This window comes from Crassostrea angulata, chromosome 10 (assembly GCF_025612915.1).
Source record: "Crassostrea angulata isolate pt1a10 chromosome 10, ASM2561291v2, whole genome shotgun sequence".
Classification (NCBI taxonomy): Eukaryota; Metazoa; Mollusca; class Bivalvia; order Ostreida; family Ostreidae; genus Magallana; species Magallana angulata.
The window spans coordinates 15,884,606-15,956,694 of NC_069120.1; the positions used below are offsets into that span (position 1 = coordinate 15,884,606).

At 34.5% G+C, this 72,089-nt stretch overlaps 1 protein-coding gene and 1 pseudogene across 1 annotated transcript; both read left to right on the plus strand.

The window, feature by feature from the left end:
* The first annotated feature begins 17,270 nt into the window (after positions 1 to 17,270).
* LOC128164946 (putative nuclease HARBI1) lies at positions 17,271 to 18,275 on the plus strand (annotated as a pseudogene).
* Positions 18,276 to 30,921: 12,646 nt separating this feature from the next.
* Positions 30,922 to 32,844, plus strand: LOC128165571 (zinc finger MYM-type protein 3-like). Its single transcript, XM_052830235.1, has 2 exons — positions 30,922 to 32,216; positions 32,301 to 32,844. The coding sequence occupies exons 1-2, from the start codon at positions 31,088 to 31,090 to the stop codon at positions 32,561 to 32,563; spliced, it is 1,392 nt and encodes a 463-aa protein (XP_052686195.1). The 5' UTR covers positions 30,922 to 31,087; the 3' UTR covers positions 32,564 to 32,844.
* The last annotated feature ends 39,245 nt before the right edge of the window (positions 32,845 to 72,089 follow it).

The window sequence follows — 72,089 nt, forward strand, 5'->3', positions numbered from 1 at the left end:
AGTAGTAGCTCGATAAGGAAAATGCCAAATACGGAACAAAGTCGATGGTCATATCATTTAGGATCTGCTAGAGACTTAACAACGATAAAGACAGCATTCGGAGAACATTGAAAGGGGTGCATAAACCTGCTGCTATACCTATTTTATAAAGTAATGCATTTCTATCCCTATATAATGCGGTCTCAAATTACAACTCTCCCCACCGTATCAGAGCATAAGTAAACTCCATCCAAAGGAATATCTATTTTCTATTTCATCCTAAGGAATAGCTATACTAAAGTTTAGGTCTTAATACTAATAAGCAATACAATCTATATCAAACTGATAAATTTATAACACGCTTCAACGTATTTCAATAACGCACAGCTTTTGCTAATTATTGGATGGAAAAATAAAACTTAATGGATATTCAAAAGAAATATTTTCTGCCATAAATTGTATGAAAAACAACATATGATATCCTTATGAATGCTTAATAGGGGTCTCTTAACCTGTTTATGGTTATTTGGAAAGATATATTGGTAGTTCAGATGAGTTTTTCACGATAGCTTTCATTCCCACTAATGAACTTTGACGTATTTTGTCAAATCATGCAAAACATATTGTATCGTGATACTCAATTTCATCCATTATTAGTTTTTAAAAAAAAAATGAATGTATATAAAGAGGGACAATTACTTTGTCTTACTACATAGACCAAATTTGGACCATTACCAGGTAAACATACTTTATATACTAACATCATTGATTCTAAGAAATGTTTATTTTACTGTATCTGTAGATATATTTGTTAAGAAGCAATCAGCAAAAGGGTTCCATTAGATTATCAAAGTATCATACTTTATATACTAACATCATTGATTCTAAGAAATGTTTATCAAATAAAATGAAATAAGATTGTAAGATATTTATTTTGGCAATAATTTGGATGTAAGGTAAAATGCTACGCCAATGTTTATTTTATGGATCACCAAAGTATCATTTCTGATATCGTTGTTGATAGAATATACGCATTTTGTGTGTGTATTTTTTCATGAGAAAACGGAATTTGAAATTTGCAGTTAAATTTGATGATGTCATTATAGATAACAAAACACTTCCTGTAATCTCAATTAGATGGTTTTCTGTAAATAAAAAATTACATCTTTTGTTTATATTTTCAAACTTATTAATAAAACTATAAAAAGATAAGTGTGTTATAGGGAAGAATGTCAGGCAAATAAAAAAAATGAAATAAAATGATGAAATTAAAAAAATTATTACATGTACCAACAACAAAATTATGAGTTAGAAATGAAACTGTTCATTAGATAAAACGTTGGTTTGGCATTCCACCTTTTCTTTTAAAATGCAATTTTTTCTTGTGGTTTTTATAATGGTTATAGAATATTAAGACAGCACAGGAACTTACACATGTAATTATATCCCGTGTTCGATCGGGAAAATATGTTTTAACCTAAAACTTATCAAACATGAGTTTAATTGCAACTTTTCAACACTAATTTGATTTCAATCTGTATTCTCAATTTATAAATGTTTTAATAGACTTTGTCCTATACATTAGTTGTGTCAATACCACACAGTAATTCCTAAATGTAAAAAGATTTTACACAAAAAATTTACAATTCTTTAATTGAAACATTTGATGAACGGAAACATAGTTACATTGTGGAATAGCGATTCATTTGTGTCAAAGCAGTATCTCAACAAATATTTAATTGTATCCTATTCATAAAAAACAATACATTGAAAAGTAAATCTACTGTAATCATTAAGTTGTAATGCTTATTGAAAGTACTTATCGTTTGAAATAATAAACAAGAGGCCCATGGGCCATATCGCACACCTGAGCAACAATAGGCATGATACAATCATCTGAATGGAGTCATAATAAAAATATGTGGATAATGTGGTATATTACATGTAGATCCTGTATAAATAAATGCCCCCCCCCCCCAACTCTACTCATCAAAATGTTGATTTCAACGAATTTGAATCCACACTATCTGAAGTTGTTTTCACTTAATCAAATTACAGGTTTTTTAGTCAAATAGTTTTTGGAAAATTTTAAGATTTTTCTTTATATATTCCTATGAAAAAATTTGTCCGCCCCCCACCGCCCCGTTGTGATCCTATCCTACCCCCGGGGATCATGATTTGAACAAACTTGAATCTACACAACCTGACGATGCTTCCAGACAGGTTTCAGCTTTCTGGTTGATTGGTTTTTAAGAAGAAAATTTTAACAGACAGTACACTATATACTCGTATGTAAAAAAAATGACCCCCATTGTGGACCTACCATACCCCCAGGGGTCATGATTTTCACAACTTTGAATCTACACTACCTGAGGATGCCTCCACATAAGTTTCAGCTTTCCTGGCTGATTGGTTTCTGAGAAGATTTTCAAAGATTTACTCTTTATATTCTTATATAAAAATTTCCACCTCTCCCCCCCCCCCTCTATTGTGGGCCCGACCTACCCCCGGGGGTCATGATTTTCACAACTTGGAATCTACACTACTTAAGGATGTCTCCAACTAAGTTTCAGCTTCCCTGGCTGATTGGTTTCTAAGAAAATTTTTTTAAGGATTAACTATTTAATTCCGTTGTAAAATTCGACCCCCCCCCCATTGTTGGCCCGCCCTACCCCCAGGAGTCATGATTTTCACAACTTTGAATTTACACTACCTGAGGATGTCTCCACACAAGTTTCAGTTTTCCTGGCTAGTTGGTTTCTGAGAAGAAAATTTTGAAAGAGACAGTACCGCGCATCTTATCAAAGAACCGACTTGAAAAATTTTTCCGATAGGGTTCAATGTTTTTGTACTTTTCATGAATGTATAAACTTTCAGAAAAGTATAAAGTTCTCCATGAAATAAATCGACATATTTACATCGCAAAGTGTTATGGGGTTCATCCTTCTATATTGTTATACTTTCATGTTAAATACTGAAATCTGATTGGTTGAGACGCAGTTAATAATATTTTCTATTACCCTCAGCGTTAGCAACGCACTTAGCAACGGGTAACATTAAAAAATATTACATGCGCGAAAATTATGCGCGTACGGTTCGCTGTAGAATTCACGTTATTCCTATATAAAAGCAATAAAATTTTCTTAAAAATTAAGACATTCAGTATAACAAAATAAATAGTGCCTATTTAGGAGGATAACAGTTGAAATTAACACCCCTCGAAAACCATTGTCAACCTCCGCTTCGCGTCGGTTGACAATGGTTTTCTCGGGGTGTCAATTTCAACTGTTACCCTCCCAAACAGGCATTATTTATATACTAATACGCATGCATATTTACTGTAAACAAAACATATGTAGGGCTCGCGAAGATTCTCCTGGAAATGCTTGTCGATAAAAATATGTCTTTTTTACATCCTCCACGTAGTAATTGTTCAAAGTTTTTAAGATAACAACAATTATTATTTTGTAAGCATGTATTTTTCGTGTTTATCAATAAGTTGCTACAACCTAAATTCATTTTTGTAAATGAGACCCTTTGAGGGGTTAATTGACCTATTTATGTTTGTTCATTTTAAAATGAACCAAAATTAGTAAGCCATTTATAGTGAGGATGTGTTCCGTTTAGAGTGTCCCTTTAACCTCGAATAACCGTATGACCGTAGTCGGACGAAGATCTTGTAGTTTTCAGCACGTGTCAATTACTGTCAATCAAAGTCCACGTGGTATAAATAAACGAGATAAGATTATTCCGGTTTGTATGACCCTTACATTTCCGGAAGCTCATAATTACGATAATTAAGTACATGTATGTGAAATGGATTTTTTTTATTTCAACTATTAAAATCAACGTTATTTCTTTTTTCCTAACGATTCAATAGGTAAATCAGAAGTTATGCACACATATGTTTTCAGCTGTACTGTCTCTTTAAGGATCACTCTATATATTCCTTTGTAAAAATTCGACCCTCATTGTAGCCCCACCCTACACCCGTGGGTCATGATTTTCACAACTTTGAATCTACGCTACCTAACGATGCTTCCACAAAATTTTCAGCTTTCCTGGCCAAATGGTTTTTTAGAAAAACAATTTAAAAGATTTTCTCTATATATTCCTATGTAAAATTCGACCCCCGATGGTGGCCCAACCTAACTCCGGGGGTCATAATTTTCACAACTTTGAATGTACACTACCCGAGGATGCTTGTACAAGTTTCAGCTTTCCTGGCAAAATGGTTCTTGAGAAGAAGATTTAAAAAAAAGTTCTTTACATTTTTCAATAAATCGTAATTATCTCCCCTTTGTAAAAGGGTGTGGTTCTTAATTTTAACAAGTTTGAATCCCCTTTGCCTAAGGATGCATTGTGCCAAGTTTGGTTGAAATTGTTTACGGACAGACAGACGGACGGACGGACGACAGACAAAATGTGATCAGAATAGCTCACTTGATCTTTCAGCTAAGGTGAGCTATAAATTGAATTGTTGAAAAAATTGGATATATGAATTTACTATGATTGTTTTATTTATTCTTCCAAATACAGATGTACAATATATGTGTTCACCTTTTATTTGTTAGATCATTTTAATCCTTGAAAGATGGATTATCTACATTCGCCTTTCGAATTATCGCAACCACCAGACAACATACATTGGAGGGAAGAAAGGGCACCGCTAGGGGCACTATGTTATCTCCTAAACATCATAGGAATTGTTGGCAACATCTTAGTTTTGTACATATTTCTAACGCGCATGCCGGCCTCAAACTACAGAGTGTTCGTTATGTCTCTATCAGGTCTAGATATTTCTATGTGTATCGATCACATTATTAAAGAATTAAATAGAATGTTCATTATCTATCGACAATTTGAGGACGTGTTACAAACACATATTTGTGCAATGGGTAACTACATTGGTTACTTATCAGGAGTCCCTGCTCTCTCTATTGTTACTTTCATTGCATTTGAGAGATACAGAAAAATCTGTACCCCGTTCAAGCCCCAAATCACTATCAAGCGTTCAAAAATTATGTGCATTGTTTCCATTTTGCTGTCTATTCCAATAGTGTCCCCCGTCTATGAAATATATGGGGTGAGGTTTGTCAAGGTAGATAACATAACTGCAACAAGATGCGATATTAAAAACAAGTATGACTATTTGGTACTACCTTTTGTATTTCCTCTCATCACGTTTACAGCTGTTTTGTTCGATATTGTTGCTATATTAATATTTCAAATCAAAATACGGAATGCTCTCGTGCAAAAAGCAAAGTCAAAAATGAGGATGAAAAATTTGAAAAACACGACAACATTAAAATTTGTCGCGGGAACAGAAAATCAGGAAGAAGCGAAAACGCCGCAACCATCGGTCGAAGACCAGGAAGCGGCCAAAAACAGACGGATTGCGATAACTTTTTCCATTGTTACCTCCATGCTTGTGATAAGTTTTGTAACTTTGAATATCTTTCATCTGGCTCAAGGAATTGAAAGATACGTGTCTCCAAATAGGGAAATCTCTAAAGTCGAAGACGTTGTGAATGAATATGTTCCGGACGCCATTATTCTTAATGGAATTCTGAATCCATTCGTCTACTTCTTCACTGACAACCAATTTCGTCAAGAAGTTTTTAAACTGTGTGGTCGAAACATATAATTGTGAAACATTTCATGTATTCAAATGCTTGGTCGCTAATAATCTTAATTATTTAGTGTATGAAGTAAATTCAATATTTATATTTGCTGTATCAGGAGAGCGAGATTCACTGGAACTTGTATTGTATTGTATAGGCTTATCATAAAATAGTATATTGTAAAATGTAATTTCAACGGTCAATAATCTAACACTTTTTACTCCCCAAAATTTTTTCAGTGTTATTAGAAATAAAACATCTAGAATGTTATCAATTGAATTCTTAATCAATAAAAGTCCTTGATCCTTGATAGAATCATTCATTATTTCGAGTGTGGGATAGTAAAATTCCACCAAGGGACAAGATTCATGGTCTACGACGAGGCTATGACAACTTTCTGTTACAACGTTCAAATGATTACTTTCGGTTTATCCCTCCGCGTGCTTCAAATAGTGGAGGTTAAAATGAGAGCATACAACATTTTTAAAAATAAAAATATGATAATTTGTAATTAATTAGCAAAACAATGGATTAATAATTACTTGGAAAATCTCAATCCATCATTTTGCATTTTTCTACAGCAGACGTTTGTTAACGTTTTAAAGCGGCGTAGTAATACACAGTGTAAGACACTGCTGTTTCACACTGGACAGACTGATCTCACATTGTTGATAATGCGAGAAATTAATTAATTTTCTAATTATTTTAGGTTTAATCTAATTAAACTTAATTTGATTAGAATCGAAACTTAACTAGCATTCACATTGAGTTTCGATTCATGTAGAACATTTAAAAAACAATACAGTAAAAACCAAAGTTTTTCAATTATTTGTGGTGTTTTTTGATCAAGGACAAGATGTTATCCATGATACTTGGATAGTTATTTGCGTTTTTATCAGTGTGAGTCCTTTATGTGCACATCTGGTATTGGTATTGGTAGCAAACACTGCTTTCCACTGCATATTTTTTAAAACCAACTTTCTTAAAAGTTAAATCTAGAAATAGTTATTTTTCCATGCTCTCTTTGTTAATTGGTTGATTGTAAATCATGTTATACAAAAATTATGATTAATCGTGGTTTTTAACCAAGATTTTTTTTATAACAAGTCAATGATTTCGTTTTATGTGCTTTGATTTTAAAAAATTAACATTGTGCAAATAGAACAAAATGGCAGAATATAAGAATAGAATATTTGTCTCGTTTTTGCTATTTCAAAACTGCATTTGCATGTATTTAAGCTACTTTGATTAGTCTTAAACAAAATATATAAGCATATTCATAATCTGCATGATCAGCATGTTATTTTGATACGAGTATGTAATACTGTTCTATGCATAATGTTGATACTTTCAACAGAGGAAGGACCTTATGCGTACTCATTCACTAACAAAGCCCATTCTGATGATTCATAGATTTCTTAGATTTTCAGGAGATACTATCAATCATGCCATTTGCATAGCAGTCCTAAACTGTGAAGTGCTTGATATTAAATATTGAAGAACCGTATCAACACACTAAATAACAATACTTCTGATTAATCAACCCTTCGTTTGCTAAACGATAAAGTTTTCCCAAAATAATTTAGAAAAATGAAATGCACACAACTTGACCATATTCTTTTAAATAAGACCCGGAGTTATCTCTCTTAACATAGGTTCGATCTGTACTAATATATTGAAATAATAGACTCGAATTTTTTTTAGCTTTAATACCGATAAATCGGAAGAGTACTGTCTTTTGTTTTATATATTCTAAAAATCATTGATACTTGAAGATTACCAATTTGTTCTTATTATTTCTCAATCAAGCTGCGCTAATTAATAATCAACAAAAATTCCTCAAAAAATTCCGGAAATCATCTTATATTTTTGGATTTTACAATCTTGCGCATGCGCATTACATTCACGCTCAATCAAGGCTCTTTATTTTATGTTTCCACAATATCACATTTGCATGGATAAACTTAGAGACGATAAAACAAATGGGTGTAAATTTTCATTGGAATTTTTTTCTTCTGTTCATCAAAGAAAATGCGGGAGATAACTCTAACACAGGGCATTTACTAAATAAAATCCTGAGAGTTTTGAATGTCAACATGGTATGTAAAAAACGTTGTTGTAGAAATATTGAATTCTGCAATCATAAAATTACACTTTTCGAAGAAAGGTATTTACAGCTTCAAAATGATTTGTTACGAACAATTTGACTCTTATTTTAAATGCAACTTTATTAATTTTCTCCCAAATCGTTTTGGGACGATTCTGCAATTTTCTGCTACATTACGGGTATATGAAAGGCATTTTAACTGTGGTGAAGGCATTTCCCCAAGCACAGTTACATAATTCAAACTCAGCAGAGTGTAGTGAAATTAATAGCATTATTGTAGGCTTAAAGCTTGGTTTTGCAAACGTAAACAATATACGGTGTATCGATGTATTTATTTCGTAAATGTCCGATATCATATGCTATGTCAACTCGTGCATGCACGGGTCAAAATCTAATATTTTATTAATAATGCAAATCCCTTCCTCATGACAAAAAAATCATATAAGATGAATGCACAAAAAGTAGTACTTAAACTAAAACTACAGAAGAAACTAAATTATAAAAACAGCAAATACATAATGCTTACGTTTGTATGATGTTACCTTGTACTAACCGTACTCCATATTCAAATTGCTGGCTAAGCATCTTGATGTATTAGATTAGATATTAGTATATTGAATCGAACACTTATGTTTTTGTGTCTGTTTCTGCATGTCTGTTCTTTGAAATAGAAATAAATTATTAAAAAAAAAAATAAATGTTTTTGTTACCCTTAAAAATTATTTGGTTTCTGCTACGCAATTTACATATCGCTTGGTATAATTTAATTTGTAACAAAAATTGGTGTACACTAGGTTCCTGAATATTAGGACATAAACATTGTAAAACAGAGTAAGACGATTCTTACATGTACTTTACATGAACATAAAACAATCCGTTACTGTTGACGGAGAGAATAGGGTGGGTGTTTAGCATGAAAGTCCAACTAGGGCATGACTGAGCCATTAAATTGACTTAACCGATCCGATATACAGTAAAAATCTAATTTTAAGTGATTTGGTTCAGTAGAGAAACTTTGTAAATATAGATACATAAAAGAAAGAAATACAATGATGAAAACGTAGTCGCCATATTGGTGCTTAGTGTCCTATAATATAAGAAAGAAACCGCGTGACAGGTTTTAATAACGTAGTGCCATTCTGGTCGAGGAAAAGACTTTGTTTCTATTTTTAACAAACTTTATTTCAAACATAATATCCTATATGTATTAATATCATAGAAGTTTAGTACTTCATTTAACTTTCTGTGATATTAAGTTATCTCGCGAGTTTGCTGACGTCACAAAAGGAATCTCGACGTAGAAAGTTAAGCAAAATCATACATTATTTAAAAAAAACAACAACAGTTTTTAGCAACATGAAATAAGATATTTCAAAAAGCTTAAATGCAGTTTATACAAGCAATAAATCAACAAGTGATAAAAATTTAATGACGGGACCAAAAAGTCACATTTTCAGGGTTAGTAATGGTATCCAAAGTTTTTACAAATTTTAGATATCCAGGTGTCTAATGATATAATGTTGATATTATGTGAGATAGTGAAATAAGACGTTTTATTTAAAAATTACAAATGGAGTTAAATTCTCCTACATATTCAGATGGTTTTGGTGCCTTCTATACAAGGTAAAGGTATTTACTAGTGTACGACACACGTCAACAGTTCTGTAGGGGACAACCGTTAATATTCAAAGAACCCATAGTCACATAGGACCTATCGGTATTCTGTTAAAAAACATGAGATAATGGTATTACATGGCACTAAGTTTGGTAGAGTATCATATTAGTAAGGTGACTGTAAGTAATGGAATAATGAAACATAAAATTAAGGTTATATCTTGTTTTACATGACAAACATATCCCTTCAAAATCCCATTATTTTGTTTGATTTTCTTTTTTGTTTAGAAATTCTTTGTACTGCATTTATACGTTTTGATTCAAATTCATATTTTCTAGAAGTCATATATTTGAGACAGAAATCCACCAAGACCGAGGGATAGGTCATCACTATGTTGTACTGTCCCTTGTTATATTTTGCCTTTCACACTTGCAAACGGTTTACTGTACTTTTTTATTTGTTTATACACTAGATTTTACAAGCAAAGCCCAATGCGCCACTTATCTTTAATTTTTAAAATACAACCGACAAATATTGATTTTAATTGAATTTGATACAATTTTCAGTCATGAACGGAAAACACTTCAAAAAGTAACACTAGGCTTACGGAGCTGTGTCATTATCAAATTTACATACAGAAAATAATTAAAGGAAAAATTGGCATATTGATGTCTGATTTTCTTTGTAGGGCATAACGTACTCGAATAAAATAAAGTAATATTCAACAAAGCAAATATAGTGGGTGTTAATGGCGGCAACATACCAAAAAAAAGAGGAAACAATCAGAGAAGCATTAATACTGGATAAAAGGTTAAAATTATGACTTTTAGAGTGACTCGGTTTTGTCGCACATCAAATCACTTCAACAAAATTGAACAGTTTTATATTTCCTTTTTTGTTATTTTGTTAAAATAATAGAAGAAGTATTAGGTAATACTATTTTTGCAATGCATATTATGAAACAACAACATAAAAGTACCAAAAAATAAAACAATTCAAATGCACTTTTGTAAGTGAACAAAGAAACATTTCCTTTGTTCATAAAATAAAACTCGGTATAATGTGTACATTTGATAAAAGCGAATCCCGTGTAATTGCTGGTCACTGGTGAGTACGAATCGTTCTAGACCGCACACTAGAAACATGTCGATATAACGAATTAGGGGGTGTTGCTAAAACGCGGAACGGAAAACGGAACGGAAAGCAGAACGGAAGGGAAAACGGAAAATCTTATCTAATGTTATTAGGGCCCCGCAAGGATTTGCGGGTGCCCTATAGTAATCACTCTGTCTGTCCGTCCGTCCGTCTGTCACTCTTCCGTCCACAAATTTCCTGTTTTTTTCTAATAACTTTTTTTATGGTTGCCCAATCAAGTTCAAATTTGGTATGGTAGTTCAGTAGGCAGAAATACATATTTTGATGCTAAGTTTGGTTCTCTATGTCTTCTGGTTTGGAGCTGGGGTGGTGGGGTAGATTCCTAACTATGCATAAGAAGAATGGGCAAATAGAGATAACTGCTGAGAATGAATGGGCAAAGAGAGATAACTGCTGAGAATGTTACCATTGTATACATGGAAGGCTGTGCAATATTTGTCCTTTGGGATTAATTAACCTTCCACAGGAAGAAAATCCTAAGCTTTATCTTTATCTGTCACATTGAGATTAATAACTGCACTGCCTGTGTCTGCAAATGAACTTTGTTTTGAAGTTAAGGTCAATTTTGAATGATGTGTAGTATTGTGTACATTCTTTGAAATATGGATTTGAAATATAATATTCATATTTTTTTTGGTTAAAATACCGTACACAATGATTTATGATAGTTTTATTGAATAGAGGCAAAGCCTAGGTATCATTGCATTGGTATCAATTCTTTGTTTTTTTAACAAATTTTATTTCATCCCATGTTAACCCACTTTATCCCGTGGATATGACTCATTGGATATTTTTTGGATATTCCACAGTTGTGACTTTCCAATGGGATTTACCTAGGCATAATGAAGTAAAAATAATGTAGAGTTTTATAAACAGTGTAAACATTGATTGCGGTGTATAAAATATGGGATAAATAGAATCTCATGATTTGTAGTATAATATGATTTTTATCCAACTTGTGTGTTTTATCCCCTCACTAAGGCTCAAGAAAAAAACACTTTAATTGTTGGATGAAAATCATATCCAACTACAAATCACGAGATCCTATATATTCCAGTTCTTTACATCTTCTGCCGGGCATTTATTTTTCATCATTGTTAATATAAAGAGGATGGAATTAAAAGTTTTTTTCACTTCTCTATATTAATTGTCATAGCGGGGTCCTTCCTGACTGGTCAGTTTTCTAGTTTACCTCATAGATTTGTTAATCATGCTAAAACGATATCCTTTATGTACCTTTTTATTTTTTTTGAAAGATTAGCAATATTAGATTATTTATTCAAGAATATTTATTTCCTCAAAATTAACAGTACATGCATTGACCACTATTTTCTGTCCCAAAATATCCTCGATTCACACTTTTGCTGTATATTTATATATACCTCAGGGTTCAAGCAATTCTCTTTTAGAAATTCTCATTATTCTTTCTTTAAAACGCCCTCTCTAGCTTTATCAGCTGGTATAAATACACGGCTAAAAATTAAGAAGTCAACGGGGTTTTGCATTTCAACAGACCCGGATGATAGTGTTGAAAAATTGTTCAAGGTCTTCTGAGTGACTTCCAAATGGAGAAAAGATGTCAACATTTTCCTTTATAAATTGTCCAAATGTGCTGCATGAATAGTTTGGGATCGACAGACTATAGTCCCAATATATAATCGGAAAATCAAACCAGGTAACGTCTAGAGCTCTCTATTCGGATCATATGTATATAGCTGCTGGAATAAACAACTGCTTAGTAATGCAAACGTAAACAAAATTGCATTGCTAAAAATACTAGTTTCACAAATTACTAGTTTCACAAATTACCGGGTATTTTAATGTTTACTGTATTTTAATTCTTAATGTCGTCAGTCCTACGGTTTTTTTCTTCCATCTCAATGATACTGTATCGTCTGTATGATAAAAGATCGTCTAGATTCTAGAACACCGAAAATTCAATTTTGATGTAAGTATATATACAATGTCATGTCATATTTGAAATATAAAAATACTCAAAACACGCATAAAACGCTTTCACTAACTGCGTACGTAACGCTGATATGCCAGCAATACCATATAAGAAAAATAAGTAAAAAGTTATAGCTTATTTGCTAGTTTAATCATGTTAATGTTTCACAATTCGTATACATTTGATTTTTCCGTTTCCGTACTCAACTAAAGCCGAATGAATACAATGCTATAATTGATAGACATTCATATGAATATTAATAAGATAACAACATGTTGATAATCATTCATTAGATATAAATAAAAGATACAAAGTAAATCGTTTCTGGCCAGTCTATACCCCTTTTTAAGCGATAAACGTGATGATATTTTCCATTCCGTTCCGCTTTCCGTTCCGTTTTCCGTTCCGCGTTTTAGCAACACCCCGAATTAGGTTACACTGATCAGAATCTGAATTAAAAGGCGAGGTTTTGGGCTTACATAAATCAATTCATACGTCGAAGAGCTGAAATTTGCTGCCGCACCTAGCATTGTCTTTGAAAAACATTGCTTATTTTAAAGAATGGCACAGGTGTTTTGGAATTCCGTAGCTGTTATTTCAATCACTCTGGAACACAAGAAAACGGTATCTAATAAAAATGTTACATTGAGAGAGAGAGAGAGAGAGAGAGAGAGTCCTCTTGACATATGGTGGAGCTTTATGAATTCAGTTAGATCTCAGCCTACTTATAAGTAATTATATATAACACTAGTTTGACACACACGGAGAATGCAATCCTTTGAACCCACACTTGTAACACCAAATATTTTGTCATTTTCATAAATACATAATAATACAATCTTCTAAACGGTGTATTTTTTACAATTGTTTTCAGTTTGACATTAAAAAAGACCAGCTTTAATCCCAAAATTGATTTATTAAAGTAATCAAAAGCAAAGATTAACAAAAAATCCAATTTTTAAAAACTTGACACATTTAGTCACATATTAGTACTAGTCTTTTTTTTAAATAACAAAATCGTTATTTTATAGGTGTGGACCAAAGGGAATTTTCAAAACTTAAGTAAAATAAAATAGAAACACTATATGCAAACGTCTTTAATAATCCACTTTATTAGGCACCCTGCAGGCTTACACCAGATAAAACAACGACCAAAGCAGAACATAGAAAAAAAGGAGTTAAAGGCGGGGTACTCTTTATTATTCTACGAAACTTTTATCATCTTTTATCAAATTTTTTTATCACATCAGAAGAGACAGAAAGTCGTTGAAAACAAGTAATGCGTAATAAGAACGTTTTGTATTTTGCAGAGAGAGAGAGAGTCAGTCCTCTTAACATATGGTGGAGAGAAATGTAATTATTAAAACGAAGATTATTGAGGAGTGTTCTATTATTTTGTGTCCGTTCCATCATAAAGGAAAACGAATCCGTTTTATTAAATTCCGAACCCGATGATTAAAAAATCAATTGTGTGCCCAGGAAAAATCACGTACATCTAACGGATTTCTTTGCGACTTCTCATTAATGACAGGTTTGCATCATGCAGACAGGAAAGGCGTTAAGAACTAAGCGCCGTATATTTACAGTTAAGTCGGAAAATACAACTCTAAAATGTTGGAAAAGGGTATTATCGCAGATTTCCGATCTCCTTAACACGAATCTTAAACAGTATTAAGTCTCACATAGGAAAATAAAACGAGAGCCCAATGGTCCAATCTGTCACCTGATTATAATGCAGTTCTACGAAGGATCATAGAATGACTAGGGATTTGTGTTAAAAGAGTATTTATTTTTTTCTAAATAATTAATTTAAGGCACATCAGATGTCCGTTTTGCAGAATTTAAAAGCGTACCATTTTTCATAATGTGCGCCTTTTTAATGATGCTTGCTTGGTCTGATTTTTTGGCTATTTCGGTGTCAAATAATTTTCCATACAAACCAAGTATCTAAAGAAGTTATAAACTTTCACATGTTTACACCAGCAGAACCGGTTTCCTTTCAAAGATAAAAATATTCGAAGATAAAATAAAATATAAATAATTTTAGCATGGAAAGACAAAAAACAAAGAAAATTTTATTCATCAAAGGGCGCGCTAAGTCGCCATATTAGTTTCGATCGCTCCTCAGCTGCCACTGTGGTATATATACCTATCGAGAAAAGATACGGTAAATTGCTTGTTGCAATAATGCTGTTGTCATAGGTAAAATCCCATCGTGAACCCTGGACCGGTAAATGTCCGAGTAAAAATAAACAGGCGACTTCGAGAGAATAATGACGTATATCTCCGCTATTTTAAGACCCATCAACTTGAAATTTGGCATGAGACTATCTCAGACATTACTTTTTTGAAAAATACATGCATATTGCGAGTATTTAAATTAATGTTAAAACGGGCTTGGCCCCTGTGGAGATAAAAGGGAATATTGCGTATTTATGACTTCATGTCAAAAATTGATTAAAACTAATAATGACCTTAAACGGTCTTTTCATGGCTGTATGAAACACAATCAGATTTCTTAAGAAACCCTATAACCATATTGATCACATTTAGTCGCCTTTTATATGAATATAATGGAAATAGAAGATTCCAGAACAGCTTAATCTCAGTCAGTGCAATTCATTTAACATCAAGCAATGCAATTTGAAACATATATCGGGGATAACAAAGCACTAGAAAGATGGAAATGTACTGAACAGATTACAAATATTTTTATAGCTTAATGTTTTTATTAGTATAATGCCTCTCATTTTACCGTCTTGTTTTGAATATTGGTTGACATGCAAAAATTTCTTCCTACTGGCAGAACTGGTTTTAAATATATTTAAATATGCACCGTAAAACGTGTTATTTATTTAATGTCAGTATGCGATTTATTTCATTGCCCTTTAGTCTATTTAAGAAAATTATGATTTTCATCCAACCAAGGGTGCACTTTTAGCAGTAACGCAGTCATCTGACGTTATATAAAATATACCACACACCCAGGAATACACAAGGTACACATCGTCATCCATCTTGGATATTGCTAGAATAGTCGAATTAGCTCGAAGTTTTGCTTGAACTCGATAGTTAAGTTATTTTTCGATCCTCTCCGATCGTCCTTTTGACATAGATGGTAGAACCAATTAAAAAAGAAAAACAGCTCATGATTACAACTCTAATCAGTAAAATAATTCTTCCCATATTCTGAATCATCGGACAAATGGCTATACTGAGGACTAAAGTTTACATTATAACGTCGTAATTCTATTAATTCTTTCCAAATCTAGTAACATATTCAACAGTCGTCGATTTTGAATTCGATCATCAAAAAAGCTATACTCATGGAATTCGACAACATTTATTACCAATTATAAATTTTAAAACACAATGTGTATATAAAAACATTTACAAATTAAATCCATTTGTAATGCAGTATTAACATTAACACGGAAATCTCTTTGCATAAACAGTTTTTCCTCTCTTTCATCATTAAAAAGAAAAATGTATATAGTCCAATCAACATTTTGCAAAAGTTGTTCCCCTTTGCGGGATCAACCCAAAGGCCCCCTTCATTATGCAACCAAATATTTGGGCGTCCTGTGAAGAAAACTCTTGGAATTTAATTTATTCCTTTAATATGTGGGTAGCACCAACTTAGGGCAATCAAAATTCACAGCGGAAACGGATTTCTAATGTTAAATGACGAAGTTATAACCCTCAAAACAACAAAGGCTAATGTGAGAAATCTATGGGGTGTTCCCCAAAGATGGCGGCCAAGTGAAATAACTGTTGTAAAGTATTGATTGGTCTAATGCAACAGTGATTAACCATAAATCTGACAACGTAGTGAAGACGAAACAAAAGATGATACTGGATAATATTTTTTTTAATATAAGAACACGTAAAATACATACCTGTTAAATACAAAACTGTAATATAATTACATTATGCACTATTATTACTGAAAAAATAATGCAAACAAATCTGTCGCATTGATATGGATTTAAAAAATATTCTAATGATTTACACTTTAAACTTCTTGAAAACTACAATGCAAGTTGTTACTTTTTATTTACTATTGCTAAAAGGAATTTAAATTTTGAAATTTAAGATTTACCACTCCTGAGGCCTCATGGGCGGGAACAAAAAAGGACCACATTTTCTAAAAAAAAAAAAGAATTCATTCCAACACTTGTGGAAAAAACTATGATTAATATATCCACGAACCCCTCTATTATTGTGAATTTCATTGCCCCTGGGTCAGATCCTCAGATCCAAGAACGGGGCCAATATGGCCAACGCTTAATGTAATTTTTTCTCTACTGTAACTCCGATAAATATTGAGAAAAACTAAATTAAAAAATGCATGATTATGATATCCAGAAATTCCTCTACCTAAATTGTGAAATTGAAGGTCATCAGACAGGGGCTTAGGCCCTAAGCGGGGCCAATAGGGCCATAAAGTGAAAACTTATTTAAGAGGGCTCGATGGCTGTAGCCATTTTAGACTGTATTGATCTCCTTGAGAAGGAGAGCTTTATATAAGAATATAGGAAAATACATAAAGTAAAAGGTAAAATAAACGTATGTTTTCTTTACTTCATAATAATAATAACTAAACTAATATTTTAAAATTTTAGGCAGATCTGATGGTTAATTTGTTGACCATCCAGCCTGCTACTATTATGCCCATATTCACACCTATGTTTAAACAAGGTTAAGCTGTAAGAAGGACTCACATTTTTTAAATCTGTTTCACACCTGCTTCTCAGAAGTGAGCTCTTCTCAGAAAAAGGGTAAACCTAAACCTGGTCTAGGGAAGGTTTAAATGTTAAAGATAGTATTATTCTAACTATGGAAGACCACATAGATGGGGTAGAAAGGCTTGAACGTATTGATCAACTGTTTGTTAGACGACCAAGAACTATCCGTGATAGATTAGATCCATTTCTTTTTTATGATGAGGAAGATTTTCTTGTGAAATTCCGTTTTTGTAAACGTGACACTCTCCTTATCATGGACATGCTTGGAAATGATCTAGAACCAAATCAGAGGAAATTGATGTCAGTTTAACCCCTCAACCATCTTTTGATAACGTTAAGATTTTTTGCTACAAGAGCATTTCAGCAAGTGAGTGGGGATTTATTTGGGATTTCACAGTCAAAAATAAGTAGGGTTGTTATAAGAGTTTCCCATGCTTTGGCATCAAGATATAGGAAAGTTATGCAGTTTCCTCAAGGTAACAACCTACGTCAGGTAAAGAGGGGTTTCATGGACATTGGAAGAATTCCCGGAGTAGTTGGTGCAATCGATTGTACCCACATACCAATTCAGTCCCCTAGAGGTAGAAATACAGAAGTTTTCAGAAATAGAAAAGGATTCTTTTCTATAAATGTGCAAGCTATATGTGATCACGAGTGTAATTTCACAAACATTGTAGCTAGATGCCCAGGCAGCACCCATGATAGCAGAATCTTTGAAAACAGTAACATTTGCGCCAGGTTTGAGAGACACGAGATAGACGGAATATTACTGGGTGACAATGGATATCCGCTTCGACAATATTTGATCACACCGTTATTACATTGTAACACTAGACCTGAAATAGTTTTTAACAATGCACATTGTCATTCTCGGGTTAAAATTGAAAATGCCTTTGGAATTTTAAAAAGAATGTTTCCCTGCCTCAGAATAAAGCTCAGCCTAAAACTGCAAAGTGTACTACATGTAATAGTGTCATGTGCAATATTATACAACATGCGTAGAAAGTGGAATGGTCGTTTGCCATTCAATGACGATGCTGATATCAATGACCCCATCGTTCCAGTCCCATTACCACAACGTCCCAATCAGAGGTGACAAGCCATCAGACTGCTTCTAATAAGGCATTTCCAGTAATAAATAAAAATGGAAAAAGGTATCTATATATTTATTTTATTTTTGCAATCTCCATGATATAAATAGCAATTGATTTTCAAAAATTGAACGGCTGCCATATATGTGCACGTGTATTATCATTATTTTGATTGTGATTAGTGTTGTTGTTTCCATCTTTGTTGAAACTAAATTCTTCAAGTTTGCAAATTTTTGCTTCACTATATTGTTTTTTCAAATGAAGTATCTCCATTTTCAGTTGATGTTCTTCTTCGGCCATCTCCAGCATATTTTTCTTTACGTCTTCCTGCTCCACACATTTTCTCTTAGATGCACTTGTGGATTTGGATGAGGACGTGGTCATTGTCTGCGTGCTTACTGTCGCTTGTGACATGGAAGCTTGTGGTTCTGATGCAATCACAACAGGATTTTTTCTGGGGGTTGCTGATTACATGCACTTGATGATGTTGAACCTGGCTATATATTGTTTTCATTATTAAAATAAAATCAGTGAAATACTGTTAATGTCATTTTATAAAGATTTAAAAAATTATAGTTACAAGTATTACAAACAATTGTTTTTGTCTGTAAGTAAAATGCTTACCGACTAGTTGTCTATATCACCATGAAGTTCGGCGTCGTCATCAAATGCATTTTCACAGCTATTAATTTGCTGAGGAATTATTTCTCTAACTGCTGAGGAGAGCTTGTCAATTGTCCCTTCTACAACACCACTACCAGTTTTTGATCTTTCTCTTCTTTCCTTGGCCACAGCAGACTTGCTTCTTGATTTCAAGTTTTCCCATAATGATTTTAGCCGAGTGGATGTCTTGATATTTACACCATTTCTACTGTTAAATTCCTTTGCTAAGTTTTCCCATTCAAAATTTTTCTTGTGGATCATTTTAGCATCAATAGCTTATGGTGTTCCGATGGGGCCACTTCGACCTTCGCACTTTCGCTTTTAGGTCGAAGATGCGAGAGTGCTAAGTTGCGAAGGCGAAAGTGCGAGAGTGCAAGCGAAGGAGTGAAAGTGCGAAGATGCGATGGCGAAGGTGCGAAGGCGAAGGAGCGATACTACTATCGCTCCTTCACCTTCGCACTCTCGCCTTCGCCTTCGCCTTTTTTTTAATAGCATTCAGAAAGTCTCGGTCGATTACACAGAATTTGATGCAGGCACCGTACTCGCCAAGGTTTTCCGATTAATCCATGATATTATTGGTACGCATGCGCTAGGCCATTGTGCTTACTATGGATGTTTATAAATATATTAATGTGTATATGTGACATATATGTTTACCAGTGCTGGCTATGCCTAGTCATTATATACTCCACATAAAATGTAATGTCCGCCATAATGTATACATTTGCACTTCCAGACTCCTGCTACTTACCAGCTGTCTGTTTACCGTGGATCAAACACAATAATATGCATTCTTATTTCATTATGCGACACTCCTTGCTCATGTATGGATTTAAAAGGGGAGAGGGGGTCCGCCTCGGCCCCCCGGAAAATTCAATATTAATAACTTCACACATGCAGTAAAGGGGAGAGAGGGTCCGGATCCCATCCCCCCCCCCCCCCCCCGGAAAATTTTTTATTTTTGATTTTATTAATTATGTATTAATAATTTATTAATTCATGAAGCACTCTTTAAAAAGTGTGAAATTCATGGGACCCTTGGTAAGGTGTTTAGGTCCTCGGGAGGGGCCAATACGGCCATATAATGAAACGTATATAATCTTACAAATCTTCTTTTCTACTTCCACAGAAGGCGGAAATAAACTAAATATGAATTTAATGCATGGTTATGATATCCATGAAATCCTCTACCTAAATTCTGAAATTATGATTCATGGGTGAGGAGTTCGGGCCCTTGGATAAGGCCGATATTGCCGTATACGAAAAACGTTTGAAATAATTTCTTTCCTTCTGCACTTTCACAGTCGTAGGAGACAACTAACTGCGTTGTTATGATATTCACAATGTCTTCTTTAATTATGATTTAGTAACTTTTGTACAGAGTACAGAGTAAAAGAATTAAATTCCTCTGCCTTCACAATACTTTAGAGAGTTAGAAAGCACAAAGGCTATTAAATCTCACAACCCTCTCGGGTATAAAACTTTTATTTTTACACATTGCCAATAATTGATCAGTAAGGCCCTGTATTTTCATTTTACAGAAGAGCTTAAATTTTTTTTTACCGCCTTGGAGCTAGAGTATTGATAATCTTAGTTTCCTCCGACTCTTGCCCCCTTTTATGAATTGATGTTTGCATACATCAAATTGTAACAGCGGGGTTACAGTCAGATGAGGCTCGGATCAGGTGAAGACTACAAATAAAGCTTAAAATGCAAATATGAGGCTTCCTGATAGGTTGATTTACGGGGTGTGGTAATATGGGACCGTCAAGGCCTGTGGTCCTCTTGTTTGTTAGAACGAGAAAAAATACACACTTAACTTGCCACGAAAACTCCCCTTCCCTGTTGTACCAACTTTCTCTGGCATATGGCCTCTGTCTTTGTTCAATGCCTCTAATTTCAATTTAGACTCACAGGTAGATTAGAACCTTGAAGAGAACCATTCCTAGAAATTCCTACCCGGAAAAATCTATATTTTTAATTATGTCCTCTATTGAGAACACAAAGTGCTTTTCATTATTTTTACATCCTTATCTGAGATCTTAAAAAAACCACATTATCCAACGTGTTTTGATCAAAATTTAATATCAAATAATCATTTCATTAGCTTCACAATATAATCATTGGAAAACTAATTTTTCTCCTCAGAACACGGAGAATGTATGAACGGATTTTGAAGAACGAGTTTTAATATGATTAAAGGCTTCAAAGGGAGAAAAAAATTTATGGTATTAAAACTCATGATATTCTCTGGGAAGAAATAGTAAGGAAATAGTTATGATCTCGTTGCAAGCAACGAGGAGGTCTTCTGTCAAATTTAAAGATATGACCATAATTTGATATTCTACGACGAAACATAGTCTGGTTATGGGTCGGAGTCTTAATCGACTTCTATCTCACTTTTCAAAATAGTTCTCCTTTTTGCAAAAAGATACAATATGAACATTCTGGACTCTGTTCTGTGTCTTTGAATAAATTTAACTATATATATATTACAAATTTCATAAAGCAACACATTGCAATAAATATATAGCTAAGGATTCATTCAATCAAAATAGTACATTTTCATGCTTTGCAATATTTTTTTTTAATATCAACCAATTCAATAGAATGCTTACGTGGAACCGCCTTGTCATGAAAGAGTGATCGACTGGAATTAAGGATGTATTTGTTTCACCTCTGCGAATGTGTTCGGAATATTTTCTTTATCGTTGCTAAGTATGTAATAAATTCAGAGGTACTCGTATGAAAGTTCACGAGACTTTACCGAGATCTGTTCAGTTCCTGTGAAACTTCGAGCGGAAGTATAAGTGTTCGGATAATATTCTCAAAAGTACTGGTCGTTTTTCATATCATATCCTACTTTGATTTATGTTAAAACATGACAATCTTTTAAGATGTATGTCTTATTTCACCATACAGCGGTTATTTATATTAAACGATAATATTCAGAAAAGAGTTATCGTTCGTGTTCAACCACGTGTAGAGTGGTTGAAAATATAAACATTGGGTTGCTTAATAAAATCATGGCCATGTTTGATGCTTGTGGTGTGCAATTCCATGTTTTTTAAAAAAAATAATGGGTGTCTGTTTTGCATAAAAACTTAGCATATCGAGCCATTTTTAAGGAACATTCTGCATAAAATAGTATAGTCTGTTTCACTATTGATACTATTACTAGGTCAGGCGCGGATTGCAAATAAATCCTCAGGGAGGATCTCTACTAAACATGTTAATTGTTGCAACAAACAAAACTATTTTTTGTATTGTCACATTTATTTCTAGAACACATTTTATCCATTAATTAATGAAGATAAAGTTTAAAATCAATAAACCTCTAGATTTTATATTTGATTACAAGTACCTAGATTCTGTGAAATAGACTATAAACACGAGGCACGATTTTACAGCGAAATTGAAAGGGTCAAATAAAACCACGTGGTCTAAAATTTAAATGACAATAACATTCGCAGGGGTGTGTTTGCTCCCAGGTAAGAAATACCTGGAAAACATTTGAGTTTAAATGCCGACTCTTTACTGATCACTTGACATGACTGAAATACTGTATGTTTGAATAATTTACCAGAAAATCCAAAACAAAGTGAGATTATTTTTTTTAATAACGAATAACATTCTGCACTTATTGCGTTTTCTAACCAATACTCATTTGTGCGACATTTTCACATAATTTATAGTATTCAAACCACTTCGATCTAAATCTTTGTTTTGTCACTTCGAATAGAATCTGGGAGATACTAATCTGTAATAGTTACAAACCGGATCTGTAAACCGGTAGATTAAATATGAATTCGGAACTAAAATACATTTCATTTTCTCCGTATGAAGTACAAAACATTTCTCTAGCGTTGTAATTATATAATTTCCCTAGGCATTCTGAAATGTATTTATAAATACATTGCCTTTAAAACTCCAAAGATTAATTTTTAAAAAAATCATTTAGTTAAAGAATATGAAAAGTTAAAACAATACTCGTTTTGATAGTGACAAAATGGTGGATGTTACTATAAAGTATTGTTTGTATAATGTCTTAAAGGGGCATGGTCACGATTTTGTTTAAAAAAAAAATCCCGTTTTAATTTTTACAATGCTTCAGAAAGGCATTTTTAATAGGCAACAAAAATTTGAGTGTCATTTGTTGAGTTATAAGCGAGTTACAGAGCTATGTAAACAAAGCGTTTGTTCACATTTTGAACGTTGAAGTAAAAATTCCAGTTTTAAACCTAAAACGAATGTGTTAAACGTTAGGAACTGCTTATCTATGCTTAAAATAAATTAAAAGATACACAAATAAGCTGGGAAAAGGTTTTTAATTTGGTATATTGAACCTATGTAAACAAAACAGGGCACGAGCCTTGTTTACATGACAGAGAATTGTGAGCCCCATATCTTGCTTGTGACTCTACGAATGACTCTCAAATTTTATTTGATCATTAGAAGCATTGTAAATAATTAAAAAACAAGATATCTGTGAGCCAATGCTCACTAGTGATACCCCCGCTCTGATGTGAATATGCAAAATAAGCAAAGTCGACATTTAACAGAAAGCTGGCATCCGATTGGTACAGAAATATATCCCACAATATGGCATGCCTAAACAAATAGTGTATTAAAATTTCAAGCATCTGCGATAAATAGCTGCTGAGAAATCTTTGAGGAAAATTTGTTTGAAAATTTTGGCTAAAATAAACAAAGTACTCATTTAACAGGAAGATGACGTCCGATTGGTACAAAAATATATCCCACGATATGGCATGCCTTAACAAACACTGTGTAAAAATTTCAAGCATCTCGGATAAATAGCTGCTGAGAAATCTTTGACGGAAATTTGTTTGAAAATTTTGGCAAAAAATAAACAAAGTCATTATTTAACAGGAAGTTGACCTTCGATTGATACAAAAATATATCCCACAATATGGCATGCCAAAACAAATAGTGTGTTAAAATTTCAAGCATCTGCGATAAATAGTTGCTGAGAATTCTTTGACGGAAATTTGTTTGAAAATTTTGGCAAAAAATAAGCAGTCGTCATTTAACAGGAAGTTGACGTCCGATTGATACAAAAATAAATCCCACGATATGGCATGCCTATACAAATAGTGTGTTTAAATTTCAAGCATCTGCGATAAATAGTTGCTGAGAATACTTTGACGGAAATTTGTTTGAAAATTTTTGCTAAAAATAAACAAAGTCGTCATTTAACAGGAAGTTGAAGTCTGATTGGTACAAAAACATATCCCACGATATGGCATGCCTATACAAATACTGTGCAAAAATTTCAAGCATCTGCGATAAACAGTTGCTGAGAAAACTTTGACGAAAATTTGTTTGAAAATTTTGGTTAAAAAATAAGCAAAGTCGTCATTAAACAGGAAGTTGACGTCCGATTGGTACAAAAATATATCCCACGATATGGCATGCCTTAACAAACACTGTGCAAAAATTTCAAGCATCTGCGATAAATAGTTGCTGAGAGAAATGCGACAGAAATTTTTGTTACGGACGGACAGACAGACAGATGGACAGACAGACGGACGGACAGACAGACACACAAGGGTAAAACAGTATACCCCCTCTCCTTCGGAGCGGGGGTATAATAAAAATAGAATTTGACCAAAATCGTGACCATGCCCCTTTAAATAGTTTATCATTTTCTTAAACACACTACATTAGAAGATAGATTATGACACACAACTTGTATTGCAACAGTTATATTTAATCAAATACAATATACTTACACATCCTTTTTTAAGGTTTGGAATTAAAGTTTATGTTAAATGTATTACCGCTTCAAATCTTCTAGTTACGCATGATGATTGGCGAAGATAATAATAAATTTCTAAGAGGACGTCGAAGAGTACTGCCAAGTACTTTTAATTTATTTTGGAAGATATATAAAATTTGATTATTGAACTTGAAATGAAGGATGCCAAGGTATAAGCTATTACATTAATTAAAAACTCAAATCATCACCCTATCTGAATATGAACTGTTAAGTACCAAGCAAATTTCACTTTAAGATGAATAATGTCATTGATAAAAAGTTGACAGATCTAACAAATCCAAATGACTCAATGAATACACGGTAATTGATTAGATTTTCTCAGGTAAACTGCATCGCTCGTTTGCTGGAAAAAATTAATTTTCAAACTTGTACTGCAAATTGTTTTCCCCTTTAATGTTGTTTGTATAGGAGCATTTGTATTAGCACAGACCTGTCGATTATCAGACCATAGTATTTTCAATTAGTCTGTTGCTTTTATACAATCTAACAAAGGGGTCAAATTTCTGGAAAAATCTATTGCTTCTTCTACAAAGTCCCATTTCGCTTCTCTGATCTTAAGGGTGACACGACTTCTGCTGGCTTTGTAAAGTTTCCAGTCGTCCGCTGATTTGGATCGTAAGGCTCTTTCGTTTAGATATTCTCGATTGTGAATTTCCTTCAAAATTTCTTCAGTTAACAACTCCTCTGAATTGACATTTGTTCTCCGTTCTTTAAAGGGTAGATGTTTGTCTACTACTTTGAACATTTCTGTCATAAAATCGTTCCACATGATTTACGTCACTCAATTTCTTAATTTCATTCCACTCTACCGCGCGGAGATCTTTATGGAATCGGTCCTCATCTAAATTCCAGAAACTGCGAAACTTTATATTAACATGACAATTGGTACCACATTTTATTTTCCCTCTACCGCATAAACTAAATGGTGGTCACTTATACCCATACGTATTACGCCGGATTTGCACATATCCCCAGGTTCGGACACATAGATATGGTCAATGAGGGTGCTGGAATCTTTTGTTACTCTAGTGGCCTCTTTTATTATTTGAGATAACCAATGCGTTTCCATAACTTTTAAATTTGAGTTTTTATTTTCATCAACATAAAAATCGCCCATAGTAGTAGTTAATGACTCCACATGTTTTTCAAAATGTTCAAACAGTATTGTTGACTATGAACAACTACACAAGTAAATGTAGGAGAGTTGCCGATTTTTAAATATAAGTTTAAAACGTCAATATCATCATGCTGTCGGACATCGGTAATCTGAAATTTATTTTTAATTAATACAACAATTCCTCCATCGCGCCTGTCGCGATCACGCCTTACCAGCCTATATCCATTGATTGATAAATTCAGAATCAGATATACTATTGTCAATTTTACTCTCAGTAACTGCAAACACATCAAATAAACTCTTCCGTAATATAATTTTAATTTGGTCTAATTTGCTAAATAAACCACATACATTCAAGTGCCCAAAAGAAATGCCTTTCGGTAATGACTGGATAAGATTTTCAGCTGATTTTTCAAGATCATAGTTCATCGATATATTTTCAATACAGGAATCACAAATCCATTCTGAAATACATGTATCAGGAAAGTTAGTAAAGACCTGAATGACATGAAATTTTATATAATTGATATAGTTGAATTTGTATGTTTATATTTCCTTATGAAATGTGGTCGAAAAATATCGTGAAATGACATCCCTATCAATTATTTACACGAAAGACCTGAAAATTTGAAATGACCTTCAAATTTGAGCTAACTTGATTTATTTATAATTCTTTCGAGAACCTCATGCAATATAAAATTAAACCTTTTGATTTTTTTTCTTCTCATATTACACTAGAAGGACCAAGACCAAAGGAAAGAAGAAAGAGGGACCCTTTTTTGGGGTTCAAAGTTCATAACAAAAATATTTCGACAAAACTTTTCAAGGTTTTTTCATAAACAAAGAAACAAAAATTGTTACATTATTCTTGAAAAGCAACCTTTCTGACTGTTTCCTTTTTGTTTTTGTTAGCCCCATTTTAGAAATTAAAAGGCTCACATGCCATAACGGTCACCTGAGCACAATAGCCCGTAGATGGACTTGTAATGGAATCTTGCGTTTGCATTTAAATCTTCATTTTGGTGTCTAAATCCTTTATCGAGACTCATCTGACGGTTACCCCACCTTTCATTATTTGATGTTTGCAAACATTAATTCATATGAGGGTACAAGAGTCGAAATAATCTCGGATTATTTATATCCTAGCTCCAGGAACTAATCAAAGTACTGATAGTACTGAAAAGCGCTAAGCCGGGAAGAAAGTGTTTAAAATATATCGATTGATATGAAAATACATGTAAAGAATCATATTGTTCGTAATTGAAAAAAAATGCACTTAATATGTAAAATTGAAATTTATAATTTACAATTATATAACAATTTGCCTTAAAGCATGTTTAAAAAGAGAATGCTTGATTTTAAAATTTTAGCAATTTCTGGAAATCGAGATTATTTGTAGTAATTTTATAATGATATTGCTAGTTAGTTTTAAACAGATTTCGCTACTGTTTAGCGGAGCTTCAGAGTGCATGCTTCTTGTAAAATTAGATTGTCGCCAATATCAACGATCAAATGATGATTAATATTTATTTAATAGTATGTTTATTTGCTAATTTTCATCATTTCTTTGTTTTTACATCTGACAACTTCCAAACAAAAAAAAGATGAACACTGCAAAATGCAGTGACAAATTACGATACCAATATTATTCCAAAATAGAAAGCCAAAAAGTTTTGACAAAAGTAAGATAATACTAATCGGATTAAAGATCTTCCTTGCAGGGAATGCTACTTATTTTTCAAAATATAAGCTTTGGTATTCGAACAATATTTCCAGCCTTATTTAACAATACGCCATGCAAAGACCCCTAATGAATAAACATTATTAGATGTTAGAATATCAAAATTGAGTCGCTTCTTTTCATTTTAGGATCAACTAGACGGTCTCTTCTGGGGTATATTTTAGGGTATATCATTGGATTTAATGAAGTCTAGCTCGCATCTCATCAGACGTAAAAAGTATCGTGTTTTTTAACAAGCATTATTAAAAGGATATTATCATGGACACCTATGCAGATGTCACAACAATATTTCACCTTAGGTTTACGTCAAAACCTAGCTGAGGCAAAACCATTCGAATTCTTCTTCGAATTGGGCCGTTTCCGCCTGCGACAGGGGCTACCTTTTTATGAGATGAAAAAAAAACAGGTATGTGTAAGATGTCTGACTATTCACGTTCTGTAATAATGAGAGCTAGTTCATTTTTGTGATGTGTGTTGTTTTTTTAATGGGAAGAGGGGTGATATGTTCTTGGCTTGCGGTCTTGTGGTTTTCAAGCACACGTGTAACTTCGACGTAAACAAACTCCCGTTCCTTGCTGGATGTACCTGTGTTTTTGCTTCTAAATTGTAGAAGCTTTGATTTAAAAAATGTCCAAAGGATTTTCGCAGAAGTTCGTTTTGAATTTATAATTTGTATCTAAAGATGCGCATTTATGGTAGGGATATATAGTAAACTTGAATACTGTAGTGACACCTGCAATATATACGAGGTCTGCCGGAGAGGTCCGAAAAGTTGCCATTGGATGGAAGAACTGTTTTCACCAGCGTATCAGAGGTCGTATTAAAGAAAACTCGAAGCCATGTGATAGGGAACGGGTTCTTTTTAGAAAAAGTGAACTCAGGTAGAAAACTTTTAGTTTTTTTTTCGACGTTATCAAGCAATATTAAATTGGCAAGGTTTCATTTCATATATACTAATATAATGGGTACAGTTATCACATGATACGCGAATTTATTTTAATATATATAATAGTTATATCTAATTCATAGCAATGTTGAATCTTACAAATCACTTTCAATTTTTACTGTTACATGTACTAAGTGTTTTTATTACTGCGTAATTTGTCAATACTGCACATTAATTAGATCATTAATAAAATCATATTTGCAAATTAAAAGAGGTTAGCTGGTATCACTTTATAAAAATTATTACTTATATTTACTGTAGTATTTCAAGTAACTCGACAGTTATTTTTTTTTTTTATATAATAATCAAATCATTGGTTTTGGAAAATTATAATATTACATATCAATGTAAATTGATAAAACAAGAGGCCCAGGGACAACATCGCTCACCTGAGCAACAATTGCCTTAATTCTGATCAAATTAGCATTACAGTATCAAAATATCTTGACAACTAAGTACAGTAGATCTTGCTAAAAAAATTGAAAATCTGCCAATTTTTATCCACCTCTTTCTTTTGGTAAATACCAAGCCCCTTTTGTTGTTGTACCTGTAAGATGATTTTCTCTTTTCCTATATACCCCCCCCCCAATTTGTTGCCCCACTTTTCTCTAGGGTATCATGGTTTCATCAAACTTATATCTGCAAACCTGTGCTTTCACACTAAGTACTGAGTTTTTGACCGAAAAAGTTTCCCAGAATATTTTTAAAGATTTTCTCTATGTTAAAATTTAAACCGCCATCACGGCCCCGCCCTACCACTAGGGACTGTGATTATGAATTTACACTACCCGTGGATGTCTCTACACAAGTTCAAGCTTTTCTGGCCAAATGGTCTTTAAAAAGAAGAATTTAAAAGATTTTCTCTATATATTCCTATGTAAAACTTCATCCCCCAATTGTGGCCCCACCCTACCCCCAGGGATCTTGATTTGAACAAACTTGAATCTACACTACCTGAGGATGCTTCCATTCAAATTTGAGCTTTCTGGCCTAATAGTTTTTGAGGAGGAGATTTTTAATATATATTCCTATGTAAAACTTGATCCCCCCATATTGGCCCCACCCTACCCCCGGGGACCATGATTTGAACAAACTTGAATCTACACTATCTGAGGATGCTTCCACTCAAATTTGAGCTTTCCTGGCCTTATAGTTTTTGAGAAGAAGATTTTTAAAGATTTTCTCTATATATTCCTATGTAAAACTTGATCCCCCAATTGTGACCCCACCCTACCCCCGGCGACCATGATTTGAACAAATTTGAATCTACACTACCTGTGAATGCTCCCATTTTAATTTGAGCTTTTCTGGCCCAAGAGTTTTTGAGAAGAAGATTTTTAAAGATTTTCTCTATATATTCCTATGTAAAACTTGATCCCCCAATTGTGGCCCCACCCTACCCCCAGGGATCATGATTTGAACAAATTTGAATCTACACTACCTGTGGATGCTTCCATTTTAATTTGAGCTTTCCTGACCCAATAGTTTTTGAGAAGAAGATTTTTAAAGATTTTCTCTATATATTGCTATGTAAAACTTGATCCCCTTCTTGTGGCCCCTCCCTACCCCCGGGGACCATGATTTGAACAAACTTGAATCTACACTACCTGAGGATGCCTCCACACAAGTTTTAGCTTTTCAGGCCAAATAGTTTTTGAGAAGAAGATTTTAGAAAAATACCAACAAATTTTCAATAATTCTCAATTATCTCCCCTTTAAAGAGGGCGTGACCCTTCATTTGAACAAACTTGAATCCCCTTTACCTAGTGGTGCTTTGTGCCAAATTTGGTTGAAATCTGCCCAGTGGTTCTTAAGAAGAAGATGAAAATGTGAAAAGTTAACGACGACAACGACGACGACAACGACAACGACAGACAACGGACAAATTGTGATCAGAAAAGCTCACTTGAGCCTTTGGCTCAGGTGAGCTAAAAATAATAAATAATGAAATATTGCATACAGAAAATGAAGCCTAAAATAATGTTAATAAAAAGCAACTCAAATTATTGTGGAAAAGGTGTTAATCAAAAAATGTTGTATAAAAAATTCTGCATTTTTATATAAAACACCAATGGTGTTCATAACTGTAACATATTACATTTAAAAACACTCAAAACCTATTGATGTTGTAGAATTATTATTAATAAACACCTAAAATATAACATCATTTTTGCTCTCGAAATAAATCATCATGATATGGCTTTTGGAGCACCCGTATCTGATATATAATAGGCATTTAAATAAAACTTATTGTTAATTTAATATATACTGGTAGAACAAATGCATCTGCATGCAGGATAAGTTATAGTTACATGATGACACGAGAGCATGTACGGAATATATCGCCTCACTTTTTGGCACGAGGGGGCGGAGCCCCCGAGTGTCAAAAGGTGAGGCGATATATTCCGTACATGCTCGAGCTGTCAATCATGTAACTGATTTGTCCAATGGTTTTGGCACATTTTCCCGCCATCCGGTGATATTTTCACTTTTTCCCGCTCTCTGGTACAAATTAAATGCGCAGTTTCAGAAATTCGGTGGAGGAAGATGGACGTACTCGGCGACTCCGATGACTTGATTTTAAGCCAAGCGCTTGAATCTTTTGAAAACTTTGATGAATTGGAAGAAAAAGATGTTGAATTTGGAAACTTTACTTTCGACGTTGATGAATTTTTAAAGGAGTTAGAAAAACAGGATAACATTAAAACTGAACAATATGACGTCAGAATCGACCCTCCGGAACGTTTCGGCAAACCAGTGAATTCTACAGAAATAAAGGAGCTTCACAAAAGTCAGGAAAGTACCAATACACGACGCAATACATCTTTGGGAGTTAAAGTTTTTGACGACTGGCGAAAATCGAGAAACGCTAATTCAGGTTTAGAAATGCAACTTCCTGATTTACTATCGTGCAGCTCACAAGATTTAGACCATATTTTGTCCTGCTTTGTGATCGAGTGCCGCAGGGCTGATGGTAGTCCATATCCACCTAAAACCTTGTACCAGTTGTGTGCTGCTATTTTAAGATTTATGCGAGATAAAGAAATCGACTTAAATTTTCTTGACGGTAAAGATATGCGTTTTCGGAATTTCCGCAAAACATTAGATGCCCGAATGAAACAACTCGCCACGGAGGGAATAGGTGTGACAATTCGACAGGCGGATCCAATTTCCCCCGAAATGGAGAACGCGTTATGGGAAGGCGGACATCTGGGTATGAAAACTTCAGTTGCACTTACCAACACAATATTCTTCTACAACTGTAAATTATTTGGGCTCAGAGGTCTTGATGAACATCGTTCATTAGTGACGGAGCAGTTCAAGCTCGACAAGATTAGTGACAAAATGTTTATTACATTTTACGGTCGTACTTCCAAGAACTTTGCGGGGGGATTAAATCAGCGAAACCTAACTGCCAAGGAAGTAAAACACGACTGTGGACCCGACGGACCTCGGAATTTATTTCATGTGTACCAAACTTACATTGACATGGTTGGACCGGGAAGCATGTACCGTCGTCCATTAGCAGGTGAGGGACTGAAGTATTCCAAGCAGGTCATGGGAGTAAACAAACTCGGGAAAATCATCAAGGATATGTGTAGTGGGGCTGGCTTCCATGGGAATTTCTCCAACCATTCGGGCAAACGAACATGTGCTACAAATCTATTTCAATCAGGTAATATTTATCTCTCTCTCTCTCTCTCTCTCTCTGGCGTAGTTTTTTAATTTTCTTTTGTATTCATAAATTTTTATTTGTCAGGAATAGAGGAACAGCTTGTAATGTCCAGAACAGGACACGGAAGCACGGCAGTTCGGAACTACAAACGACCAAGCCAGGAACAACTTAGTGCAGTAAGCATGGCGCTAAATCCACCGAAATTGGGCTCGGAAGAAAACGAATGCGCGGCAGAATTCGAAGCCAATAAAAGCAAACTTCCAAAGTTAATGGTTGATCCAATGCGCACCCCAATGATCAACATTACAAACTGTAATGTCCATATTTTTGATGCAGGAAACAAGTAGGCCTAATGTGTATATTGATCACGTAACATTTTAAAGAACTGTTCAGTTTTTGTTTCAAACTGTTAAAGAAACAGAACATTTCAATTTTAAATTTTCATTTTTTTTTTCATGTTTACAATTTGTTGAATAAAGTTTGTTGCCAGTATTGTGTGTTTTCTTTAGCCAATCGCCATGAGGGGGCGTATCTAATTAGTATGCAAAAATATCACATATGTGATATTCAAATAACAAAATTGTATGCGATATATCAGTCGAGAAACATCAAAGAAAAAACACCGCACCATTGGACAACTTCAATTTAAATAAGTTTTGCCTACTGCAAAGTTATGATATTTCAAGAGTACGTCATCTGCAGGGTACGACCTCCCAGCATCCGCCAGTAGGTGGCGGTATATAGGAAACGCGAAAACGAAAGTGGAAGTAGGTTTAGAAATCTGGCGACAAAAAAGCGCTGCAGCTATGCTTAGCGCTTTAAAAATTGTATACTTTTGGTAAAAAGATACCTGCATGCCTTAAAGGGACTTGGACACGATTTGACTTAAAATTTTCAAATTTTATTTTTCCATTTTCATTGTTTATAATGATAAATATAGATGTTTTTAATGCTATGTCAAAATTTGAAAGTCAAATATCAAGTTATTAGCAAGATACAGAGTTCATAATTCTTTGTTTTGTAAACAAAGCTCGAATATTGTCATTTTTTACATATGTGTTGTATTGATGTAAGTTTCATTAAAAAGTATCTTTCTTTTGTTGATACTAGTATTTATGAAGATATTGAGTTAGTTATACCCGCACTTTCTAAAGAAAGTTCGGGTATATTGTTGTTACCCTGTCACGTTTTACTTTCTCAAACTGCACTTACATCTTATAAACCAGCAAACTGAACTCTTGGAGTTTGATTTGGGGTATCTCGTTGTTTTGTAAAAAGGTTTCAAAAATTCTCTGTTAGTCCTGGGGGTCAAATAATTGGTAAAAAATGACGTTTTTTCACAAAAAACCTTCTTCCTCGAACTCCTCCTACATTTTCAACAGTAGACAAATCATCTCTTGGAATGGATCACAGGCAGTGACCCCCTTGCTCGTTACAATACACAAACTTTATACGAAATTGTTTATACGGGGTCAATATGGGGTCTACTCAATAGTGCAAGTCTGACAAATGAAAAAAATAACTTTTGCAATTAAAAATGACAGAAACTTTACAAATGCGATAGGATAGGTAACAATGATAAGCTTATTTAAATATTAAAAGATGATGATACAGTATGCTGTCAAAGGGAGATCACATTTAGAAAGTGAAAGTAAAACTTATGTATGCTGGCATCTCATTATATTCCGTGCTACTGCTACTACGTACATGTATTATGCTTATATTGGTCAACATCATAATGATAATCCAATTAAAGCACAGTAATGAATTCCTTCAGCTGATCTTAACCCATCCTTTTCTGCATATGGAAAACACATACATGTATGTATACACGTGAAACCATCTAATCGAAGAGCTGTGTAAAACTAGTATCCGCTAATGAGACCTGCAGACCTGTGTTGTGTACGTAACTTCAGACAAAGATCAGTTATTTATAACATGCATGTATTTTTATGACCTATTCTTCAAAACCCCCTGCACTATTTTATTTGGTAAATAACAGCTTTAAGGTGGTGCAGGACACCTGCATATTGTGATGTATACCTCCTATTGAGATAAACAATAAAGTATAAATATTAATTAAATATTCACCCCCCAAATAATGTTACCTAACATTGAAGCGCAATGGGTTAGAGCGTTTACATGTCTGAAGGAGCATTGTGGTCCAAGGTGTATTTTTGGTAATTTTACTATTGATATAAATGGATTTTTATTGGGAGGGGGGAGGGGATCTGGACCCCTCACTCCCACCCTACTCTAAATATGTGCACACGATGATGTACATGTAGGCACACAGAAGCAAATCTAAAACCGGCAACCGCCACGGGGAGGGAGGCATTGTTAAATTTTTAATTTTGTTTGTAATAATTATATTGACCATTATACTTTCTATGACATGAAACGTTAAGATTATTGATTAACTGAAAATTCACTGCAAACAGTTCAACCCCAAATTGCACATAAAGTGCTGCTCATGTGTATTATATGGGAAGGGATCTCATCCTTTAATTATGAAATTTATAATTTTAAAATGTATTACCGGAGCTTGCATGTGGCCTTCATTTTTCATCAAACTGGTACACACCAGTGTTATTTAGGGGCAAACACTTGGTGCGGGTATTACTGTCTAATGACAGCATCTAGTTCAATTTGTGTTTTACATGTCATTTTGTCTAAAATGGTAAATCTCTACATTACATATTTTGTAAACAGCTATACGACTCGAGCTTTATTTACATAACAACCAATTCTTACCTCTGTATCTTGCTTGTAACTTGACTTTAACATTCAATATTTTGGTCAATCATTTAATATTCACCAGTAAACTATTTTATACATAAAAAAAAGAAATACATTTTTTGATCTCAAATCGTGTCCAAGTCCCTTTTAATGGTTGCTTGTCAATAGGTAAAATGAAAGTCTGTATGCGAGAATGTTGTGATATTTAATAGCCTTGGCGCACTTTTGTGATTAAAACTTTACTTTTTAATCCTCATAAGCTATCAAAGTATTTTGAAGGCAAAGGAATTTAAGGCTACTGTATACAATAAGTTACATTATCACAAATTGAGAAGAGGACATTATAGACATAAAAAACAATTCATTTTATAAATTGTCAGAAGAGAATAGAATACAATTTTTAAAATTTTCACTATGGGGCCATTTTTTTCCTATCCAAGGGCATTAACACCTGACCCAGAGGTCATAAATTTTTCAATTTGAATAAAGGGCTTCATGGGCATCTTAAACGTGCACTCATTTTTTTTTATATTTCAGCGGTAGAAGTAGAAGTAATTTTCTTAGATTAAATACATTTTCATTATATGTTCCCGCCTTCGGGGCAGTAATTTGTAGATCATGGGCCTTAAATTCCACATTTAGGTAGAAAACTTCATTGACATCATACATGTAAGCATGCATTCAGTTTATCACCCTCTACTTTGGAAGCACAGAAGAATGTTTTCTTAGATTTAATATATATTTACTATGTGACAATATCGGTCCTGTCTTTTGGCCCGAACCTCTAAATTTACATGTACATGTATGTAGAGGGCTTCATGAATATCATTATCATGCATTAAAATTTAATTTATTTTACTATATGGCCATATTTGCCCCAATCTTGACCCAGGGGCCACGAATTTCACAAGTTGGGTACAGGGTTTTATGACCATGACCATTATAATTAATTTGGTAGAGGGCTTGATGGACACCATAACCATAAATTTGTTTTTTTCTTATGTGTGCCTCTTTTGCAGCATATTTGTCCCCGTCCATGAGACCCTGAGGCAAGGTCATGAATTTTACAATTTAGATTCCTCTATCATAGAGATACTTCAAACCAAATTGGTAACAACTTGCTTTCTTGTTTTCAAGAAGTTGAAAATATGCAATTGTTAATGGTGGTACGCGACGACGGGCAAAGAATGGCAGTAGGTCACCTAAAAAAACAAAACAATTTTTAAAAGAAAAAGGTTTTTCAGAATTTAATAATTCTCCTCTTAAGGATACAGAATGCACAAATCTAACTGAAGAAAAAATGAAGTACGTAAAACTACAGTATGACTGCCTAGTAGATAATTTTGAAAATATTGAAACAATAGGTGAATATACTATCCAATTTAATATAAGTTACAAATCTTTAATCCACTATTAATGGAAATCAGATGGAAATCGATCTCTATTTAACTTACAAGAATAGGAAAACATCAAAATTAGAAAAGCAATTAGAGAGTTCGATTCTGGAAAAGAATTTTACAGTAGAATCTAAAAAAAATTAATAAATAAAAAAATTGAATATGAACTTCTCAGTCAATGCATTGGCTCAAAAAGTTAATAATTACAAGAAGGTGAAAAACCATAAAAAATTTTCATTCGGCGTGATTCTAGGAATTTTTCCAGCAAAATTGTACCAAAATTCAAAAAGAAGATGAGAGAGATTGAAAACCTCAACAAAAAAGGTAGAATATTGTATTATTGACTATTTGCTCCAAGCTGTCTTAATATATTTTACAAAAAAAGATAAGGATGTAAGGATATGTACTGTGTACTTATCAATTTGAAAATTTTACAAATAATGAATTAGCAGCAATAATGTAGCCCTCTCCGATTTTTTTATATCTGATGTTTACTGGAGAGGGCTACAATTCCACAGGATCTCCGTAATGGTGCAAAATTAATTTTTTAATGCCGCTGACTTCGGTTTGAAAAGATCGATTTTATATTTGACTTCCTTTAGTTATAATGATTTTTTAATTCAGGTTGAACAAATTAACCGTATAAAAATCAAAACCAGATAAAACACATCAGCATGTTTATCAGTCGTCTTTTTCAACAGCCATAACAGTTCTCGCGTGATTTTATGGGATGTACACTTGGAGTTTTGATGGTCTTGATAACGCGAATGTCAGTGTAAATAATCGATCTTACCTCGTTATATCACTAAAACATCATTTAAGGAAATGGTATATAATGGAAAATTCATACTTACCGCGTTAATTATGTTTAAATTAGGGGAATTCCTATATTCACTTCAAGATCCGCTCCTGAATTCTCATTGGCTGTCCCAAAATAAAACCGGTCAAGGTCAGTATACATGGCGGACAAATTCCACTTTCGTTGTTGACATACACGAAAAATAACCGATATATGGACTATACTTGATATTTTTGGATTAATTTATGCCATAGACATCTACAATGTTTGAGTTCAGGTAAGAAATGCAAATGTTATCGTCATTTATAAACGATTTGAGACGAAATCGTTTCGGGAGTGAATCACTCCCGCACTTGCACCATTACGGAGATCCTATGGAGTTGTAGCCCTCTCCCCAAAAAACACAAAAATCGGGGGAGGGCTACATTATTGCAGCTAATAATGAATCTGTGTATGAGAAAATTGATTGGAAAAAGTATTTGAACTTCCATTGAAAACTATAAAGTATTAAACAAAGTTGCAATATCAGATTTTACATAAAGGATTTTGCCAATAAATGAATACCATTTTAAACTAAAAGTAATTGTTTTACCATCATGTTCTTGTTTTAATCAAGATATAGAATTACATATAATAAAACATTTATTTGTTGACTGTTTTCATGTCAAAGAAATAAGGTAGTACTTGGAAGAATAGTTACACGAACTAGACACCAATGAGACGGTGACCATCCCAAAGAGTCCTGCTTAAATAATGAAATATAGGATAAAGATATTTCAGAGGATTTTGATTGACATTGACCTATGACTCAGAAATTCTCATTTTGGCAAAAAACTTCAAGTCAAGCTCATTACCCTTTACCCACAGGCCTTTTTGGGTTTAATCCCTTTACCCAAAAGCTATATTTATGAGAAGTATGTGCCATATAAGGCTATGGGAAAAGTGAATATGCTGTGAAATTTATTTCGTGGTCTTATATGGTCCAATATGACCATTGACCTAGAAACGTCATTTAAGGTCACTGCACACCCTTTGAAAAAACGCACTCTGTTGATGAAGTAGGATAATTATGATAATTTATATACATGACTCTCTGATAACTACTGTTCGCCTCTCTTAACCCTTTATCACCCTAAACCCCGATCTAAAAATATTCAAAGTTTCATAGGGGAAGAGTAAACTTCAGAACATTTTTAAAAGTGTTTGTACATGTATGTTTTTGACGGTGTATATACTTGTCCGTACATGTGCATGTTAACGTACGGTATGCGATTGTGAATATAAGTATGGTAACATATCAAGTCTAAAAAGATGTTTGATGTTAAAAACGTATTTGAAAGTTTGAATATAAAAAAAGCAAATAAACAAACCTAACCAAAACTAATCAAATTTAAACGCTTCAATAGTGTGGTCATAAACTTTTGAAAGTAGATGCTGCCCACCCATTTGACAGGTGCATTACTGATCTGTGTGGGTGATGCCTCTGACGTAGGCTCACTTCAACCTTCTCAAAAAAAAACGACAGACACTGAACGCTCCACATGACGGTGAAATTAATGCTTCATAAACATCCTTTCCTATTTCATTGTATTTGTTTTCCTTGTAATACGAAAACTTTGGTCATTTTTGAATGCTGTTAGATATTTTTAAGTGTGTTCGAAAATATTTACATTAAAATAATCAAAGCGAAAAGTTGTGTTTCCTCTTTCGACACCCAGCAACTACACATTTTATAGGATTTTCTTCGTTTATAACAACCGTAAAAATATATTCAGTGAGCTCTATGACACCCAGTTTCAATTACTCAATTTTCACTGAATTATTTAATAGACTTGTTTGATTTTCAGGGAAAAATAATATATTCTAAAGAACTTTTCGATTCTTTAAGAAATCTATTATCTTTTATAAATATTTAACTAAACCGTTGCGATCGATGTATTTTTTTAAAATTAAATTTGATTCTTATACAAATTATCTAAAAAAAAATTATTCTAGAAAGAAAACGCTGAGATCAATGTTACTGCTTTAAATGAGTTTAGTTGCATAAAGGTGTTTGTAGGCCAGAACATTAACATTTTATCTTACAATGATTCAAAGTCATTAATATTTCAACGTTCATACCCGGTACCATTTGCAAAAGCTCACTTTGTTGTCTTTCGAAAGTCGGGAGTGACAACTCGTTGTTTGCAAACCTGAGCTGCAATCTCAACTAAGCTTTTCTGATCACTTTTTTGATTTTTTACATTTTCGACTTACTTAACCGCTGGGCGTATATCAACCAAACTTGGCACAGAGAATCATAAGGTGAAGGGGAAACAGGTTTGTTTAAATTAAAAGCCACGTTATTTATCAGTTTTACTGAAATTTGTTGGTGTTTTTAAAAATTAATAAGAGTCAAATTTCAATAAATGTGAATAGAATAAAATCTTTAAAAAACTTCTTAAAAACAAATTAGCCAGAAAAGCTGTAACTTGACCCGAAGCATTCCTAGAAAAGGTAGATTCAAGTTTGTTAAAATCATGATCACCAGAGGTAGGGTGGGCCACAATGGCGGGAGGGGGATTTTTACATAGGAATTTATTGGAAGAACCAATTAACAAGAAAAGCTGAAATTTGAGTGGACGCATCCTAAAGTCATGATCCCTGGTGTAAGGGTGGGACCACAATTGGAGTCAAATGATTACGAAGGAATTTATAGAGAAACGTCCTATAACAAAGCTAACTTGTGTGAAAGCAATCCCAGGTAGAGTAGACTCAAGTTTGTATAACATATTGATACAATGGTGGTACAAATTGTTTTAGACGAAACATCACATATTAGCTTTGTGTCAATATCACAGAAAACATAGCTCAAAAGACGATTTCTCATAAGTTTCTTTTTTTATCCAGTTTCTTTTGCAGACAAGTTTGTCACTAAACCACATTGCGGGTGCTTTCAAACCATTTTCATTACCATTGCATCAATTTTACTTGAAAAATGTTTTTGAAATTTTCAAGGAATCATTGAAATCTTTTTATTAAAAAATCTTAGCCATTAAAGACAAAAATGTATTTGACTTTAAATACATAATACTAAAAAATCTAATATGTAAAAAAGAAATGATGAAAAGATGAAAAATTGTTGAAAATGATATGCATGTCTTTTGTAAAGATGTAAAGGAAAGCAATGAAGATCTCATTCTACGATGTAAAAATGTAAATCAAATATGGGACACAGTTAAATTTTTTTTTGAATTTTGATGTATCGTGGAAAACAATTGAAATAGACTTTTATTTTGAAAAGAATGAGAAAACTAATTTCTAAGCAGTTTAATTTCTTTGAATGCCCGTATAATATATAAGTACAAAATGAAGTGTAAAATTGAAAACAAAGATGAAAAGCCGCAAGAAATATGTGATCATATAAAAAAAAATGTTGTCAACTTATATTATAAAATCCTATACACTTATGTGAATAATTATGTAGTGAGTGTATTTGTAATTGCTTGAAAATAAATATCAAAAAAAAAATAAAAAAATAAATAAGTTTGTAAGTCATAATCCACTAGGGACAGGGTAGGGCCACTTTGGGTAGTGTGTGAGTGAAGATCTGGTCTACAAAATCATGAATTCAGTTTTCCTTCCAGGTGTGTGGGAGTAAAGACAATAATTTTTTAACATTATATGCCATAACACCTAGAGTCAAAACCCATACTCCAGGGGACATGAAAATTAAAATTTCAGTAGAGGACTTCCTAGTAAACATAATTATAAGTCAGTTTTTTTTATACAGATGTGAGAGAATAGAGAAGAAAATTTATAAACATTATATACATTAACACTATATTGCCCCCCCCCCCCTTCATGTCCTGAACCCCTGACCCAGGGGCCATGCATTTCACAATTTAGGTAGTGGAGTGAGTGGACATCATAACCATGTATTCAAAATATATATGGGAATAGAGAAGAAGATTTTCTAAGATTTAATACATTTTTACTAAATGGCTATATTGGCCCCATCCTAGAGCCTGAACCCCTGACCAGGGGTCATGAATTTCACAATTTTAGTAGAAGGCCTTATGGACATCATAATCATGCATTTAGTTTTTAACAAATATATATGGTAGTAGAGAAGAAGATTTTGTAAGATTTAATACATTTTTACTATAGGCCATTTTGGCCCCACCCTAGAGCCTGAACCCATGACCCAGGGGTCATGAATATCACAATTTTGATAGAGGGCCTTATGGACATCATAATCATGCATTTAGTTTTTAACAAATATCTATGGTAGTAGAGAAGAAGATTTTCTAAGATTTAATACATTTTTAGTTTTTTGCCATATAGGCTCCACTCTAGAGCAAGAACCCAGGGGCCATGAATTTTACAATTTTTGGCATTGAGCTTCATGGACATCATAACTATGCAACCAGTTTTTTCCTCACATGTGTTGGGGATTAGAGAAGATTTTTGAAAATTTGGCTTTATACTGCATATTTTGCCCAACATGTGGTGCCCCGAAGGTGGTTGTGCCACGAATTTCACAATTTAGATGAAAAATGGTAACAATCAGCCTTGTAGTTTTTAAGAAGAAGTTAAAACTGTAAAATTGTTAACGCACGAGGACGGACAAAACGGAAGCAATAGGTCACCTGGTCACTGCTTCGTACCTTTTTAGTTTGAAATATTTTCTAAATGCATATAGAACAAAAGTTGTTTCTAAAATAAAGGGGCTTTCATTTGAGACCCAAAAAAAGGGCTGGCCCCTTAAAAAAGGGATCTAGTCTTAGTTGAATAACTAAAAAACGATACATGCTATGATAATGATGTTGCTGAAGAAGATGTTCTTCATCATCGTATCAATCTAAATGTTAGAGTAATATATTATTGTTTGGATATTGCGTAATATGAAAGTTAAAAGCTTCACATGAAGACATGCATACCCGCTTTCATTTTGCTTAGAGGGAATTGCTCCCTGTGCGTAATAGTGTTTTAAAGTCGCAGTCAATACTTTTCTTGTCTAAATTTATCCCCAACTTATCAAAGATATGCCTTTAACTGTTTTACGAGAGGTCTCTCTCTTTAATACTCTGCAGTCTGGTGGTTACAGTTATACATAGAAAATAGGCATGAACTTATTTTCAAGAGTTCAAATTGATTTTCTAAATCCCTGATTTGTCAGAAGTTAAGGTAGTGTGAAAATGACCTCCTATCAATATCTGTCAGACCCTGACAAGTGTAAGGAGAAGGGGAATGGTTTCATTAACACTGACTGACAATCCTTTCTTGACTTGAAGCTGTAACGAAAGACCTCCACATTGCTTGCAACGAGCTCGGCTCTAGTTTGCCTGCAATAATTGACACTCTCTTGAGTTCTTGACATCATTTTTTTAATGGAAAAATCAGATCTGATCCGCTCTTATATCTGACAAAAACAGATTTTAAAGCACGAATTTCTATAGACCTTCTACGATATAAAGAATTTGTATTTCACAAAGCAGGAAATAACACTCGAGTCGGTATCTAATTTATCTATGAAATTGGGTTAGGAGAACTCATATTCTACGACCGAGTTTCAACATCAGATCATTTGCGACGTGTTTAACACTAAAGCTGCTCCATTTGACGAGGGAACATGACACTGAAAGTAAATATGAAGAGATGTTGCCATTTGATTTGAGTTTGAGCAAAGTGCATCGCTTCTGACATATTAGTTGGTTATTAATTGGTCGGGTGTTAGTCACAGTGTTATCACATTATGTAAGGGCAAATTGCACAACCCCAGACGTGCTTGTTGGTTAATAATTGTAGTCGACACAATGCTATCAGATTATATTAGAGGAAATTGCATAACTCTAGACGTATTTCGTAATTATTAATTGGTGGGTTTTTTTGTATGCATTATTTTTTGACGCAGTGGCAAGGACAATCGTAGCAAGCACATTTCTCAAAGAATGAATCGCATATACACGATCTGTACACAATTACAAATCTCTAACAATCTGATGAACTAATCCTGAAAAGTTAATCAAAAGATTCATGGCTTTAAAAATTGTACCCAAGAAATTTCACAACGAGAGATCCGATTTTTATACAGGTATTTTATGTTCACTTTATGATCAACTATATACTGTATAAGTAAATGATTTTTTAACAAAGCTATATTAGTTGTAGACTTTCTGTAGATTAAACTCCTTCACATTTAAAACGTTCTATTCCTTTGAAATACTGTACAGTCTCCGAGTTGTGCACATCATCTCTTTTTGATTGGAAGAAAATACATGATGTGAAAATTTACATTTATTTCATTGGTTGAAATACTGTAAGGCACCAGGGAGAAAATTTTCTGATGAACTTTTTAACGTACGACTAAACAATTTTCGTAGATTTCTAATTTTAAACCTTATATGGATAGCATTATTCAACATGTGACAATATTTACGTCAAATAGATTCTCCAATCCAGTGAATGAGTTGCAAAGCATGATGGTCTACAACGTGTTTACGATTCAACAAACAGATGTGGTTTTTGTCTGTTTTATTCACAATATTTAATTGCTTGCCGGGATATTTGTACATCTTGATTTTTACTTTAGAAGGTAAAAAAAGGATGCTCACATTGAAAAATACTGTTGTTTAAGTTAATTGTTGCTTCAAAAAATGATCAGTATCATAGGACTGGCAACCAAACGCATACCAGTACAAACAGATTTTGATATAAAAAAAACCCTGCATAATTGTGTATTGGTGACTTTATTATTGTACGCTAGAAATAAATACAGGTAACTGTACATTTTTAACTTACGTACATAGCCACGGTAGTAGAAATGCACAAATATACTAATGCAGAAGCGCAAGCTATACAGCATATAGTATTTTGTACGTTAAACATTCCGATGAATTTTCCCGAAGAAAATATCAATGCACATTCTACAAATGTTGTCCCAAATCTTTGGTATCACGTGAAAAAAAGGTACTCACTGCTTCTTATTCTAAAGGATGTGCCTTTCTTTTAAACATTGACGATGGACTATTTAAATAGGTTGATCTGATTTCCCATATGCAATATTTTTAAATGTGAGCATAGAAATTGAAGTTTATACAATAATAGTCTATTTTAATTTCATAAATTCTGAAAAAATCATTCAAAATGAGTTTCCAAAGAACAATTCAAAATGGTTTATATTTTCAATACGCTTTGAAAACCCTGAAACGTAGTAGCCCACAATGCTTTGCAACTTATTCACCTGATCGGTTTGTCTATAAAAGAAAACAGATGGCTAATTTAGTATGCAAACTTATGCCGACGTCACAAAATCTAGTGGTCTCGATCTGTTAAAAGGGCAAGATCACGATTTTTGTCAAATTTTATTTTCCTGTTTTTAACCGGGTTTTCCAACGGAAAACCCCGGTTATTGAAATGGTGAAAATGGGGCGGCTGCCAAAAGGGTATCCTCATTGTATGGATAATCTTCCTACAGTTTTCAAGATATGAAGTTGTTCTTTTGCAGTTCAATTGAACATATATCAGAGGTGTGCATATTGCTAGGATTTTGATTTTTAATAATTTATGAAAAAATACCAGCTTTTGAACTTAGTCATTTTTGGCAAAATATTACATATAGGGTACCCTCATTGTACGGATAACTCCTCCTACAGTTTTCAAGATAGGAAGTTATTCTTTGGCAGATTAATTGAACATATATCAGAGGTGTGCATATTGCTAGGATTTTGATTTCTGATATTTTATGAAGAAAAAAAAAACAGCTTTTGAACTTAGTCATTTTTTGGAAAAATATTACATATTGGGTATCCTCATTGTACGGATAACTCCTCCTACAGTTTTTAAGATAGGAAGTTGGTTTTTTTTGCAGATCAATTGTACATAAATCAGAGGTGTGCTTTTGAACTTAGTAATCTTTTGGCAAAATATTGCATATAGGGTATTAACAGGCTATTTCACTGGATACGGTAGGTAGTGTTTAACAATTCAGGGTTGACATGGATTATAGATACAATACACATAAAAGAAAACCCGGTTTGCTGTCACATCGTCTGTTTTTCACTTGTTATTATTTACAATGCTCTATGATTGTATTTCTAATGATCAAACAAAAATTCAGAGTAGGTCGTAGAGTTAGAAGCAAGATACAGGACTCACAACTATTTGGCTTGTAAACAAGGCTCGTGCCCTGTTTTTGTTTACATATGTTTAATATACATTTAAAACATCTTTTTCAATCTTCGAATTCATTTTAATCTTAAATAAACAGTTCCTAACGTTCAACACATTCATTTTAGGTCGAAAACTAGAATTTTGACTTTAACATTTAAAATATAAACAAAAGCTTTGTTTACATTGCAAAGAATTGTTAGATCTGTAACTCGCTTATAACTTAACAAATGACACACAAATTTTAGTTGCCCATAAAAATGCCTTACCAAGGCACTGTAAACATAAAAATCGGAAATAATATTTTTTGACCAAAATCATGATCGTGCCCCTTTAAAAAGTGAGAAAACGAAAAAACAAAAAAGATAGCTATAAATGAAATTCAGGCTTTAATTTTTCAGAACAAGTAGTTGAAATCAATATTCTTTACATTAAAATGTTTTGTTTTTTTCTTTTTGTTTTATTTATTCAAACACCAAAAAATTTAAAATTTTATACGGTATGGCTTATATCAGTAAACAAGTTTGCATATTAGATACGGTAAACTAATATCAGTAGAACAAGAATCTGTATGTTGTGGTATTAACTTTGTTTTGTTTTTTTTAAATAATACGACCCTTTCTAAGATCGACTTTTCCCTACTATAGTCGATCTCAACTAATAAGCACGTGGGACGTATTTCTCAATTTTAGGCACGCACGTTTACGGCACATTCATATAAAAATGTTTAACATGTAGAAGGAGACATTTACATAAAATATCCGTACGTCGATGGCGCATTATTTGTACGACTGACATCTTTCTATTGTTACAGATTGAAATGAAAAGAGACTGAAAATGACATATGATAATTTTGTCAGATTTAAGTGAATCGGATTCTATAAAGGATAAAAAAAACCCTGCAGAACTTGGAGTAGAAAGAGGCGCATGTTTTGAAATAAAAGTTCCTTAAGCCTCACTGACAGGACCAAATTAGCGAAAAAGCCCAAATTTCAACATTTTTTCTATTCTACTCCCACATGTGAGGGGAAAACAAATTGCATGGTAAATGTCTATGAAGCCCTCTACCAATATTGAGAAATGTATGGCCCCTGGTCAATGTGAATATAGTGAAAATGTAAACATTTTTCTAATTCACTTCAATATGTATTAAAAAGAAAAAAAACTATGTCATTTAAGCCTTCTACCTAAATTATGAAATTTATGGTCCCTTGGTCAGAGGTTCAGGCTTCAAGGCGGGGACAATGTGACCATATAGTGAAAATAAATTCAATGTATAAGAATATCTTTTTCTCTCTATCCATAGCGGTTGAGATAAACTTAATGCATGTATCTGATTTTCATGAAGCCCTCCAACAAAATTGTGAAATTCATTGATGGCTCCTGTGGGGTTCAGGCCCTTACAAGGGGCTAATAAGACTTTATTGTAAAAATGTACTTAATCTTAGAAAATCTTCCTCTCTTCATCCAGGGCAGGTAAAATAAACTGAATGCATTACGATGGAATTCTAATACCCTCTACCTAAACTGTGAAATTCATGACCCCTTGGTCAGGGGTTCAGGACCCTTGAGTAGGACCAACATTGTCACATCGTGAAAATTTATTGAATTTTATTATATTTTCTTCTGTACTTTTACTGTGCAGTCCTTTGAAATAAACTAAATGCATTGTCATTATGTATATAGAATAAAGCTTAAAGGGGCATGGTCACGATATTGGTAAAAAATTATTTTTCCGATTTTAATATTTACAATGCTTTTGTAAGGCATTTGTAATAGGCTTTCAAAGTTTGAGAGTTATTTGTTGAGTTATAAGCAAGTTACAGAGATTACAATTCTTTGCTATATAAACAAAGCTTCTGTTTACATTTTGAATACTGAAGTGAAAATTCAAATTTTAGACCTGAAATGAATGTGTCAAACGTTGGAAACTGTTTATATATGCATGCTTAAAATGAATAAGAAGGTAGACAAATCCGCTCAAGAAAGGTTTTTACTGGTATGTTGAACCTACGTAAACAAAAACAGGGCACGAGCCTTGTTTACAAGACAAAGAATTGTGAGCTCTGTATCTTGCTTCTAACTTAACTGCCTCACAAATTTAATTTGATCACTAGAAATGCAATCATAAAGCATTGTAAATAATAATAAAAAAAAATAGAATTTGACGAAAATCGTTACCATGCCCTTTAGAAGGCAAAAAATAAAACCCTCTGAGATGGCAATCTAAGGGCTATGGTGCTCGGGTGACCGTCAAGGCCTGTAAGGTTTCTTGTTAATCAAATGTTATCTGATAACTGGCAGTCTGGCACCAGTGTATGTAAAACAGGTCGGCCATCTTTTGCCAAAAGCATAATTCTCTGCTGAATGTTTCCGAGAAAAACAGCCATAATGTTGAGAAAAAGGCGATTTGTGCAGTAATCATTTGTACAAATATTTGAATTAGCAGTTTCCTTATGGGTTCGGGATTTTTATTGTCCATTGGCTGATAAAAAGTAATTAATCATAATCAGATAAATATGATTTACGAGATCAGTCCATCTGGATTTGGAATTAGGGTGGGCATAAGAAATATGCGTTGAATCAGCTCTTTTTTCGCATCATATAAAAGTTACAGGCATGTTTCATTAAACAGCTCCTTAGGTAAAAGTAAACTAAAGCGCATTGCTAAAAATACCTCTACTATGTCAATCAAGATCTTATATTGCATTTTTTCGTATAGAACAAAAAAAAAGCAAATTAAATGCATGCACCTGTTGATAGAAATTCTTAAGACAGATATCAATAGATGATATACAAATTAGATCGTTTCTATCCAATCTAAACCCTTTTAAAACTATAAACGTCATATAATACTTTCCGTTCCTCTTTCTGTTTCGTTTTCCCTTCCACGTTTCAGCAACACCCAACTGCTGCGTACCACAAGCCAATGAATAAGGATTTAATACATTGCAAAAAAAAAAAATAGATGTGAGGTTTCATTAGCTTTCTGGCAATATAAGGTCCATTTTAATTTCACATTCATCTTTAAACGTAACCAATAAATTAGTTGTTTGAAATGTTGAGACATCCCCGGAGGTTGCTTTGGAGTCATTAAGGTCTTCCGTTGGAAACGGAAGACCTTATTGTTTTTTCTTTGTTTCTTTTCCTCTATTATTATTATTAAGGTCTTCCGTTGGAAACGGAAGACCTTATTGTTTTTGCTTTGTTTCTTTTCCTCTATTATTATTATTATTAATTTTTTTTTCTGTCACGTTTTCTCGAAAACGCTTCAGCCGATTTTCATGAAACTTTCAGATCTTATTTATGACAAAATTTGTAAGAAAATTACACGAGATTTTTTTGGTCGTCACTTCCGGTACCGAGATATTAAAGATTTTATGTTTTTGCTTGTTCACGATTTTTCTCAAAAAGTATTCAGATAGGACTTTCAAATTTTCAGAGAAGGTAGAGAGTGAACGTCCGCAGTGCCCTTCGCACATCCGAACGTCCGCCGTCACTTCCGGTCGTCACCGGAAGGAAATGAAAAACTTTAATTTTTCAATTTTTTGGATTTGAATTTTTTTTATTTTTCTTTCGATAGAGACGCTCTGAAAACTTCTGAATATGAAATTCGTTTTAAAATCGATCCACGCATTCTTGAGATTTTGGACTCCAAATTTCTGAAGCGAGGGTCTGCGTAGCTCAGTCGTTAGAGTGGTGGACTTGTGGCCAGGCGACCCGGGTTCAGTCCCTGAGTGCCGAATCTTTTTTCTTTCTTATTTGTGTTTTGATTAATGGTTTTATCTTTAAAATGATGGATTTGAATGTGTTCCGTTTTATTTTTGTCATAAATAAAAAAAAATAGCGGCTTTTTTCAGTACAAATATAGAGCTCTTTTCTGTCAGCAGCTCTCTAAATTCCGACGCTCGTCGCATCGCCGACATCAAAGACATGCCGCCGAAGTGCCCCTGCAGTTCGACCGCATTAGAGTTCGCTGTGTCGCTTTGCCGGCATCAAAGAAATGCCGCCATCTCAATGACTGTATGCACACAATATTTTGCAATGCACCCACGTTATTCTACTCGGCTTAAAAAGGAGGACTGCTTAGTATTTAATCCCATAAATAGATACACACATGCATGTATACATGCGATTATTGACCTAGGTTTTTTATATATTGATTTCCTGAACATTATAAAACTATGTAATCTCTCTCTCTCTCTCTCTCTCTCTCTCTCTCTCTCTCTCTCTCTCTCTCAAGTACAAATGTTTTAGCATTTGAATAAGAACTAGCTAAATGAATATTGGCGTCCAAAAATTATACATATTTTATATCAAGTTACGGGATAATGTCTATGGATTCAAATAATTTTAAATGCACTGTTTAATGATTGTCTTCTTACTGATTGGAAGTCAACGCTAAAAAGTCATTTTTATTACAGATGGTGTACTTTTTCCTTTTTTTGTGCATGTCTATATACTGATACAAATCTGTTGCCTGTTGGGATTAAGAAAAACCTCCGAAGTTTATACACATAACTATACAAACGAACGGGTGACTGCGACAAGGTTTAAAAACTGACCACCCGTTTATGAGTGTTTGAGCCTAAGAATAAATAGATGTAAAAAAAAAAATCAATAGTTACATCTTTCAAACAACGCTTCTATATTGTTCTAACATATGTATTTTATTTAGAAATTGTGTAATATGTGATATTTAGAATTTAATATTCTACGTTTAATATAGAAGTCATCGACCGACCCCCCCCCCCCCTCCCAATTCATAAAATCATTTTGTTTTTCTGGCCCGATTTGACTTGATCTTTGATTTTGGGCCTTTAACTTCAACTAATTACCATTCTAGATTACTGTACTAATTACCAGACCAATTCGTTCATTTATAACAGAGTTATGAAGTTTTTGGCATTTGAGTTTCAATTGTCGTGTTTGACATGTACTATAAAAAATTTTTAACTCCCAAGCCCTTCACTTAATCTTAATGAAAATTCGTGAAAATGAACCTCGGACCCCATTCTTATTGTCTGTGAAATATACAGCGGATTGAACAATTAAGACGAAATTTCTGAGATTAAACAGCGCTTATTGCCTATACGTGGAAATTAAATTTACACAGTACACCCACCGACCCCCCCTTCCTATTCACAAAATCATTTAGTTTTTCTGGCCCGATTTTACTGGATTTGTCTTCTTGAACTTTATTTTCAACCTAGTTCAAGTCTAGATTACTGTACTAATGACCAGACCTTTTCGTTCATTTTTAAAAGAGATATGAATTTTTGGGCATTCGAGTTTCGATTGGCGTGCTTGACATGTACTGTAGAAAAAAAATTCTAACTCCCGAGCCCCTTACTCAATCCTAATGATATTTTGTGTAACTGTACCTCGGACCCCATTCGTATTGTCTGCCAAATATGCAGCGGATTGAACAATTAAAAAGAAATTCCTGAGATCAAACGTCGAGTATAGCCTGTACGGGGACTTAAAATCTACACAGTACAAGAGATGTAAGCAGCCGCGTAATATTTCTGTTGCATGTATATTTCTTGTTTTCCGTTCAGTCTGTATCTACGATAGGGTGTGAACTACTTATGAATGTTAGAACTGTGGAAATTACCGTCATCAAATTTTTACCGAATAAATTTACGTGTTACTGATTTCGTTATTTCTACATTTATAAAGATTTTATCAATCCTGCTGAAATACAACAGTCAAACATAATAGTAAACGACACGAACAAATATTCTCAACACTGAAATACATGGGTAAAATGCATCAGTCATTGTTTTAGGACTTCCCCTAATTGTTGTTAACCGAATCCGAGATCCACACCTCAAAATTCTATTTTCGATTTATTTAAGACGAAAATCAAGCTCGGGTCTTTTCACCCCCCTCCAGACACAAACACGCATCAATATTTCAAAAGACCTCGCACTGTTACCAAACCTGAATAGTCAGACATCTTACACGTTGTTTTTCATCACGTACAAAAATTCAGATCCTCTCCTGGGCGGAAACGCCCCAAATTCAAAGACAAATCAGGGAATTATTTCGCGTCAGCCAGGTTTTGAGACACCTGCAAAGGATGTGTGTTCTAATCTCGCCGGAGCCAAGATTTGTTCTTTCTCTCTATTTCTTTCTCTCCTTTTTATTTAATTTTCTAACTAAAATATTCAACATAAAAGGGTTGTTGGACTGTAGTGCAAGTTGAAAAACACTCTTCAATTAAGATTTAGACAAATACAGTCTTTTATTATTAGGGTCTTCCGTCTTCAGCGGAAGACCCTTCTATTCTTATTGTTATTAGGGTCTTCCGTTTACAAAGGCAGACCCTCTTTTTTTTTCTTTTTATTACAGGTCATTAGACCTGTTATTAGGTCAAAAGACCTCTTATTTCATATGAAATAAAATGGGGCTGGTCCTTTAAATAAGGGATCAAACGGGGTGTATAATCCTTCATCCATCGCTCTTTTAGATCACATCTGCATTTCCTGATATGTTTCGTTGATGAAGATAAAAGGCAAGGTCATTTCCTCTTCTAAATATCGGACGGAAGACCTCCTCGTTGCTCGCAACGAGATCGTGTCTAGTTATTAACATTTTTTTTCTTACCGATTTTGTGCACGCGATATCTCAGAAACGGCTGAACTGATTTACGTCAAATTTTCAGTTCTGATAGGTATTGATCTGAACCTTGTTGGAAATTTTTTTGTTGATGACGTCACTTCCTGTCTTGAGATATCGTGAATTTAACTGTTTTTATAGGGGTATTTTGTGCGGAGAAATCTTCTTTTATCATTTAAGATATGATGTTGAACTTTTCAGGGCTGATAGACGAAAGATTGAAATAGTGTCTAATGGAAATTAATCATCTTTATGTCAAAGAGCGCCGAAGCTCGCCCGAGCTTGAAAATTAAGATTAAAAAGGCGTCGTGATTTTCCTTGGTTTTCTTTGAATATCTCTTTTCTCGAAAGCATTTTGTTAAAACAAGTAGAACAAAAAAACTTAATTAAATCAAGAGCTTTCATTTGAGATCAAGAAAAAGGGGCTGACCCTTCAAATTAGGGGCTGAGGGGGCTCTAAAGTCTTTTAATGATAACTTTTTACTGTGAAATATTTTGTGATGCGTTATAAAAACAATTATGTTTATTCTTAGGTCATTAACCTAAACATGACAATCGTTTACTCCTATGTTACGTAATTAGGGATTTTAAGGGACCAGAAGTCCAAAACTTTGATGCTCAATATCTCAAAATGAAGAAACATTTGGATAAGCAATATTGAACACAAGATGCTCAAAATATTGAGCTTAACAATAATGAACTATAATTTCTTTGTTATGCGGTCCCTAAAAGGAGTTACAGGGTCGGCCCCTAAAACGACCCTCTCCAGATATCTCGAGAACGGTACAAAATTTGTAATCACTTTTTGAACAAAATGTGTTTGAATTAACAAGAGCTTTCATTTGAAATCATGAAAAAGGGGCTGGCCCTTCAAATTAGGGGCTGAGGGGGCTCTAAAGTCTTTGAATGATAACTTTTTACCGTGAAATATTTTGTGATGCGTTGTAGAAGCAATTATGTTTATTCTTAGGTCATTAACCTAATCATAGCAATCATTTACTTCTATGTTACGTAATTAGGGATTTTAAGGGGCCAGAAGTCCAAAACTTTGATGCTCAATATCTCAAAATGAAGGAACATTTGGATTAGCAATATTGAACAAAAGATGCTCAAAATATTGAGCTTAACAATCTGAAACCATAATTTCCTTGTTATGCGGTCCCTAAAAGGAGTTGCATGGTCGGCCCCTAAAACGACCCTCTCCAGATATCTCGAGAACGGTACAAAATTTGTAAACACTTTTTGAACAAAATGTGTTTGAATTGACAAGAGCTTTCATTTGAAATCATGAAAAAGGGGCTGGCCCTTCAAATTAGGGGCTGAGGGGGCTCTAAAGTCTTTGAATGATAACTTTTCACCGTGAAATATTTTGTGATGCGTTATAAAAACAATTATGTTTATTCTTAGGTCATTAACCTAAACATGACAATCATTTACTCCTATGTTACGTAATTAGGGATTTTAAGGGACCAGAAGTCCAAAACTTTGATGCTCAATATCTCAAAATGAAGAAACATTTGGATAAGCAATATTGAACAAAAGATGCTCAAAATATTGAGCTTAACAATAATGAACTATAATTTCTTTGTTATGCGGTCCCTAAATGGAGTTACAGGGTCGGCCCCTAACACGACCCTCTCAAGATATCTCGAGAACGTACAACATTTGTAATTACTTGTTGAACAAAAAGTGTTTGAATTGACAAGAGCTTTCATTTGAAATCATGAAAAAGGGGCTGGCCCTTCTAATAAGGGGCTGAGGGGGCTCTTAAGTCTTTTAATGATAACTTTTTACTGTTAAATATTTTTTGATACGTTATAGAAGCAATTATGTTCTATTATATTCTAATGTTATGTACATGTACATGGCAATCATATACTCTTATGTTACGTAATTAGGGATTTTAAGGGGCCAGAAGTCTAAAACTTTGATGCTCAATATCTCAAAATGGAGGAAAACTTTGGAAAGCAATATTGAACAAAAGATGCTCAAAATATTGAGCTTAACAATGTACAACCATATGTTGTTTTTATCTGGACCCTTAAAGGAGTTTTAGGACCGGATATCAAAACGATTTTTCCCAGATATCTCAAAAACGGTAACCAATTCCTAAATACTTATTAGTGGTTAACAAAAATACCTTTTGACTAAAATGAATGAAAAGGAGCTGATCCCTCAAATAAGGGACACCAAAGGGATAAATAGTCTTTCACCCATTACTCATAGATCCCGCCTCCTTTTCCGGATACGTTTCGTTGATGAAGGTCAAGAGTAAGGTTATTCCATATTCTAAAAATCGGACGGAAGACCTCCTCGTTGCTCGCAACGAGATCGTGTCTAGTTATTATTATTATTTTTTTCTGTCACGTTTACTCAAAAACGCTTCAGCCGATTTTCATGAAACTTTCAGATCTTATTTATGTCAAAATTTGTAAGAAAATTACACGAGATTTTTTTAGTCGTCACTTCCGGTACCGAGATATTAAAAATTTTATGTTTTTGCTTGTTCACAATTTTTCTCAAAAAGTATTCAAGATAGGACTTTGAAATTTTCAGAGATGGTAGAGAGTAAACGGCCACAGTGCCCTTTGCATATCCGAACGTCCGCCGTCACTTCCGGTTGTCACCGGAAGGAAATGAAAAACCTTAATTTTTTAATTTTTTGGATTTGAATTTTTTTTATTTTTCCATTCGATAGAGACGCTCTCAAAACTTCTGAATATGAAATTCGTTTTAAAATCAATCCACGCATTCTTGAGATTTTGGACTCCAAAGTTCTGAAGCGAGGGTCCGCGTACCTCAGTCGTTAGAGTGGTGGACTTGTGCCAAGACGACCCGGGTTCAGTCCCTGAGTGCCGAATCTTTTTTCTCTCTTATTTGAGTTTTGATTAATGGTTTTATCTTTAAAATGATGAATTTGAATGTTTTCCGTTTTATTTTTGTCATAAATAAAAAAAAAACAGCGGCATTGTTATCAGGACAAATATTTAGCTCTTTTCTGTCAGCAGCTCTCTAAATTCCGACGCTCTTTGCATCGCCGACATCAAAGACATGCCGCCGAAGTGCCCATGCAGTTCGACCGCATTAGAGTTCGCTGGGTCGCTTTGCAGGCATTAAATAAATGCCGCCATCTCAATGACTGTATGCTCACAACATTTAGCAATGCACCCACGTTATTCTACTCGGCTTAAAAAGGAGGACTGCTTAGTATTTAATCCCATATATAGATACACACATGCATGTATACATGCGTTTATTGACCTAGGTTGCTTATATATTGATTTCCTGAACATTATATAGTACTGTAATCTCTCTCCTCTCTCTCTCTCTCTCTCTCTCTCTCTCTCTCTCTCTCAAGTACAAATGTTTTAGCATTTGAATAAGAACTAGTACAGGTAACACGGAGTAAAGTGGATAGAAGCTAAATGTACATTTGCGTCCAAAAAAATGACATATTTTATATCAAGTTACGGGATAATGTCTATGGATTCAAATAATTTTGAATGCATTGTTTAATGATAGTCTTCTTACTGATTGGAAGTCAACGCTAAAAAGTCATTGTTATGAAAGATGGTATACTTTTTTTCTTATTTTTGTGCATGTCTATATACTGATACAAATCTGTTGCCTGTCGGGATTAAGAAAAACCTCCGAAGTTTATACACGTAATACATGGGTAAAATGCATCAGTCATTGTTTTAGGACTTCCCCTAATTGTTGTTAACCGAATCCGAGATCCATACCTCAAAATTTTATTTTCGAATTTATTGAAGACGAAAATCAAGCTTGGGTCTTTTCACCCCCCTCCAGACACAAACACGCATCAATATTTTAAATGACCTCGCACGGTTACCAAACCTGAATAGTCGGACATCTTACACGTTGTTTTTCATCTTATACAAAAATTCAGCCCCTCTCCCGGGCGGAAACGTCCCAAATTCAAAGACAAATACGGGAATAATTTTGCGTCAGCCATGTTTTGAGACACCTGCAAAGGCTGTGTGTTCTAATCTCCCCGGAGCCAAGATTTGTTCTTTCTCTCTATTTCTTTCTCTCCTTTTTATTTAATTTTCTAACTAAAATATTCAGCATAAAAGGGTTGTTGGACTGTAGTACAAGTTGAAAAACACTCTTCAATTAAGATTTAGACAAAAACAGTCTTTTATTATTAGGGTCTTCCGTCTTAAGCGGACGACCTTTCTATTCTTATTGTTATTAGGGTCTTCCGTTTACAAAGGCAGACCCTCTTTTTTTTCTTCGGTTTCTTTTTATTACAGGTCATTAGACCTGTTATTAGGTCAAAAGACCTAATTTGATATGAAATAAAATGGGGCTGGTCCTTTAAATTAGGGATCCAACGGGGTGTATAATCCTTAATCCATCGCTCTTTTAGATCACATCTGCATTTCCTGATATGTTTCGTTGATGAAGATAAAAGGCAAGGTCATTTCCTCTTCTAAAAATCGGACGGAAGACCTCCTCGTTGCTCGCAACGAGATCGTGTCTAGTTTTTGTGCTTATTGTCATTTAGCCATTGGGTGCCTTTATCTTGCCAGCAGAAAACGTGACAGGGACATCCATAGTTATAAACATTTTACATAATACTGTTGGTTTTTATGATCAATATACAATGAACTAATTCATTACTTCAAAAATGTAAATTTATGTTCATGCTTGTAGAGCCAATCTAGCTCTTTTTCTATATATTTCGCAACTTGCAACAATTATACTGTGTTTTCTTGATACCAAGCCCACAGCGAAGGAACATATGTTCATGTACATCAAGAAATGGTCAGGAATCGTATCAGAACCTATATCATGCGAAGACAGCATTCCAACGAGAAATCGATGAAAATTTGTCTTAAGATTATGGACCAACGGCCTTTAATTCTTCTTTCCATAAATTGAAATTGCATGCCCTGCGGATTGTTTTCAAACTTAGTTCAAATATCAATTGCAGCAAAAAATAATAGAAGGGAAAAGCGTATTAGAGTTAACAAAAGCAGCTGAATTTATCTTGTAAGTTGCAAGACTGGTTTCCGACAATCTATGTTTTATGCTTGTTGATCAAATTACTTGGCCAATTAGGAAGGCTTTCTTTCAAACACGAACATTTATCTGAAAGAGGCAAATTCAATCATTTGAACTCGAGTGAGAAGATTGTATGCATTAACATGGCTATTACATTGACTTTATCGGAAAAAAAGTTAGCATGAGGTCCTACAATTTTAATTATACTACGTTTTGGTCAATTTCTTTTAAGATACCCGAAAAAATTATGAATGGTGTCAAATTTGGACAAACATGTTTTGAAGCTCACAATATTTTTAACCATTTTACTTCGCGATAAATGTAATTTTTAACAAATTGGTAAGAAAAAATAACTTTGCTAGAATGATGAAAGAATATATCAATCAGATGTTTACGAAATTGAGGAAAATGAGTTTAGATAAAATGACTTTAAAGCGGGCCAAACATTCTCGAATGCAGTTTTAATAGCGTAACAAACCACAGTCGCCGCTGATACTTGTTTTACTTGATAAAATATCTTAAATTTGTGAAAAGATTATCTTCCCGTATTAATTTTTAAATTTGTGAGTATGCATTTCCTATATCTTGTAAAGGTTTACTCTTAGAATAGCCGTGGTACGGAAATTCTCTCTAAGCCCCTAAAGATCGAGAGCACGCTGTTTAATATATTCTGTCCAAAGTTTACTTTAGAACTACAGACGATAATTGGTGTTTATCAAATGAGTCCCTTTGAAACGTACTCAGATCACAGCTTCACTTGGTGCTCCCGACAAAGTTGTAAATACAAGTACCTAAATCGTAGACGGTTCTATCCCCTTTAAACAAAAAAGTTATAATCACCCCACATCTATCAACATAAGTGAAAAAGATAAGCCCCTCCGATTTGTCGAACCCCATTTTAATACCCCCTAAAATAGCAACCCTACTCTTCTTTGTTCGTACTCTACGTGTTCTTAAGCGAAAAAAAGAATAATGTCAAATAGGTAATGGCATGTCCTTCGTTCCAATAGTTATCAAGCACATTATGCATTGAGTAGAAAAGTATTCCCCGAGGCATACTTTGTTGTCAATGCAGTATTGTTTCATGAACCGAAACATATAATGGAAGTATGCAAGAACACTACATGTATCAATCGATTCACTGTTCTACATTCTAATTCTACCACAGTGACATAAATATCCACCGGCAAAAGAAAACTAACAAGGGCACCGCAAAGCGGAACATCCCCGCGCTAAATGCAAAATGCATTATATAGGAATAAACATGTAATTAAAGAATCCAAATATTTAACTTGTTAAAAACCACTTTGAATTAAGAAAAAATTGTTTATTCCTACCCCCATGCACGCTCTGTTGGTGTAACCATTGGGGATGGGTGCATTTACGTGGTCGTACAATCCCCCTCATTACTAGCGAAAACACACACCACAAACGTATTTAACTTTAGAAATAAAGTTTTATGAAATCTCTTTATCCAGTGACATACAATACGCATTAAACAATTAGTGTAGCCAAATTTAAGTTTCATATCGTAAATGAAACGTAGCTAAGATCTGACGATTTATTTTTTGCTCTATGAGAAAATTCGAGTTAACATGTCGTAATTTTAACCCCAATATTTTAAAAGAGTAACGTATCTTCAGCGATTTCCACGAAATGAATTAAAAAGGCTGTTATGGACACACATACATACACACGCAAGCACAGCAGCGATGCTTTATCCCTTTAGAAACAAGTTGCGCGAGGGGATAATAAATACTCCTTGTCTTTGTTCAGTTTTCTTTTAAATGTATTAGAATTAGTCACGAAAATTGATTTCAGTCATTGTGATTATAGTTACATCACTATCATGGTTCCGTGACAGGTGAAATATCGTCTTGAAATGGGTTTTCTAATTATGAAGTATTAGACAGATTCTAGCAGATTAAATGCATAAGCTTCTCGTTAATCTACAAATCATCCAATACAAAGTGTTAAATTACGAAAGGTAAACCCTTTTAGGTAATGCATCATTTAAGCTCCTAGACCCGATTTTTGGTCATTACAATATCATATAATTTTTCGAACAAACGAATTTTCTTAGACAGTCATAGACTTCACTTATTTACACCAGCAGAATCGGTTTCCTCATAAGAAATATTGTTTATGCTTTAACATGAGAATCTACAGAGATCTTTTTTTTTTTTGAAAACTGACCATTAATTTACTTATCTCGAGGCCAATTTAGGAAAGCAAACTTTAATCGTTCCAACTTTAAACATGGGTTATATGAAAATAAATGAAAGCTACCAAAAATAATTGACCTCAAGGTCAATCATGATCAATCATCATTTGAAAAATTTAAAATAGTTATAACATAAGAATCCATTAAGATATGGACTTAAAACTGGCACTATATAATTATTTTTAAAAGGCGAAGTAGGAATGGAGTAAAGAGGCCAATGTTAAGACATTCGAAAGTGGAAGTGGATTTTGCAGGGTAGGGGTCATTAAAGGAGCCATATCTCAGCCCCCTCTTGATTAATTTACTTGTAGTTTAAAGATGTTTATTTTACGAGTGTCACTTTATAGATATGCTATTTTTGAAATGATTTGAGTCGATGCAATTTTGTTTGTTGCATAAAGGAATTAGAGAGATAAAAAGCGGCCTGTATCCCAATTGTTATTATAATAACGATCCCGATTAGTTATCATGTAAGCTGGGGGTTTTTTGTCCTTCGATCCCGATCGATTAGAGGCACCTCGAAATGGCTCAGATGTACAGGGTTTTTGTGGGTTGTTTTTTTTAGCTTCCTTTCGATTGAATCCAAAATATCGAATTTATGTTCACACCATCTGATGGTCCATCGCGAAAATATTTCCGTGGAAATATCATGCACTTCAGATTTGCTGTCCGTTTATTTGACAAAGAAATTGCTAATTCGGTTGTATGATGCAGTCCGGCATATTGAAGTTAATTTTTTAAAAAAGTTTTTACCTCTCCTTTCGATCAGTGTTTGATAACTTCAACTTTTTAATTCGGCGATGAATGGCAGAAGGTTTCTGTGTTCCCCATGGATCCGATGTGTTTCCAGAATGTCGTGAGGGTCAATAATCACTTCGCTGTTTGCTTCATAATGCATAGATCATCACGGAGATTTTCCTGTTCCATCTTCTTTTACCTTAATAACTTGATATTCTTTTTGGAGTATTTCTGGTTTTTTGGTGGCTAATGTGTACTCCGTTTCAGTTTATGATTGATACTGCTTTCAATTCTGCTTTATATAAAGACGCAATGTAAAGATCTCATAAATATTCCTGACTAACTCTTTTAAAAGCTTATTTTCTGATCGATTTTCACAATGTGACCTTTAGTTTTCTCTAAGTTAGTCATTTCTTAGACGTGTAATTTATTTTTGCCAACGTGTCTGCAATATCGGATCCAATAATACAACAAACATGCTCGACTATCAGACTAACAATTGATAACACATGCTTCAGTTTATCTGATTCAATTCCTGCAATAATTTGGTATTCCATTTTCAATAGACAAATGGGGTTTAGGTTTTGTAACGATCTTTTAGTATTTTCGGGGCGGGGAGGGGGGGTTATACTGTAGCTATGCACACTTTTATAGAATGCGAGTTTCTTTCTTTCCTACATCTAAAATCGTTTATACAATCTCTTTGTTAATTGGAGTAAAGAAAAATGATTTTTAAATTTGTCAAACCATGACACTTATTCCTGTGTATTTCTTTTGTAGTTAGTTCTGTTGGGCATCTGATTCAATATATTTATCACACACATCAAGATTTACATTAACTTTCGACAACAACTAATTTTTATGTTCACATTCTATGCCTACACAAATGTCATAATGCATTTCTAAACTATATTTCGATTTTTCTCATTAACTTCAAATATTTCATCTAACAAATCTTTTGTTTTGTTTGACTAGAGTAGAAAAAGATACAATCAAAACCCTCTGTAACCATATTTTAGTATGTCACCTGTACATTTTTCGTGTTTATAGTTACAAAGACCTGTTCTCCAACTTCTAATCAATCACCTTCAGCAATGATACTTGCAAAAGGTTTGTGTTGTGTATTGAATTGTGTAATACGCTAGCTCTATTCCGACTTCAGCTTTGTGATAGATTTTTTAAACTTTAAATTGTCCCACTTAAGCAATAATTTATTGTTTGCATACTTTACTTATAACTTTTAAAAGAAAGGAGTTTGAGCATTTCCCCGTTATATTTTAATTCAAGAAATGTATGAAAAAGACTCTATCCTACATTCACATAGTATCAGTAATTTTTTCTTTCTTATCATACGCTCAGTTTATTGCTCAAGTTGATTAAGGATAATAGCACTTTCTTATTCTGTAATTAAGGTAACGGCTCTCTTATTTTACTGTTTTATGCACTTTGCTTGTCCTTTGATGCCTAGGTATGCACTTTGTTTGCCCTTTGATGCCTAGGAGAACTATAGAAGATTGAAAAGAGTAAGTGCTTTTTCACTTTATAATGAAATATTCTGTTTTATTACAATATTTGAGTTGGATGCTCAATTTTACAGTAAGGTACATGTATATGACCTCTTGTTTATCAAATCTATATATGTTCTTGCTTTGTATAATTGAAGCCAAGAATAAAGGAAACTTATTTTTATAAGATATTTTGAATTCTCACTAGAGCTCTGCCTAGTTACACCCCGACTCCAATTGCAAGATGTTAAATATTGAGAATTGAAGATTTGGGGTAATTTTTTTAAATTTTTATTTAACCCGTACGCCTGCAAAATAAAATCAATTTTTAATTAATTTTGACTACGCGTACGGTGAAGGTGGGAGCTCGTAAAGCTTATAATTTACGTATTCAATATGTATAGCTAGGGAAAGCAAACTCGAAGCTGGTAAACTAAAAAATTGATTTTTGTTTGGAAATAAAACTTGTTTGTTTTGCGCCATATGGTTATCAAGAGATGAAACCCTTAGTGCGTATTTGTTACTATTACTTATTAGGTTTGTTCCTGACTGTTTACAGAAATTTGTGGGGTCGGTAAAGTCCATAGAAGGCGAGGCTCCGCAAATTTCTGTAAACAGTCAGTAACAAACCTAATAAGTAATAGTAACAAATACGCACTATTGGTTTTATCTCTTTATGGACTTTACCGACTTCACAAAGAACAAGGGACGTTATTAGCCGTATTTGACCGCAAAATTTATCATATTTTGATAATTTATTCTGTCCGTCATGTTTATGACGCCGCGTTAAAGGCTTCGTAAAATGTCGACGTTTTGTTTTAAAAAGGCGCCGTGTTTAACGTAAAATGTACCATACTTACACTAAAGTTATATGAATAAATCATATACCATTGAGTTTTATTTATTCTTGGCTTTTGAAAATGGTAGGTATCATTAGATTTTAACACACGGCATTTTTTGGCCAATAACGTCCCTTGTTCTTTCTGTAAACAGTCAGTAACAAACCTAAAAAGTGTTTTGTTTTGTCGAGGACCCTAAATTTGATATGTAAACAACAAAAGATAATATGTACCAATTAAATTCATAGGCTTATAGTCTAATTTTGTACCTTTCCCGTCAGTCGTCTGTGCAAACCTGGATGCCATTGTATATAGGATCGTTTTATTACCGTCACGGGCAAAAGGGGAGTAACTCTAAATATTCTGGGGCTTATTAATGAAAGGTATGGTTGAACGTTTGTGTTAAAAATAAGCTCAAATAACGTTACGTCTGCCATGTTGCCGTATAAATTTTAACGCCCGCCCTGTAAAGAAATTTATAAGGCAATCACGTGAGGCGATTCATCCAATGACGTCGAGACATTCTAGTCCGAGGCAAAAACAAATAATATTAAACACCTCGTCGAGGAAAAACAACCTGAATCAGAGTGAGCATTCGGCAACGGTTTTGCATTGTCTATGAACAGAAGGCTTACATTTGTAGAAACGCTTTGGAATAACAAAAACTAGTTTAAGTGGAATTCTTTCTTGTAGTCATATTCTAAATTTGTTTTGGAATATATACGAACTTCTAAAAATACTAAAGATCAATGAAATAAATCGTTTTCTTTTTCAAGCTTTGACTTGGTATTTGGATGGTAATCGTTGAGGTTGGTACCAACGAAATTGACCACTGCATCATTCCTTTAATATTAGTGGTGATTAACAAATTAAGAAAGACAAGATCACGGTTTCAACTGAAAATTTTCAATCTAACTTTTTAATGGTAGACTTTTAAGAGCTTAAAGTTCAATTTTTGAGTTTTTCAGAAAATTGCAATGATAATTTTTTTTCTTCAGATGAGTAACGTATGCATAGATAACACAACCAGATAACCTTTAATAACGAATATCTTTGTCTTATCGACTTTGTGGATTATTTTCCTAATGAAAAAAAAATAGATCCTGATTATTACATCAAAGCAAAAGAATAATAAGACTGCAGGAAATTAAATTTTGCCTATTCGAAATAATCTCTAGCGAAATGTACTTCGCCACATACTTCTTCAGATCTTCAGATCAGAATTTAAAAAGTAATGTAATCTAGAAGCACTGATAATTTAATTATCTCCTTTTCGATGTTCTTTTTTACAGGGAAACGGCTGTCACTGTTGATTTATGCCTACCTACCACATTATACGTTGAATTTTGACTACTGATGGGCTCAGGTGATTTCTGATGTTACGCAACACATGTACAACAATGCTGTATGATCAGTCTCAATGATCTGAATATGTTGTAACGATTTAAAAGCTTCGCGATACTGATCCTTCGCAATGTTCGATACATCCTTAATATCCAATTATTATATGTTCCTATCAAAGATTATACTCACTGCTCAAAATAAGCAGCAATCAAACACCCCATTTCATTTCCTTTCTAGGAAAAATTTAATACTCTGACTCAGTGGAATTACGGAGACCAGTAAACTTCAGTGGAGCTTGATAGTTGAATAGTGCAATTCAAGCTAAGGAAAACAGAATTTGTTCATTTTTATTAATAGATTAAATTATACTTGCACTTAAAAAATAAGTACCCTAAACTGAGAGCAATTGCTGTGTAGAAATTTCAATTTTTTTTCATAGTACTCATATTTCATATAACTAAATAATACTCCGAATAGAGATAAAATCATTTGGCAATTTTTCAAGATCATTTCAAACGAATCTAGCGTACGGAAATGTGTTTTAATTCTATACACCAATCAACGTAATTTTCCAGAATCTCAACACAAACAGAGCCTTCAAGTTTGTTTGATTAAAAAGCAAATTAAGTGATATTTTTGGTAGTTAATGCATTAAATCAATATGCTACAATTCGTATACAGACAAATAAATGTTAAAATTAATTGGTGTTTAAACTCTTTATTGAGGAACAGCTACCATTCGCGGGAAAATATTTGAATTGATACGTTAACCGTGTATTTTGGGCAAGGTTAGACTCGAATTAAAATTACGATAATAGTTACTTAATCAAAAGACTGAGTATCACGAAAAATTTATCATTGTAAGTGTAATAATGTACATCTGAACAAGATGTAATTATAATCAGAGCGATTATAAAGTCTCCCAAACAAACGAGGCCAATATAGGGGGTAGGAATGACCCACATGGGTCAAACATTACAGAGAAAAAGATTTAAAACTTGATAACTTCTATTTCTGAAGTTTCATGACGGTCCCAAGGGTCATTTACTTTATATCAGGTGAACCTACATGACCCGAGGAATAGAAATATATATGGTATAGGCGTGAGGATCTCAAGCGTTTTCAAGATATTCGGGCACTACCCGTTTGAGGGGGATCAGGACCACCCCCAGGGCCTATGTCCTACATATCATTTGATGCCTCTTAACACAAGGAACAAGAATATATATGGTTTTCAAGATATTCGGGCACTTCCTGTTTGTTTGGGGGGGGGGGGGGGGTTCAGGACGACCCCCGAGGCCCATGACCTACATACCATTTGATGCCCCTTGTCACGGGGAACAAGTATATATAAATATATAGATTAGGGAGGGGATCTCGACTGTTTTCAAGATATTTGGGCACTTCCTGTTCAAAGGAGGTCAGGACTATCCCCGGGACCCATGACTTGCATACCATTTGATGTCCCCTAACACATCAAATGGTATGCAAAGGGGTCATGATCAGGACCACCCCCAGGTCGCATGACCTATATACATACCATTCGATGCCCCATAACACATGGAACAAGAATATATATGGTTTAGGGGTCAGGATTCTAATAGTTTCTGAGATATATGGTCATTTTCAATTACTGGGGTGGGGATGACCCCAGGGGTCAGCTCTAATAAACCCTATATATTGCCTGTAACAATCAATATACGATTCTGAATATCGTATTTTATTATCTTTGTTCGTATTCAAGTTTAACCATTTACAATGGAGTGTACGATTTTTCCCATAGAGGTTCAATGTAAGACCACACACAGTTTTGACCCCCATAAAAGTGGTTGGCCAACCCCAAATGAAAAAAATCAAATCAGCATTCTCATGTAGATATGCAGGCATATCGGGCTAATTGTATTCAGCGCAGATTTATTCTTCAGTGACACAAACCAAAGTTGTTTGCATTTCATTTTTAATTCATAATTTGACAATGGATATTGTTTATTTTGCTACAACTTTGAGCGAAAAGAGCTTTTGCTTTTATTTTCTTTGGACATCACCTAACATTTTTTTAAATCTTTAATATGACATTGATCCTTGAGTCCATTCTACTTTTGTAAGACAAATCTTGGCATTAAATGCCAACAGAGACATAAATAACATAAACACAAAGGTTTTTATGTCTCTGATGCCAAACAGGGTATCGGTCACCGTGTTTTACAAACACATACTGTCCGTATTTATTGAATACCAACTTAGAGTATATAATCGTCTAGAAATTGGACTTGTTGAGTCAATAGCCCAACTGGCCTGAACATTATAAACCGGGGTAGAGGCTTGTACAGACATTTTATATAACTTCAAATTTTCTCCTGCACATATTCCCGCTTTATTGATATTTATCAAGTGAGGACTTCTTTCCAATTTAAATGATGGTACAAGGTACTTCTATACATATGCGCACAGGATAACAAAATAATATTATGTTTCAATCTCATCGTTGAACCGGTACCCTATTGTACATGATCAATAAATACTTATCCAGGCTACGATTTCACCGCGTGGATGTCTGACGTTGTAATATTCATTTTAGAAATATGATAATTTTCTGTACTACAATAATAATTATTATAGTACAGAGAATTATCTCATTATCACAAGAAATATTTTTAACATCATCAAGCTGCTTGTGCTTCCCTTTCCCCAATGCTCTCGAGAAAAAGTAAAGCTGATTTCTGGTGGTATTTAGCATCATATGAAATTAACATGAATTTCATGACAAAAAACTTAAAATTGTATTCTAACGAATACATCAAACAAACAGAATTTACGGTATATTAAAACATTTTTAGATTTTTCTCTCATTCATTTATCATCTCTACATTCTCACATACTAAATATATGTCTCTAATAGATTTCTATTGAAAAAGACACCAAGTGCCTCATTTATTTATTACTTTGTGCATCAATATTACCATTGTTGTTCACTACTCATTCTAGCAGGGTGAAACATCGTGCCCGATGATAATAAAATCGTATAATCGATAATCTAATTTACAAACAAAATCCGTTGCGCGAGCGCGCGGCCGCGCCGAATACAGTTAGCCTATCGTTATTCTAAAGTTTTGTACTATCGCCAATAATAAGAGAAGACTCCGAATCAGACCGAATACACCTTTTAATGAAAATGGCTCCAATACAGCACGAGGACTAAGGTAGCAAGGGACAGTTTCGAATAAAGTACCCGGTCAATATTTTTGTAAAATTGAGAGTTGCTGTACTTGAAGGCTTATGAGTGTTGCTAAAATTCATGAAATGATTTTTAATGATTGTCATTAATTAGAGGGGTGTCTGTTGTTGAAATCGATATGCAATATGTAGGCCCCTTATGTTAGGTACACGAGAATCAGAAGTAAAATTCGAAACCTGCGGCTATGACTGGTGTGCTGACTTTACACAGTGAAATTGCAAGTTACAGACGGGAGGTAAAATAACACGAAAAGTAGGTGGATGGGACACTGTAAACTATACACCGGTAAGTGTCTGACATGTGATAGTGCAACATGCACGCGGTACGGAAGGTCAACCCTCTGCAGGGAATTAGCTGGGGGAGGTCTAAAAAGCTGAAAAATCATGAAAATTTAGCAAAATATGAAAGGGTCAAAATCTCATAAAAACCAGTATGTAGAGGATTTTACAGGTTTTGACTAATGATTTTCTTCAGAAATGGATGATTGGCCTTATAAAGAGTGAATTAAAGGTGTTTGTGCTGAATGGGAACTGAGGAAATTCTAGTTACAGAGTTCCGAAGACATGCATCCCTTGGCTACAATGAATTGTATAAAAAAAACTGTCCCCTGCCACCTAAGACAATAATGATCTTTCAGAACAGGAGAGCATTTTAGATGACCATCGGTCATTGTTAGCTCGTACATAATAATAGTCGTAACATTACATAATGGCGCTTCCTGTTTTCTCCTTTTTTTGCATAATTGTATCCCTATAATTATACTATAATTACACTTTCTGTGATTGATCCAAATTAGTTGTAAAAGTAAGGTTTGCAAAAGGTGGTAATATCACCTACTAAATGACAAGATCAATTAGAACAAACATAATCAATTAACATAACTGAATTGTCACTAAGACACAAGATAGTCCTTTAAATAGGCTTGCGGCTTCCTTGTTCTTTGAGGGCGACTTGAGGCCTGCTCTTCGTTGTTCTCTTCGTCATCCTCTGTATAGGCGTTCTGTGGAGTTTCTTGTTCCGCCTCTATGGCACACGGCGGAGTAGAGAGTACGTCTGGAATAGGTGGGGATCCGGGGTTGTAGGTGTCGCGGTGTGGGTTGTCAAAGATATTGGGCTCGGGCATACGAGGTTTGGGTGTCGCATCTTCTTCCTGATCATCATCTTGATGAATGAAATGTTGCTGGTGTTTGGGCGGTAAGGTCGGTAAGTCTGTTGGAACGCAGAAACATTCTGTGGTCTTGACCTTGTACGAGTGCGATCTGAGTTGTTGACCGGCAAACTTTTTGATATATAACCACTCGTCATTTTTTGAAACTACTATGTATCTGGGACGGGCTTTCTTGTCTCTGTCGAAATACAAATAGACAAGATCTCCAATAGACGGTACATGAGGGGGGCGTGGTCCTTTCGAGTTGGCCTTCGAGAGTGCACTACTGATGTGGTTCGAATCTCGCTGGGCTTGTTTTTGAACGATAATGTCCTTGTCACACATGGGGAGCTGTTCATGAGTGAACTGGTTCCTTTGTGTGTACATTTCTCGTGCTGATAGTCCACCATCTCTGATACGAGAGTTCAGTCGTGCTACGGCTGTAGACAGGGTAAGTTGTGAGACTGGGCCTCCTCCAGGTTCTTGTCTCAGTATTTCCTCCTCGAGTTCTGCAATGGCTTTTTCTGCAACTGGATTTTTATTGACATTCTTCACCCGGCCGATTTCCAGGTTGATGCGATAGCGATCTAAGAGAGCATCCTCACGTAGGGCGAGAAACCCAGGAGCAGGATCGACACGTGTAACTGCTCTTGGTCCATCGAGTGCGTGTAGGTCCATGCACAAAAGGAGAAGAGCTTCACGTAAGGTTTGTGCTTTTTCATCGTCTATGAGTCGAGCAGCCGTATAAGCAGTTACAGTTTCTCGTACGACTAGAATTAACTGACGGTTTTGTTTTATCACATCTGCAGCAAAGTTAATTCCAATGACATCCGGAGGAGGGTCGGATGACTGTTCTGTGTAGGTCATTGGAAACTTTTTCAGTGAGACGCACGTGTGACATGAGTCGCATACACGATCAATCGACTGTGATAAATCCAAAGCGAAGACATTTCGCCTAATAACTAGCATCATCTGATGTTTAGTTGGGTGATCCAAACGTATGTGAAGTGCACTTACCAGGCCATCTAAGACGCTGCGTGGGACTATGATCAGCTCTGCAGGTGGTTGTAGTGGGTCAGACCTGCGTGCAACGAGTAAGTCGTCCTTTGCTATGGTCGCTACATTCAGGTAACGTTTAACGTCTCGGATATTTGTGAGTTTCTTTGACGGTCTGGTACCTAGTTTGAGATGCGCGTGTGTCCGTCTAAGATCTGGGCAATCGGCTTGGATATTGATCCATGCCGATCTAGTAGTAAAAGGTAAAGTTAACATGTCGTCAATACTGCTGGTATTGTTTGCTTGGGGTTTTACGCCACCCACGTACCACTGAGTCTTCCACTTGAATGATGAAGTTACAAATCATGCATGAAGGATTGTTGCATTCGGCTGCGTTTTTGCTGGCAAAATCTGATGGGATGTTTGCAGAACCAGCAAGGTGTTGAAGGTCAACTTGATAGCGGCTAGCTGTGGAGAGAAAGGATGTCACTCTGGGACTTGAAAAAATTCACCTCTGCGGAATTTGTGTATTGCTTGGACACATGGCTTGCTATCTGTTAAGACGCATGACTTGTGGGCTGATTGAATAATAAAGGGGCTAAAATGTTTTATGGCAGCAGATATACACAATCTTCAATTTCGCATGGGAGCCATGTTACTTGATGCTTTCGTAACTTGGTACTGAAGAATCCAGCGAGACGGATTTTGTCATCACGCATTATGTATAGAGTCGCTCCTATTCCACATTTGCTGACGGACCCATCAGTGATAATCCACAAATGGTCATCTCTCTTTGGAAGGTAGATTTCTTTGGAGTCTTTAAGTTTTGATTGGGCTGTGTTAAAGTTCTCAATCAGCTCTTCTGACCACTTGATTTTGTCCTTTGACTGAAGACCACTGATGGCGCCTTCGAGAGGAGCAATTGCATGTGCACAGCTTGGTAGGACGCGGGATAACATCTTGTAGGCCCCAATAAATAAGCGCAAGCCATGGACAGTGTCTGGAAGTTTGCATGTGGATAGGACTGAGACTTTGTGAGGGCTTGCAGAAAGACGCCTCTGTGTCCAAATCCATCCTAATATGGTCGTTGAGCGTGGGCAAATGATTGTTTTTCCTGCTGATAACTTAAGTCGACAATCATTGAGGGCTGTCATTACACTGGTCCAGTTTTGTAAAAGTTCGTCTGGGGTGTTTCCTCCGCAGTATAAATCGTCTGCTAACTTCGAAACAAATTCCGCCTGAAGATGGTCTCCTAAGACCCTGCACATGAGTTCTTCTAGGGCGGTTTCTGAGCCTGGCATCCCCATTGCACACCGGGTGTAAACCCGTACACCTTTACAAGGGGTAGCAATGCCGCACTAACGCATTGAGTCTCTGGCCAATGGGATCTGATGGAATGCACTTGTTAAGTCTTTCACTATAAGGTATTTCCAATGACTAATGGTGCGTAGGGTAGAGTCAATGTCAGGCATTAGGGATGGTTGGGGTTTTGAATAGCGCCCAACGTCTTCGGAGGCAGTAACCAGTCGGTGTCCACCATTTGGTTTAGGATTTAGGTATTCCACAGTAATGTTTATTTCTTCAGGTTTTCTCAAGACTCCAATGGCCTCTTATTCATTGCACTTGTCTTGCAGAATATGTAGTTTGTCTTTGGAATATTGTGGGAGGCGACCCTTTCTCTGAGGGGGTTGTGTAGGTCTCATGTTGATCTTCATGTTTAATGCTCCCACCTTGCCGTTATAACCACTGAAGTGAGGGTCGAATAGAGAGTCGTGTGCCTGAAGGGCTCTTTGGAACTGTTGTTGGGTCTCGAGGGTAAGAATTTGGTCCGGATTGACTTTTAACAGAATTGGAATGACAGTGTTTGCTCCCTTGTAATGTTTTTGTTGGTTGTGAACAAAGCGCAGATATTGGCAACTCATCGGTGATGTTGTTGTCTGATACAAGTGTAGTAGGAAGAACTTGACAAAAGTTTTCATTTTTCTTGAGTTGTTTAGATTCTTCTGTATTGTTCACAATGCGTATTTTTTCCAGCCACTACATCTATTATTTCAGGTTTAGGCCACATATTGTGTGCGTAGCGGGATTCAAGACGAGGTTCAACAGGTACAGTGCCTTCCGCTGGGATGTGTTCCGGTACATTTAGCTCAAGGTGTGATCCTGGCCTCACTGTAGTGGACGGTGACTTCAGAACATAAGCATGAGCCCGTCGAATGTGGTGCTGTTGGTGTCTGTCAGGGGTGTTATAGTAAATTACATGGGAGTCCCCAATCATTATTTCATGGCGTGCTGGACGAATACTAATATCATTAGCAGAGAGAAATGGAATACCTGCGAGAAAGTCAACATCAAGGTCCTAAACTACAAGAGCTTCGACGTGAAGGGTGATGTCTTCTCTAGTCAGGTTGAAATGTGTTTCTCCTACTGTTTCTAATGGGGTAGTGCCATCTGCTTGAAGTGCGTGTTGTGTGGATTTGGTAATTTCAATCCCCGTGAGTTGAGCAACGCATGCACGAATCATGCTGATTTCCGCACCAGTGTCAAGCGTTATATGTAGTACGTGTTGCTTATAGTAAGCCTTCATCTGGGGTGACTGTTTGGTACTGACCCGTCTTGAGGTAGGAGCTACTTCGTAGGGATCAAAATGGTCTCCTTCAGGTGTACTATCAAAATTATCCGCGTCAGAATTGGTGAGGGCACAAAGGTGTCTAGTTCGGCTCTTAAATGTTTTGTCCTCTTGTGGTAAAAATTTGCATGTGCTCAGGAAGTGATCATGACGAGGTCGTCCAGCTTGTTTGCACAATGGGCATATCTTGTTGTTTTTGGTGTGAATGTTTTGATGCCTCTGTGTTGTGGTAGATGGTGAGTTGTAGTTTTTAAACGCTGTTCGAAGGACCTTGGCATCATTGTTTATACGAATTTCATCAAGTAGGCTGTCTAGAGCTTGGGATATTTCGGGTTTTAAGCTGGCTAGCGTTTTGGATCTTAGCTCAGGACCATACCTTTGTTTCACCAGGGCAGGTAAGTCCTTGTTCAGTGGGCGGAACCATGTCAATGTGATGAGGTTTTCGAGGGAGGGGGATATCTCTTCATCTGCTTCTGAA

Bases quoted from the DNA above. Each gene is read 5' to 3' on its own strand.
- LOC128165571 (XM_052830235.1), top strand. From the start codon at position 31,088: ATGGACGTACTCGGCGACTCCGATGACTTGATTTTAAGCCAAGCGCTT. The intron at 32,217-32,300 runs GTAATATTTATC...TTTATTTGTCAG, and splicing joins TACAAATCTATTTCAATCAG to GAATAGAGGAACAGCTTGTA.